The sequence below is a fragment of the Saccostrea cucullata genome, unplaced genomic scaffold, assembly GCF_032062105.1.
Source record: "Saccostrea cucullata isolate Sc308-1 unplaced genomic scaffold, CSIRO_AGI_Scuc_v1 ctg1795, whole genome shotgun sequence".
Lineage (NCBI taxonomy): Eukaryota > Metazoa > Mollusca > Bivalvia > Ostreida > Ostreidae > Saccostrea > Saccostrea cuccullata.
This window is the reverse complement of record NW_026938671.1, coordinates 1-72089: the sequence shown is the minus strand read 5'-3', so window position 1 is coordinate 72089 and position 72089 is coordinate 1. Positions and strand designations below refer to the sequence as shown.

The 72089-nt window shown below is 33.3% G+C and overlaps 5 protein-coding genes and 2 long non-coding RNA genes across 7 annotated transcripts in view; 2 read left to right on the top strand and 5 right to left on the bottom strand.

Moving 5' to 3' along the window:
* LOC134250836 (ras-related protein Rab-11B-like) overlaps window positions 1–3094 on the bottom strand; it is a 5015-nt gene extending 1921 nt beyond the window's left edge. Inside the window, exons 1-4 of the mRNA XM_062733176.1 lie at window positions 3041–3094; window positions 2867–2880; window positions 2427–2620; window positions 1517–1597 (exon numbers count right to left, since the gene is read on the bottom strand). Of these exons, the coding sequence (XP_062589160.1) occupies window positions 1517–1597; window positions 2427–2620; window positions 2867–2880; window positions 3041–3094 (343 nt within the window). The remainder of the gene's footprint in view (window positions 1–1516; window positions 1598–2426; window positions 2621–2866; window positions 2881–3040) is intronic.
* A 2-nt stretch (window positions 3095–3096) lies between these two features.
* On the bottom strand, window positions 3097–20343 carry LOC134250833 (uncharacterized). The gene is made up of 3 exons (XR_009988616.1): window positions 20146–20343; window positions 9831–9927; window positions 3097–3174 (listed from the first exon to the last, which is right to left on the bottom strand). It is a non-coding gene; the product is annotated as an uncharacterized LOC134250833 (long non-coding RNA).
* Window positions 20344–35953: 15610 nt separating this feature from the next.
* Window positions 35954–45889, bottom strand: LOC134250835 (uncharacterized). Its single transcript, XM_062733175.1, has 3 exons — window positions 45832–45889; window positions 44930–45722; window positions 35954–36122 (listed from the first exon to the last, which is right to left on the bottom strand). The coding sequence occupies exons 1-3, from the start codon at window positions 45887–45889 to the stop codon at window positions 35954–35956; spliced, it is 1020 nt and encodes a 339-aa protein (XP_062589159.1).
* LOC134250837 (uncharacterized) lies at window positions 45090–63150 on the bottom strand. Its single transcript, XM_062733177.1, has 4 exons — window positions 62946–63150; window positions 56320–56525; window positions 46689–46876; window positions 45090–45722 (listed from the first exon to the last, which is right to left on the bottom strand). Exons 1-3 carry the CDS (start codon window positions 63109–63111, stop codon window positions 46817–46819), a joined length of 432 nt encoding a protein of 143 aa, XP_062589161.1. The 5' UTR covers window positions 63112–63150; the 3' UTR covers window positions 45090–45722; window positions 46689–46816.
* LOC134250839 (uncharacterized) lies at window positions 47835–52546 on the bottom strand. Its single transcript, XM_062733178.1, has 2 exons — window positions 51776–52546; window positions 47835–48068 (listed from the first exon to the last, which is right to left on the bottom strand). Exons 1-2 carry the CDS (start codon window positions 52415–52417, stop codon window positions 47835–47837), a joined length of 876 nt encoding a protein of 291 aa, XP_062589162.1. The 5' UTR covers window positions 52418–52546.
* Window positions 50553–50937, top strand: LOC134250838 (uncharacterized). The gene is made up of 2 exons (XR_009988617.1): window positions 50553–50690; window positions 50841–50937. It is a non-coding gene; the product is annotated as an uncharacterized LOC134250838 (long non-coding RNA).
* Window positions 63151–67521: 4371 nt separating the features above from the next.
* Window positions 67522–71996, top strand: LOC134250834 (UTP--glucose-1-phosphate uridylyltransferase-like; the record flags this gene model as incomplete). Its single annotated transcript, XM_062733174.1, has 6 exons — window positions 67522–67557; window positions 70260–70394; window positions 71123–71230; window positions 71539–71721; window positions 71781–71856; window positions 71904–71996. Coding segments are annotated over exons 1-6 (616 nt in total), but the record flags the coding sequence as incomplete, so codon positions are not given.
* Between the last annotated feature and the right edge of the window lie 93 nt (window positions 71997–72089).

Genomic DNA, 72089 nt, shown 5'->3' with positions numbered 1-72089 from the left:
AGGTCGAAATCAGGCAAGACAACGGCTGATGAACTGACGACTGTCACCCGAAGAATCCCATTTTTGCTTCAAAACAAGTCGACCATTGGTCGCTTTTGGAATTGGGACTGGGGTTTAACTCTCAGATGTTTGCATTGAATATGTATCGATACGTGTAGATCCGATAATCCGCAAATGCCGGGGCGGTCTTTTTCCAATCTTTTTGTAGGTCTGCACGAAATTGGGGTTAAAATTCCTTATCATATCTTACAGTTTAAGTTTTCTTAAGAGAAAATGTATGATTCAATTTTAACAAAAAATCAATAGAATGATTCAAATGGATCTTAGAATAAAATGTGTAAAATTAAAGAAAATTGAACCATTTTAGCGATTAAAAATTTCAATGGCAGAAAAACTAAAAGATTCAGTAGATGACGTTACAACATATGACCTTTGACCTCTAGATATGACCTTGACCTTAGTAGTATATAAAAAATGGAGACCCCTTATATATGTGTCCAAATATCAGCCCTCTACTATTTATGAAACAAAAGTTACACTGCATTTTATAACAGACTGTTACATGCTTGTTTATTGCACTTAGATAGCGTAAACACATTCCAAAATGTAAGCTCCCAAGTGATTAATATATAGGATTCTCTGTTTTTTTTCACAAAATATGACGCAAACATTCCTAAACTTATTTTCTTACAGGGATCATTCATTTGCTGTCAATATAGTATTATTCATCTTTTTTTTCTCCGGTACTTTTTAAGAAAAGGGTAACAATAGAATCCATTGGTGTTTGGTCCTACCTTAAGGTTTCTTAGCCTCTGCAAGCGAGTGCACATTTTTGCAGTCTACTCAAAATATTTCTATTGCTTGTAACAGCAGATTTGAATTTGTTTTGAATGAAATTTTTGTTATTCACATATGTTTAATTTTGTTAATGTCAAGCTAGTCTAATTTCAATTTTTTCAAGATTATTTGGTCCTAACGATAATTCTATGAGTATTATAACAAGCATATGTCTTCTTTCAAGTTTATTTAAAAATAACTTCTTGAAAGGAAAAGGATATAAGTTAAGAGGACTCTACAAGTGTTCCTAATATTAGTGTATGATTGAACTTAAAGAAGTAGACATGATCCCTTTTGCCAAAAGTAAGTATCCATAGTATTACTGTTTGTGACAAATTTTGCCATCGTCTTGAACAGGTAAAGACCACTACCTTATATGGAAGACAATTTTCAACACGTGACGATGTCTTCGTCACACCTGTTCTCCAATCAAGTGAATGAGTCCAAAAGCATAATACTCTACTACGTGTTTACGATTCAATGGCGACACGTGGTTTTCGACGGTTATTTGATATCAGATACTCTTTCTTCTGGACTGACATTGTCAACTTGTAAAATCTAGTACTACCCATAAAGTCATAAGCTAATTAAGTATTAAAGATTCAAATTAGGAAATTAGATAGCAATTAAGGAAACAATTGTTTTGCAGGAAAAATAAGCTGAAAAGAAAAGTTATTACCTGTTAAAAGAATCTTAAAAGCTGCTTCTACGGTGGTGGAATCTAGAGCTGATATTTCCATGAAAATCATCTTATTTTTTTCTAAAAATAAAAAATAATAATTCAAAGCATTACAAATTTTAAGTAGAGAAACTGATAGCAATGAGTTCACAAAATGGTATTCTCCCGCCTCCTATATAATTATAATGACAAAATCTGTTTTGCCACGCGAGACCGGAAATATAAGTGTCTGATCAAAAAGTAAAATAGTACGAGCATTATAACGTTATGTAATAAATATTTTGTGAAAGTACTAGTATAATTAAATTTTATTCAGTGGCATCAAACGAGTTGCAGATAAGAAATGTGAACCCCTAAGCGTAACTAAAGGATGTACAACCAACCTCCGCTTTTCAAGAGAAGGTTGAGGTATACTAACATAATATTCTGAACATTCAGTTTTGCCTTAGGCATAGTGTCTATTGAAATCAAAATAATAAGTTCAGGAACTATAGAGAAGAAATGTACCAACTGACAGAAGTTATGACAGAAGTATAGTAATATATTTTTTTCACAAAAAACCATTCTGGCGTATCAATATCTGAGACATCTGTCAATGACAGTTTTCTTCTAAGCTATCAAGCGATTAAGTAAACAAAAATCTGCAAAAGTCTTCGTCTAAACTAAAGAAAGAGCAAATCAAGGAGCCACACGTATTTCCCACAAACATTCAAACAGTTGAAACACACCTGAAAAAGTCTTCGCCTTAACTAAAGGAATGACATATGCATGCTCTTATGCCTATACTAATATTGTAACTGTAACAACTAACATACAAAAGTCTTTGTCTAAAATGTAGGTACAAATACATGACTTTGGTAAACTACTCTTTATATTTTTTCCCACTAACATTATTCATGTAACGACAAACCTGCAAAAGCCCTGGCGTCGTCTGTAGGCACAGCTCGTAGATGCTGTAAATGACTATTGTTCCCCACTAACATTATAACTATGTTGTGGTCAGCTTGCTCACGGATTTCTTTCATCCAACGTTCCACGTTTTCGTATGTTGAGTGTTTTGTGATGTCGTAGACAATGACCGCCCCTTTAGCACCTCTGTAGAATCTGAAATAATGAGGTAGAGTTTCTGTAAAAAAAATCCATAGCATTTGATGTTATAAATGCATATATCAAAATTAGAGATTGAACAAAGCAATGGGCCAAAACAAGATACAAACACCTTTTTTAATCATACCAGTAAAATCCTTGTGTTTCTGTAATACTACAGACGTGCAATTGGTCTATTGGTCTTACAAGAGTAAGTGCATTTTTGGTATAAATGACACATGCATGCTAGTGAAGGCACATTACCTGACTGAGTACACCTGTATGGTATAAATGATACTTACTCACTAGGTATGGCTCTGAATCGTTCCTGAGTACACTAGTAAAAATGTTACTCACTCACTGGTGATGGAACAGTACAAATTTCTGATTGAGTACACGAGTAAAAATTACACTAACGAGCAGGTGATACATAGGTACCCTTCCTGACTTAGTGACTGTGTACACTACTACTAATGCCAGATACTTACGCATTAGTAATGGCTGGCAACCGTACCTGGGCGGCTGTATCCCAGAGCTGTGCCGTGATTGTCTTCCCATCAACCTGTATTCTTCTGTATATACACAATACAAACAGTAAAAAATAAAACTCACAAGAATCTTATAACTTTATTTTCCACACCCTATATTAACGGCAACTTGGACTGCCGATGCAATTTTGACAACAGGCGGCAAAAATGTTTTTGCTATGGCAGGGAAGTAATTTATATTATATTTTTGACTATTTATAACATTCATTTACTTTAGTTTGGTGGTTTCCTGTTTTGATCTTACCTTAAGTTATTTTTCTATTAAATATAAAGCAATGATTTTTTTCAAAAACACAAAGAGAACAGAATAAATTTGAATTTTAATATTTATTCAGGAAAAGTGGTCAAACTGAGCCTATAAAATTAAAAGTGATACTCTGCGATCACATTTCTAAATGGCTCTCTACGGCATAACTGCATAATGTGAATATTCTTTGTTGTTTAATAAGTGTGTTGCCCAAAAGTCTGAAGCAGAAACTGCTGCAAACTTGCTGCAAAGAAGCTAAACAAATCATCATGACAGACTTCAAAAACCGTTGTGTTTGCAGCAAATTTCCGGCAAGCATCGACAAGCATACAGCAAACATTTTACCATGGAAAGAGGTTTACTGCTAGGATTTATTCCCACTCTACGTACATTTTGAAAAACCCTATTCCAACATATACTGAAAGGAAAAAGAAACGCAGGGTAGCATAATATTCGAAAACTTTTTGACCGCATGACCGAAAATTACGAAAATTGGTCAGATGAGAAATTTAGTTACTTTGCACCAAAATTAGTGTTCAGAATTACTCAACCGTAAAATGTATGACGTCATGAAGGGAAAACGGTAAAATGCCCAAAACACGTGCAATTTGATAACGACGAGTTTGTCAACAAATCTTGTTGTACCATTTGATGCACCTGAGGTATACACATTGTTTTTCAATATTTAGAGACGACATGAATTTTTTGCACTCTTGGTACAGTTTACGGAAGTTCCATGGAGTCTGATTTTCGAATTGCCTAATTAGTGTAAAGGCAACAACGGGTAACTAAGCAGTTTCTTGTAAATTTCCCCCTAAAAAACTTGTTACCCGTTTTCAGAGAGGGCCTGGAATGGTTTTAAATCAATCGTGACGATGACGTTAACGCGAAACACAGCCATGTTACGAGCGGGTTATTCGTCCTGCCACCTCTTAAATCGCAACCTTACTACCACAAAAAACCCCTTTTATATAGTAGACTATTTTAGTCATTACATTCACACAAAAAATAAAAGAAAACAATTCTGCAATTTGGTTTTTTTAGCATGTCAACTTACTGTTGTGTTCCTCTCACTCGCGCATGCGCGCGTTGCCTGACTAATTTTTTGGCGTGGTTACCGATGCCCAATATAGCCAGAGTTTAAAAGATAATCACTCTGATGAATTCCATGCAAAAGAGAAATAACGCTCATGACAGATGTGCAGGAGAGACATTGAAGATAATGAGTGTTTTTGATTTTCACTTTTGGGGGTGTTGTCATATGAGCTTCAATAGTTCAAGAATTATTAGACAAAATCAAATCAAATTTTGGTTATATTTTTTTGAAACATGATTTTAAAAGTTAGATAGGAATACTGAAAAAAATTGAAGGGAAAATAAATTCAATTCACCTCAAAAGTTTACCCTGCGTTTCTTTTTCCTTTCAGTATATTTAAGACTAATAGAGAACCTACAAACTTGTACTCTCTCTTTTTAATAGTTTAAGTTTTAATTAAATGTATTCTTAGAAAATATCTACTGTGTGAGACTATTAGTATTTGTCTTACAGGTTCAATATACAGTCAGCCTCTCATAAGATAAAGAACAAATCCCAAGATCCAAGGCTTGCTTCAAAGTTAAGGTAACTACACACTGTTAAATAAACTTTGTTATAGTCTTCCCAAAAGTTTGGGATATCTTGGAATCACAATGTCTGTTTTTCTGCCTGTCTACTTGTCTGTAGTGTTTTTTGTCCAAAAATAATATACATGTATTTGTATCAGAATCTTCTTAATTTTTTGACAATCTGAATTAATATATACTGTTTGAACATTCCAAATTTAATTGTCATAATAACAAAAAATTGCTTTTCATGATTTTATTATGAAGCATATCTTTCAATAGTGTAATTGTTTTGCAAATTACATCATAGGATTCCTCAAAACACCTAGTATAACATATATAACTTTAGTTTTATCCCGTATCATATTTTTGTCAGTGAATTGGGCATACATTTGTTTGCTGATTATACCTAAGTAAATTTTATAACTCACAGAATTTAAGAATTATTTTATTTTTACTTTTGAAATTTTTGTAGAGACCATTCTGTGCCACAAAGAAATTGTTCAGGAAGAGGAGAAGTGGTGGATATTCATTTTTGGTACGGTACAGTTCAAAGAGATTTTCAAAATGGTCATGGAAGATCAAAGGGAGGACAACTGAAAAAATTGAAAGATACAAAAGGAAAAAGAACAAGGAAATATATGGAATAATAATTATGAAATGGGGAGGATGTACACAATCTTGTCTAAATTTGAGCAGTGAAAATTTCCCATATTCTTATTGTATGCTGGAATAATCAATAACTTGATTTTTCATAAATTTACAATAGAGAATACATTACAAATGTTATTGCTGATATTTCAATTTTGCTTTGGACACTTTCATGTCATATGGTATTTTTATACATGAACTAAACATGTTATTCATTTGTACATGTACAGTATACATGTTTAACTACTAAATCATTTTGCTGAAATCTTATAATTTGTACTCATGTCAGAATATGTTAAATACATGTATCGACAAATGCTACTGACTTGTTTGTATATTTTCTTGTTTAGAATGTACACTGTGAAAAATAAGTTATTTCTCTTGATGAAAATAATTTTTATCAAAAAAGTTGTGTAAGCATTTTAAGATATTTTAAAATATTTAACCAATGAAGATAGATCATTGTAATGTAATGAATTTTCATCTAAAGCAGAAATATCTGATTTTTAAATGTGAACAAGAATGTGAAAAATATTGAAAAAAAAACACAAAAGTGTTTCATATGATTTACATATGATGTCCTTTTCATATGATTCTCATATGTAAATGGCTTGAAACACACATAAGTGTTTCATATGATTTACATATGATACCCTTTTCATATGATTCTCATATGTAAATGGCTTGAAACACACTTAAATCATTCATATGAAAATCATATGTAGTTATATTCAAATGATTCACATATGTGGATCATATGTAAATCATATGATTTGCTTCATAGATTTGCCTCTATAGAGATTTGCGGTACACACAGATTTCATTTCTTTATTTATATTTACACACAAAATGAAATGGAATTCCCACTGTCGGTAATTTGTAAACAAAACTGACTCAGCTCAGTGCAGTTCTTATCAGCAGCACTGACAGTGATGGAGATAAGCACCGCCTATTTTACCAGGTGTCAAAAAATCTAGGTCGCCCCCGGCCTTTAACAATATTTATCATTACACCTATTGTAAAGCATTCTTCCGAATGATATTGTTCTATTAGGTATTAATTTAACTAATTACAGTTTTTGCAAAAACCAATGACATAATAGGAGGGTGGAATTACCTTAAGAATACAAAATTTGGGCAGCAAAAAAGAAACAAGAGGCCCACGGGCACCTGGATATCATGTAACAACTTTCAAACAATTGAATTTGGTTCTGTTTTAAACCAGAGGCCATAAAATTCACAATTTTGAAAGAGGCGCCATTGCTTATCATAATTATAAACTTAGCATGCTTACTCTATTTACTTTATACCCAGGTGTAAATCAGAGTAAAAATGAGAATATGTACATCCACTTTATAAACAGTTGTGCACCCCACCCATAAGGAACCACTGACCCTGGAGCCATGACATTCACAATTTTAGAAGAGGCACTCTTGCTTATCATAACTATATACTTAATTAGTTTATTTAATACCCAAGAGCAAAGAAAAAGATTTTCAAAGAATTAATGCATTTTCACTATATAATCAATAGAGCCCCGCCCTAACACCAAAACCCCTGACCCTGGGGCCATGAAATTCACAATTGTGGAATAGGCACTCTTGCTCATCATAACTATGTACTTAGTTAGTTTATTTAATACCCAGGAGCAGAGAAGAAGATTTTCAAAGAATTAATGCATTTTCACTATATAATCAATAGAGCCCCGCCCTAACACCAAAACCCCTGACCCTGGGGCCAAAAAAATTCACAATTGTGGAATATGCACTCTTGCTCATCATAACTATGTACTTAGTTAGTTTATTTACTTCCCATGAGCAGAGAAGAAGATTTTCAAAGAATTAATGCATTTTCACTATATAATCAATATAGTACCGATCTAGAACTAGAACCCCTGTAACTGGGGCCATGAATTTCACAATTTTGGTAGAGGACTCAATGGTCATCATAACTATGTACTTAGTAAGTTTATTTATTTCCCAGGAGCAGAGAAGAAGATTTTCAAAGAATTAATTCAGTTTCACTATATAATCAATAGAGCCCTACCCTAACACCAAAACCCCTGACCCTTGGGCCATAAAATTCACAATTTTGGAAGAGGCACTTTTGCTCATCATAACTATTTACTTAGTTTGTTTATTTAATACCTAGGAGCAGAGAAGAAGATTTTCAAAGAAATAATGCATTTTCACCATATAATCAATAGAGCCCCGCCTTAACACCAGAACCCCTGACCCTGGGGCCAGGAATTTCCTAATTTTGGTAGAGGACTCAATGGTCATCATAACTATGTACTTAGTTAGTTTATTTAATACCCAAGAGCAGAGAAGAAGATTTTCAAAGAATTAATGAATTTTCACTATATAATCAATAGAGCCCAACTCTAACACCGAAACCCCCGACCCTGGGGCCATGAAATTCACAACTGTGGAATAGGCACTCTTGCTCACCATAACTATGTACTTAGTTTATTTAATACCCAGGAGCAGAGAAGAAGATTTTCAAAGAATTAGTGCATTTTCACTATATAATCAATATAGCCCCGCCCTAGCACTAGAACCCCTGTACCTGGGGCCATGAATTTCACAATTTTGGTAGAGGACTCAATGGTCATTACATTCATGCTAAGTTTGCCTGCTTAATGTCCAGGAGTAAAGAAGAAGATTTTTAAAGATTTCATTAATTTTAGTGGTTTTGGCCCCACCCCTCAGGCCCCAGGGGGGTAGGGACCATGACATTCACAATTTATGTTCCCCTTCACCCATAGATGCTATATACCAAATTTGGTTGAAATTGGTTCAGTGGTTTCAGAGAAGAAGATGAAAATGTTCAAATGTTAACACACGACACACGACGGACGAAAACGGATAGCAATAGGTCACCTGAGTGACTCAGGTGACCTAAAAAAACAGGAAAGTACAAAAAAAAACAAAAGTGACCACATGTCCCATGTATGGAGAAGTGAGCATCCCCTGCCAACCAGCACCCGCTTCATGTCATGATAAAAATGAAACATAAAAAATCGTCGATAATTCAGTGTGTAAATAATAACCTGACAATTACATGTACTTTGAAAAAAATGTCAGTCAGCATTTGAAGCAATGATAAATTGTATTTGCTGACAATGTCATTTTAAAGAACTAACGAAATGATTACCTTACACAAGACTGTTGATAAATTATTCTTGTTTCATCAACTTGTTTGTCAATTATTTGCCTCATTTTAGAAATTGTTATTTCGTAAAGCGTGTCTTGCGAATCGAATCAACAGAGCATGGTATATTGCTGCATAAGTAATGGGAGTTATCAATTGAGAAGTTAAAGTTATCACATTTATCAAATCTTATCAGACAGTTGTTGTGTGCGCCAATGGTATACAGCATATTCCTACCAAAATACTGAGACATACAGCTGTATACAACTTTAATTCAAATTTTTCAAAATGGCGAAATCAGTGTTGACCAAGGTACGGTCTACATTTTATTGATAGGTTAAACTTGTTTAAATACTTTCTTGCGAACTTCCATCGTCGGAAACCCACGGTCGGTCTCGCTTCTCTGTAAACCTTCAGATCATCATTTAATGTTTCCAATGAACTTGATGCTGCGAACAACAGATTGGCATGTAAATTTCGTGATATGTTACTGCAAACATTTTGAGTTCCTGCAAAATTGCTGCAAACTTATAACAATAATTGTTATGTTGGCCGCAACATCGCAGCTATCAATTAAGTCTTAACATGACAGCTTCGTAAGGAATGTCCAAATTATCAATTCAAAATCCTAAGTTTATTACAACGTACAACTTGAACACAAAAAATTGAATACCTTTATAATACCCCCGCTTGAAAAGAGGGAGGGTATATCGTTATCGCAATGTTCGTCCGTCTGTGTGTCTATACGTTCGTCCGTCTCTTACAGTCCCAGTTGCATCAGTAATGCCAGTTGCCTGTAATAAGGTGTGTCCCTGAAAAAGGACCACCTTTGGGTGCCCCATACCAAGTTAAATATCATGTGTGTATTTTATTAATTTCATGAAAGCATTCATCTGGTAACTCAGAGCCTTATCATTTTTCTTGAAATCTCTTTAAAAACTTTTAAAGAGCTTGTTAGTCCCTTTAAAAATCCATTAGTCTTTGGCTTGCATGCTAACGGAATAACATTTTGAACACTTTATACGTACCTAAAATCAAAATCTGCCCCGAGTGTTCTGAATTCATTCCCGATAAAACTGGATATAATATCACTTTTACCCACACCACTGTCACCAAGCAGAACAACTGTAACAGAAAGGTAATGATAATGGTATTAACGACCAATAAGCACATATAAACGTATAGATATACTTGCAGTATTTCTACATTAACCATTAAAACTGTAAGGATTAAAAATACCTTAAAAACAGTTTCATTATTGAAATATTGTCTTAAGTTTCGTTGCATTTTATATAATTTCTTGCATTTAAAAAACCAGAAGAATTGTTTTATTTGCAAATAAAAAAAAATTCAGGGTTTTTCATTTACTGTGAATAAATCCTACGAAGCATTGTATAAATATCTAGGAAAAACAAGAAATTGCAGTAAGTCATTTCAGTTTCTTAAATTAAAAAAAGAAAGATAACTGTAATATGCTGTGATATAGAAAACTCATTCCAGAAAATGATAGCAGTGCATCATTATGGTTTTGTGTGTGTGTGTGTTAAATATTAAAAAAATAATGCATTTTTATTAATGAATAAATAAAGGTTTATCTCAAATATTTATTCACATGATCACTCATATTTACTGTAACTTATAAGTAGGACTCTAAAGTCCGATGGTCTACGCCAAACCCCGATGGTTTCACAAGCCATAGTCCGATGGTGTGGAAAACAATTAACGTTTATGACGTCATAGTACTCCAGCGCAAAACTACATCGATGCGCCATGCCATATTCTTGAATAGGTAAAATTAAAATCATTATGCGAAAACTAATCCTTATCTCGTGGATAGGAGCAACCCTAACCCAAATCGTTCGAAAAGTGTGTAACGACAATAACCTAGATTTCTTGGGTGGATGCGAGACTAACCCTAATCATCCGACTAGTTTGCGAGGACTAATCATAATACCTCTGGTAAGTGCAAACAATAAGTAAATTTAATAAAATTGTATTAGAGGACGAATTCAGCAATGAAGACATTTGAATGAACGACAACGGTGTCAAAGATTGACGTCAGATTAGTGTGACTTCATACGCGTTGATTGTTTTTCCGCACCATCGGACTTTGGCGTGTCGGACCATCTCATTTTAGCGCAACGCGTCTCATAGGAAACGAACCATATGTATTCGGCGTGACCATCGGACTTTGGCGTCCGTAAGACAGTGAGCCATCGGAGTTTGACGTCACCATCGCACTTTGGAGTCTTGCTTAATTATATATTCCAATCAGCACAATTGTAACTCAAATAAAACGTATCATTAACTATAATCAGCAGAGATGTTAACAAATCAGAACTGCAATAGTCCATGATGTGATATTTATTTGGTAGACAGTTTTCACTGGAATGTATAATTTATTTGGCTAAGTTTTCAGTACAGTGTAGAATTACTGTGACAACTCCTAAAGATTTTTTTTTCTAAATATCATCTTAATTTTGGCATCAGTGGGATAAAAAATGTATCTTTATTCTCGCTAACTGCACCAGTAAACACTGTAGGAAAGCGGCTGACTGTAGTATATACTACGGTCATCAAAACATGTCGGCCGAGGTCACCGGTTAGAAATTTTCAGTCAAGATTTTAAACATTTGCTAGGTTATCTGTATTAATTCTTGCAAAATTTAAATGTACGCTAATGAGAACTTGCTATAGGTTAGTATAACTTATTTGAATTTAAAGAAATAAAGCTGTAGTAGGACCTCAAAGTTTTTGACAATGATGACCGTAGCAAAATATTAAGATGACCGTAATATAGATTTTTCCCAATGAAGTAAGATGACCGTAATATATAAATATAATCTAATGTGTTTTCTTTTCTGTTGTAGAGGCAGACATATCATGTTATTTTTGTGTTAAAAAAGACAAAGATGTTAATGTAATTTTGAACCATAGCTATGGCACGCCAAATTCACAAAATGAGCTAAACATAGTTTCACAGTCAATAAACTACGTTTATTGCTTGTAAACTATAGTTTACGGACTGTAAACTAAAGTTAACAGCGTTAACCTATATTTTACATCTGTAAACCATAGTTAACGCGATTATCTATGTTTCACAACCGTAATCTATACTTAACACCGAAAACAATCATTTGCAATTGCAAAACATAGATTACCTGATCAATACAGTTTCACGATTTGTAAACTATGGTTTACAATTCTTAACTATAGTTAACGATCTGATAAATAAAGTTTCACGATTTGTGAAACTATGATAAACAATTCTTACTTATAGTTTACGATTGTAAATTATAGTTTTCAAACGTGAATCTATGTTTTTCAACAAAATCCAATGTAAAACGCTTTATAAAAGACAGATAAACTTAGATTACCATTTGTAAACTATAGTTAATTAACAACCGTTAAATATAGTTTTACACATGAAAACTATAGTTCACGGTTTGTAAACTGTCGTAAAACCTAGTAGTTTAAAACTGTGAAACTGTGTTTGGCTCATTTTTGTGAATTTGACGTGCCACACACTTAAGAAAACTTCTAAGTATTCACTTTAATCAATATATTTATTTTAAAACTATTTATAGAATGGTATGATATTTTCAAATTATTACACAAATGAGTATTCGTAACAACTGTAGAAAGAAAATAAAGTATCACCGATGAAAACCAATGTTCCGTGACGAAGGGTACAGGCAATAAATTTGTATTTTGCGTGTTTTGTGTAATTCGAATCTTTTTGTGATCATTATCAAATTGAAAAAACTGGTTTCACTAACAAAACGCAAAACTTTGGCAAAATGACCATTGAGATAGAAGGTAGAGTCGTTGGAATGTTAATATCTGGATCATCTTTTCACAACATTTTACTCACTTTTATTTTGATGCTTAATTATGTCGTCCCGAACGAAGTCGGTGACGACATATTGCGACTGTACACAATTTTTTGTTGTTCAGGCTGTTTCTCGAAGATGGCTGGGACAATCTTTCTGAAACTTTTCTCAAAGGACGATCACTGCTAGTAGCTGTGCCATATGGTCATTTAGTTTAAAAATGGCTACCGTTGCCAAGGAAACCTAAAAAATGCGACGAATTTTGTCCACAAGGGTACTCTCTAGTCCCTTGAACATTCATCATAAAACTTTTTTTTATTTTAGTGATTAGTAATTGTAGTTGTGCGATTCTCATTCAAAATTTTCAAATAATCGATTATTGCCATGGAGACTAGAGGAAGGTGAAAATTCTTTAACTTTGATTTTTAAATCAAAGAACTGAAAGGACTTATAAGAATTGATCTTTGCTAATGGGTATTGTTTTAGTGATACAAAAAATTAAAGTCTTGTCCGAAATTATCAATAGTTGCCATGGAAATAGGGGAACAGTTCGGGGCGACATACGCTATTGCTAGCAATAGTAAACTCTCTAGTTGTACTTGATATTACTTTTAAAAATTAACAAACAGTATCAAAACCCACTTAAGCACATATTTATACCGGTATATGTTGTGCGTCATTTTTCATCGATCACCAAAATAACACAATTTGAAAGTTTTTGACAAATTCAACCAAACCGGAATTGACCTTGATCTTCGTCTGAGGACAAAATTTTGCATCACACCAGGGTAAAAGGTTGGTAAATTGTCCAGAAACATTCTTCGGAACATGAAAACAAACAATTTCAATCGTACGAAAATGTTAAAAAAAAAAAAAAAAAAAAAAAAAATCCGTGCTCGTGACAGTCTTATTTCAGTCCAAGTATTCAGTAGTCTGAATCGGTGCACTTCGATCGTGCTTCACTCTCTAGAATATTAACTACAAGGCATCTGTGTGAAGATACACTGTCAAATACCCGGATCTTAATCCTATTGAACATAATTCGGATTTTATGAGAAAAGTCAAAGCCCTCCCTTTCCACACAATTTCGACTGTTTGGAAAGAACTATACAGTAGGTGTGGCAGCAGATGGGTCAATCTCCTATTCAGGGATACTTGGTATCCAACAGTAAAAATTGTCTTGAAGTAATTAGAGCGAGTGGTGGTCATACTCCATATAGATTTTTTGTGTGAATTTTTCATTTTGAGGGTACATCATTTCCTTGAAACTTTGCTTAAAATTCTGACGAGATACTTACATGAAATTTATGCAACATTGAACTTAATTATGCATCATCAACCAAGAATTAAAGAAATCATTTATTGTTTGCATTTGTTCTTTAAAACTTCAAAAAATTACACTTAGAAGTTTGGTTCAGTGTACATATAGCATATTTCAGAATTTGGAAGCGAGGTAAGGGTTAGGGTTCAGCATACGTAAAATAGAACTTAATGCAGAAACTGAAAAAAAACTATATATAAATCTATTCACTTTCCTATATACTTATCTGGACTTAAAGAAAAAAAATCAGTAACGGATATGCAGTGTGTATAAATGTTGAGAGTAAAAAAAAATGAAGTTCATGAAAGTAAACGTCAGCAGCAATGTGAGTTTGGACAAGATGTTGAGACTAACACAGAAAGCAGTGAAATTCACAGTGTTCTTTCTGATGTTATCAGGAAAATGGAAGAAATTGGTCGTTTGGATGACTTTTGTGCATTAATGAAAAACATCAGAACATGGCAACATTGCACTCCACTTGTTGCTTGATGTCGGCAAGTTCTATAAACAAAGGACGGTTTATCACATGAGATATAGTGATGAGTCACTGTTATTTTGGGTAACAGTTGCAATTAAAACTGCTTGAAGGGCTAGGTTTGTCTTTTTTCAGAGGAGGACTAGGACTTACAATGTAGTGATGGTCGCAATATCAATATTATTCCTAAAGAATGCAAAATAAACTTAATAGTCGCAATTATTATTATTATTTTATATGTATAATGTATATGACATTGTATAATAAAAAAAAAATAAAATAAGGTCGAAGAAAAGTGTTACTTTTATTCAAGATTTTTTCATTAATACTTTGTTTAACATTCTAAATTAACCGTGGCTTCTCTTATCAATAATTATTAAATCAATCATATTTAAAACGTTTCGGTTCTTTTTATGACCTCCATACTAATTATATTGTATAGATGTTGTAATGTAATCTGTATTGAACATCTAGTACTAAAATTGAATAAGATATTTTTGTCTCAATTGATTTTGTACATATATTACGGTCATCTCTATAATTATATTACGGTCGTCATCTACTGTGTTGAGTGTGGTTATTACGGTCATCATTGTCAAAATCTTTGAGGTCCTACTACAGCTTTATTTCTTTAAATTCAAGTAAGCTAAAATAACTAATAGCAAGTTCTCATTAGCGTTCATTTAAATTTTGCAAGAATGAACACAAATAACCTGACAAATGTTTAAAATATTGACTGAAAAATTCTAAGCGGCCGCGGTGACCTCGGCCGACATGTTTTGATGACCGTAGTATATACTACGGTCAGCCGCTTCCCTACAGTGAGTAAAAATAGAACATTGTCAATCTAAGGAAAATATCGTTATTTTAAAAAAAATGTTTGACGAACAGGACAGATAAAATCGGCTGTTTCTTCCATCAATCCCAAATGAATTAAAATCTACATTTCATGTAATATATCATATGTAAGCAGGTTTAAACCCCCTTCTCATATTATAGAATAATACAAACTCATAAAAAAATTTCAGCTTTGGAATTTGAAATAAAATATGACTTAAAAGATAAAATACAAAGAAAATTGGGAAAGGTGATGCATAAAATAAGTATGAAATTTAAAAGTGATAGAGGTAGTGAGTCCTGCATAAGAACTTTGAATTACTATTTTTTTTTTTCAAAATTTACCTCCAATATCTACATGATCTATTTCAAAACGTATTTTGTAAATTCTGATAAAATTTTTATGTTTAAAATATTTTCACAGTGAATCATTATTAAGTTTTTCATTGAACATGTATGCATTATGAATGCAAGCTGAAGTGTGTATTAATTTTTTTTAAACAGTCATGAGATATGTTCATGTTAAGAATCATTTAAAATACATTTTCAAGAAGTGTACATTCACTTTATTTAAACAGATATAAGTTTTATTCAACAAATTGCCAACATAGAGAAGCTTCAGGCCAATAACCTGTAAATATTGGACCAATCGTTAAATGAAGGGTCAACTTTGGGCTAACCTAACTAACCAATTGCAAATTTTTGTATGTTGGCTGTTAGTTGGCTTAATAACCACGTTGGCCCGACAATATGCCATCTGACATTTCAACAAAGGGCCAACATTGGGCCAACCTAACCAACCAGTCGTTAAAGATGGCTGTTAGTTGGGATATACCGTAAATCTGGAAATTTTTAGCAAATTTGCGAGTTCATTACATTCGCAAAAATATTTTTCTTAAAAATAGATTACCAATAGAAAATGTAAACAAAATTTTGAAACCTAAAAATTAATCAACATCATTTTGACCTGAAATCGCAAAATAAAATCGACGTAAAAATTTCCAGATTTACGGTAATTATACACACTTTGGCCCAATAATATGCCATTATGTTGGACTGACGTTGGACCGATGAGCAAAACGACCGTGGGCCAACGTAGGACTACCAACAATGGGCCAACATTGGAAAAAATTGGGCCAACGTTGACCCAACAATGTCTTGCTATCTGTGTTGGTAAATGGTCGATATTAAAAGAAGAAATTGAGATATTAAATTTCATTTGAATTTATAGAAGTCATCTGAATATCATTGATATGATCTGTACTCAACTTTCATACATGTAGATATGATCGAGATTATTATTAAAAAGATTCATTCAAGTTTGCTGGACTTAACACATAAAAGTTAAATATCTGTCCTTTGTTACGTCCGAATGGAAATTATAGTTTCCTGATTGAAAAATAATGCTTTAAGATTACATTGTGATGATATTATGAAGTTATTTCAATCTATAAAAACATTATGGTCATTTAGCATGATAATTCACAAGAATTTGTGTGATGCAATCAGATTTTTGGTCTAAAAAATCACATCTGGAAGAACACACATTCGCTCGGAAGTTACGCACTTTAGTGAGACACGTTGCCTTCGCCTATCTTGTTAAGTCCGTCGAATTGGACGTTAAATGGTGCCTCGTGTCAGACATTGCAACCCTCTTAGTACGTAAAAGATCGACGTTTCACTTCACTTATTTTTGGGAAAAAGTAGGCTCACTTGGGGCTGCGAGAGAAAGATGAAACTCAGGTAAAAGCACCCTCTGGTAGTGAAGATTCAAGTTTGTTCAAATCATGACCCCAGGAGTAGTTGGGGCCAAAATGGGGTATCAGAGTTTAACATAGGAATACTTTGGAAAATCTTTTAAAATCTTCTCAAGTGAAGATCCAAATTTGTTCAAATTATGACCCCTGGGTGTAGGTCGGGGCCACAATAGGGTATCAAAGTTTAACATAGGAAAACCACAAGGGCAGGAAACATGAAAATAATAAATAGCATCCTCTGATCGTGAAGATTCAATTTGCTCAAATCATTACCCTCGGGGATAGGGTGTGCCACGATGGAGTATCAAAGTTCAACATATGAATACATGAGAAATATCTTTAATCTTCTTCTTCTCAAGAACCACTGTAGCAGGAAAGATGGTATTATGTAGAAGCATCCTCTGGTAGTGAGGATTAAAGATTGTTCAAATCATTACCCCCCGGTGGTAGGGTGGGGCCACAATGGGGTATTAAAGTTAAACATAGGAATACATACTAGGAAAAATCTTTAATAATCTTTTTCTCAAAGACAGCAGTGCCATGATTAGTAATAGTTATATGGAAGTTAGTATCCTCCGGTAGTGAGGATATAAGTACGTTTGTTCAAATTATGACCCCTGGGGCAAGGATGGGACCATTACGGGTGATCAAAGTAAAATTACACAGAAAAAATCTTTTAAGGTCAAGATCTAGTAAATAACTTTAGACTAATTTTTTGGTGCTAGATCCATTATGACGTCATAATCAATTTCAACTTTCTTTTTCCCGTACTTTACGGCTTCAGCAGAATTATGTAGAAAAAAGGGTATTTTAATGACATTCAATTTGAAATCATATGAAAAAAAAAACCCGGATACCTATATTAAATTTGATATTGATTTAAAGAAGAGGCCATGAACATACTAATTACCGTTTTATGAGAGACTGTAGGCAATTTAGATACATTTCCTTTGTCGAATATGAAAAAAACTCCCAAATTCATGACTGGTTTTCTTAATTTTTCAGTAAAAATGACAGTTTAAAATACAGTTTTTCATCTTCTTTACCTACAATTTATTCCCCGAAACACCTTGTTTGAACAAGCTAAAGCTGTAAAGCATCAATAAAGGTATTTATTTCTCAAGTTTGATAAATTTGTAGGCACCTTTCATTTACTAGATCTTGACCTTAACATCTTCTTCTTGAGAACAGCAAAGTTGTGATTGGTCATAGTTATTGGAAGCATCCTCGCGTAGTTTAGACTAAAGTTTGTTCAAATCATAGACTTGGGTCAAAATAGGGTGTCAGAGTTTTACATAGGAATACTTGGGAAAAATCGATACAATTCTTCACAAAGCCAAGATAAATCATTAATTGATAGCACCATTAAAGTAGATCAAAACAATAAACAACATAGCCATTATGTGTCATGTTAATTCAAAAGCATTCTTAGGAAACGTAGATTTAAGTTAGTTCAACCCCCCTCCTCCCTCAAACCCACTTTTACAATACAAGTATACAAGTATATTTAAACTTTTCAATACTGAACTGATTTTTGCTTTTACCTAGCTAGTTGCTCCGATGAGCGATGTGGCCCCTGGCCCTCTTGTTTTAAAAGCGGGTCAAACTCTATGGACAAAGTCAAAATATAAAAACTATTTACATCTATTGAAAGGATTTGCCAATGGCAAAGTCAATGGTTTGCTCCGGGAGACCCAAAATATGTGTCTGATATATAAAAAGCACTAAAATGACTAACGACGCGAACAATACAAACTGTCTATTTTTTTTTATTTTTTATTGTTGGTCATTTTTAGTGTTTTATTTAAATTTCCATCCTTGACCTTTACAAATAAACAACCTGCAGTTATATTCTAGTTCATATGACTGTTACTAATAGAGAGAGAGAGAAGTTCTAGCTATATATAATTACACCTGCAAACACAAACTAACTATTTAACCACCCCCACCCCCCATAGCAAATGAATTTTTTTGACAGCAGTCACAATACGAGGGGTTATCAAAAGGTTTGTGGACTGAGGCTATAAAATTAGTATTATGTAGTATGTGCTTTCAAAATTTTTAAGGAACATTAAACAACAAAAAATAAAGGAAATGTTGAAAATATAGGTCGGTACTTTCATTATTTGCCAAATTATTATAAATAAAAAAGACAATATATGATTACTTGGCGCCGTTTAGTTTCATGACGTCCGACAACGTCATTGTTTTTCAAGGCCCCCTTCTTCTACCTCATACACTTACTTTGATGATATTTCCTGGAGCTGAGTAAGGAGTTAAACCCTTCTTGTTTGTATATTTTTAAAATGTCATGAACAGCGGCTTTCACTGCATATATTGCAAGTGGAATTATACATTGGGAGAGATCCTCGCTTGATTTTGACAGCATATTTCGCTTTTTGGAGTTTAATGTCTACAACACAATGATCAACACCATTATGGACGTGATTGATTTTATTTACACCTAGACTACTAATCAGCATTAACTGTGCTTCTCTTTTTTGCAGTTAAAAAAATTACTCTAGATATATTTTATTTCTCCTTAGCCAGTTTAAAAGTTTCCAATGTCTATATTTTTTTCAGGAGCAAATCTTTGCAGAATGTAGGAAAAGGAAACCCTTCCCCTTTTGACCTCATTTTTATTTTCAAGGCCATATTTATTTGGAAACTCCATGTAAAATTTACGATAAAATTTTAAAGAACTTCCAGAATGAAATAAAAACTCCATATTTTATGAAACAATATATAGTGTCCCAACACATACCTGAATTAAAGGGATTTTTGGATGTCAAATGTTCATATCAAAAGAGTTTTTCTCAGTTACACATATCAATTACGTCGTGTTCGAGGTTGCACTGCCTAGACATTTCCATTGCTTACAAAAACATTAATAGTTTATTAAAAATTAAATCTATGATTTGCAGTTTATCCTATAAATAAAAAGGATGATGCTGACTAGATATCTTAATATTCATTGATTTTAAAGCGCTGGTCCACGTACTTTTTGATAACCCCTCGTACTGCAGAGATCTATAATGACTGTAAAGAAGCAAAATATGACGTGTAACACCTGCTGCTACATACCTAGATACCATAAAACAACTTAAACTGCGTATATACCTTTAAATAAGTAATCATATTTGTAGTCCTTCGTCCCCATTTTATGACTACCGGAATGAACAGAAGAGCTACCTCAGGAAGTTAAGTTAATTACTCGCTGTTTTACCGGGGATTGTTTGAAGAAATCCTCTATGTGCTTGTAGAAGCCAGATCTTATTGGTTCAGGTTAATGATGGGTGTGATTGGTGCTAGACTTGGGTCTTCCTTCGTTAATGCAATATGGCTGAATATATGGTGGAAAATAGTACCAAACTCCCCGGATGTTTACATAATTTTTTATAGACACGCTGAGGAGACTACTGAATGGGTAGGCGTTACCTGACAGGCTGAATTCAGGTTTCATTTTAAAGGTCATACGCAACAGTTCATAACGCTATGTTTTTACTTTTTAAACATTACGTTTGGTAAAAAATCTTTTGCATTTGCGTAAGGTAGGATTCTTCTCTGGTCTCTGACTAGATGAAATATTAAGTATATTTGCTTTTATGTCTTATACACTTTACAAAACATCTAAGTGTTCACTCTAAATAAATGTATTTATTTAAAAACTGCTTTATATATAAAAGGGTTTGATATTTTCAAATTATTACAACAAATGAGTAATTTCAGCATTTTTTAAAAGAAAATCAGATATTACCGATGAAAATCAATGTTCCATGACAAAGCTTTAAAACAATAAATCCTCGGCATGTTTTGAGTAATTAACATCTTTTTGCGATCATTATCAAATTTTAAAAACTGGTGCAAAATGACCATTGAAAAAGAGAGAGCCGTTGGAATGTTGATGTCTGGATCATCCTTGCATCACCTGTTACTCACTTTTATTTTTGTTTTTAATTGTCCTTAATATTAATTTTAAAAATTAACGACCAATATCAAAACACATTTTAACACATTTTTCTATAGGCTGTGCGTATCTAATATGACCGATGAAAAAGTTCTGTTAACTTTAAAATCTTATCTCTTTATGCTTATATGCAACTTTTGTCATGCACGGGAAGAATACCCTGGTCACCGATTTTGGACTACCCTTGTAAGCATCTGCTTAACTTTAATTGGTGTAATTCGAACATAAAAGTTACCATTGCTTGTCCTTCATTTGGATATATGTACATGGTTTAATGGACCTCTCTAAATACACGAAAACTAATAAAAGATCAGAAAAGTATACAAAGCCAGGTGAATCGAAATTTTTTCAGGAAAAGCAAAGTGGTAAAAATCAGCCTATATGATATTGCTGATTTCTTGTCATTTTGTTCTTCCTCATAAAATTCACCTGGTTGGTATATTAAGTTTATATTACACTTTTAGCATCAATATAACATATTCTAAAATTTGTTTTAACATGTAAACCTTTATTAAGTGTGATTTGTCTATATTTGATCTTTTTTTATTGAAATAGTACTAATATTTTCCAAGTCGATTTCATTTTCAAGTTCTTAGGAGAAAAAGTTCTAAGAATTATCCACTCTTCTAAACTTGTAATATGATATTAAGTGTTGTCACGGATTATCCGCGGGTTTATGTAAAGTACGTTAACCTTATTGATACGTCACAATACTGTACGTTATGTTTCTATAGTTAATAACAGAGTCTAAAATAAACCACTATACGATCAAGACGCACTGCTATTCTTTCCACAACATTTTGGTGCCGTGATCGACGGAATGTCTACATAATACGTAAAATGGAAGGAAGACTGAAAGCCATACGGGCCGGTAACAGTTCAGCGGTGACGAAACTCTTCGGACGATTTTGGGACTTGAAAGAAAATACAGCCAGTGAAGTAACGGAGGAAATCGTAATAATTAGGAAGTCTCTGACACAGAAAAGGCAAACTCTACAAGAACTAAATGAACGAATATTAGACGCCTTATCTGAAGAGGACATAGAATAAGAAATCACAAACACAGATGAGTATATGTACGAATTAGATTGCAAAATTAAGAAAACAGAAAAATTTACAGAAAAAGTTTCATGTAAAACTTTGAACGCCAGTGCTGAGTGTTTTATACCCGCCTTAGAAATTCACGATAGTAACGTAAACATTTCAGCTGCAATTAACTCAAGTGAAACGGCTTATGAGAATATTTTAAACAATTTTCCTGCCTCTGATCTCAATGAACAAAGTAACCAGGAGTGGCAGAAAATTGTTTTGTCATTACCATCCCACAACGCCATGAATATTCATCGATTACCGAAGCTAAATCTTCCAAATTTTGACGGGGATATACTAGAATGTAATACATTTTGGGATTCATACGAATCAACAATTCAAACAACAGCCAACTTTAACGCCAATTCAAAAGTTTTCGTATCTCAAGGCTTAATTACGCGACGCAGCAGCATAAACCATTGCAGGATTTACTCTCACAAACGCAAATTATGAAACCACCGTAGACCTGCTCAAGGAACGGTTTGGTCAACCGCAGAAAATTATTAATGCTCACATGAGAGCACTTATGAAACTGGAAGCCCCGAGAAACGACGCCATCAGTTTAAGAAATTATGGAGACTGCTTGGAATCTCATGCCAGGAGTTTAGAGTGTTTAGGACAAAAACAAGAGATGTATGGAGCTTTACTTATTCCAGTCATAATCAACAAGCTACCAGCTGAAATCAGGAAAAACATTGCACGTGAGTACGATGGTGACAACATTTCACTACACGATCTTCGTAAAACTATCAGCAAAGAAGTCAAAATCCTTGAATCAGGCCAGATTGAAAACAGCGATGGATTCCACGCAACAGCAATGTTTCTTACCGGAGCCTCAAAGAAACAAAGCAATGTTCATTATGGACACAACCAGAAAACAGAAGAGTCAACTCCTTATGTCGAAACAACAGAGATAAAGAGCCGCCCATGCATTTATTGTTGCACAGAGAATCAATTTCCAGGGGATTGTAAGAAAGTTACAGAAGTAGGTGCAAGATTCGACATCTTAAAACGGAAGAAATTGTGTTTCAACTGCTTAGGAAACCACCGCGCCGCAGATGGTAAATCCTGCAACAGATGTAAAAAGTGCAAGAAGAAACACCACACAAGTATATGCGACATGAAACTAACGAGGGACAGAGACGAGTCCACCAAATCAACAATTGTCAACATTGTAGGAACGAGCAAACCAAAAACCACAGAAATGAACGTTGAACAACGACATAAAAGTGTTTTATGTAAATCAGCTTCCACTCCGATGAGTCGGACTGTGGACTCCATTCAAGAACGTAGCAAGTCGACTAACGAGATACAGCAACTTAAGTCAGAGCTGAAGACTAAGACAGAAAGGATGAACGCGTTGGAACAAGAAAATGCTACCATGCTAGAGAAAATGTTACTTAAGGAATGAAGCTTATTTCAACTTATGTTATCCGATATAACATAACTTGGGGCAGTTTACGCTTTATAAACGGCGAAGCGGTTTATAAGAAAGCGTAAACTGCCCCAAGTTTTGTTATATCGGATAACATAAGTTGAAATTAGCTTCATTCCTTATAATTTGATTTCAGTGTAGACAATGAGACAATATTTCCTTCGGAAAAAGGCTTCAAATTGAGCAATATTTTTAAAGTAACGTCAAGCGGAGTAATACGTTTTTGACGTAACTCATTGTGACGTAGGCAAGTTATGTTATACAAAAGGTTATATGTTCCTCTGAATGATTCAGCCAATGAAATTGCTTGATACAAGTGAAATTAAATTATAATTCGACCAACAAAGAAATTTTCAGACTCGTGTGGAGAATGGGATGAAGGATATGATGGAACATATAAATAAACTAGTGTACGAAAATGGACGTCTGCATAACGAGGTTCGGGAATTAAAGGATCAAGTTGTTAATATCAAAACCTACAGTACTCACTCGGAGCATCCTAATGCTAGTATTCAGTCACGATATGATTACGCTCGAAGGCTAATAAGGGAGCTAAATATCAAAGTACAGAAACTTGAGAATCAGCTACAAACCTCACAGGGCCCCGTGGAAATTAGGGATAAAGGTTACATGTTCACCACAAGGATCCGTGATAATGCACTAAGGGAAGAAACTCAGATGACAGAAAAACGTACAGAGGCTGAGGAAAAGGAAAAAGAAATATCACAGAAAAAGAATCTCAGGGACATGGCAGAGATATTAAACAAAATACTAATCTACGGACTCGACACATAGAGCTGGAGAAAGCTTACACAGAACTACGTCACAAAGACCCCGGAACTGAGACTGATACAAAACCTGGCAGATAAAGTGTCAGAACAGAAAAGGATCGAGTATCAAAAACAGGAACCAACGAAAGAATCCGTGAATGGACCTCTTAATTCAGTGATTATGAACTTGTTTTTATTTTAAAGAACTATATAGGGTTTCTATTATGTTTTGGCCCCCATTTTTGTTATAATTTCAACGCCAATAAACCTCAATGTAATTGATATTTTTTGAAAGATTATAATGTATACTTTTCTTTTATGGTTAAATTGATATATTGATTTAAGTAATATGCAGAGAATTTAAGGTTTAAAATGACTAAGTTTACAAGAAAACGTCAAAAAATGGCATTTTAAGCATCGTTTTCGGCGATTTTATGTATGTGCGACGCCTTGAACAAGAAAGATATTTACACAGGTAAAAGATATTTTCAAAGAAAGTCTTCATTCAAAAAATTAATCTTGTTCATACAGTCGCACACACTTTAAAATTTAAAAAACCTCGAAAAAAATGGCACTTTATGACCCGCGTGACGTCACAAGCATGTACGGAGAATGACGACGACGTTGTTGACATGTGATGAACTTTGTTTATTTTGAAGGTAGCATCATCTATCGATTGCTTTATGTATATCTTCCAACATAAAGTTCTAGACATATTTGTTTTTTGAAACATATTTGTGATTAAAGAATATTTTAATTTATCGGGATCGAGCTGTTGATGTGTGAATATACAGGTTTAGATCACAAGGAACACGATGATCGAGTTTGACCTTCGAATCGCTCGAACTTCGTCTACTGTACATTAAATCAGTTCACAGAAGAAATATATACACAGTATACATTTTATAAAATTATTAGATCATGTTAAAATACGTTCATTGTGTGTGTGGATATTTCCATATCTACTTTATACGTTTTTTCTTCCCATATCGTTCATTATGTTAACAAGGCAACAAATGTACGGCCAATCAGACGTGTAAAAAATTCAACGTTATTCTAAGAAGTTCGGAGCATTAGTAATTTCTATAAAACCAACTAAAATATTTTTTTCTATAAATGTTGAGTACAAATAGACAAGAAAAATAATATTGATATTTCTATAATTTAATTTTAATGCATTATTAACTTATTTACATGTATATGTACAAAATAAAAAAATAAATAGGCCTAAATAAAAATAATAGTAAGAAAGTTTTGAATCAACATTATTATTTATGTAGTCACGGTGCTACAAAACAATAAAAATGCATCACATTTTTAATTCTATTGATTCATTTATTTAATTTTTGAATTTTTAAGGTTGAATTGTTATTATAAAAACTATCATAGTGTGAATTATTAAATTAAATAGGCTTATACTTAGTTGTATTAGGAAGGACCCATTATACGTATGTACTTAATTATACATGTAGTCATATACCCTTTCTCTAAACATTTTTTTTACTGATTACTGCAGTAGCACTCAACATGATATTGATTTTTTTTTTACCTCATCTATTTTATTATTATTTTTAAATATCATATTAATTATTTCTTTTTCATTTTATTTAACTAGTTAAAACACTGTGATTTCTTTTCCGGACTCTACAGATAGGAAGTTTTAAAATACATTTTTTTAAGTGTTGAGAAAGTGTCGTGTGTCATTGGTACCTTCGTAGTTTGTAATACAGTCAAGGTTCTTACCCGTGTAGTTGTATTTCTAGTCGGAAAAATCTCAAAAAGTACACTGTACCAGTTGAAATTAATTTTTTATCGAAGAGGCAAATTAAAAGACTAGAAAGTTATTGATTACTCGGTATATTTTACTGATTGCACCCTTCCACCTCTATGATATCAAAACAAAATTCCAATATTTCACCAGGTCTATTGGTGCACCTGTGGTGCGCAGTGGTTAGATAATTTGCCCATGAGTCGCAGAGTATAGCGATTCTTAAGTACAGGGTTCAAATCTCACTTCGGAAACGAGACATAACATTTCGAATATAAAGAAAAGTTCCCGAAAGGGTAGATAAAAAATATCAAACAAACAAATCTGTTCATTGAATTTGTGTATCTCCTGAATGGCCAGTTACATGAATTCGTATTCTTTTCTTTAACATCTTATGTTTAATTTTAAAAACCTTATATCAATATGCCTTTTGAATTTTTTAACAACGTATTGTAGGCAATATTTACACGATCTTCCCATTCTGACTCTAGAAATTTTGTACATGTTAATGGGAAAAGGCCATGGATTCCAATGGAGAGAAAATTATAAATGATTGATAGATTGTTGTTTAATGTCCCTGTTGAGAATTTTTCTTTATATTGAGATACCACCACTTGCAGATGAAGGTCAACAGATTCTAACCTATACTCGGCACTTAGGGCAATTGACCAGCGAGAGATTTTTTTGTGCCATCTCCTTCTACACACGAGACCTGGGTTTATACGAACTCAAACGAAGGACCGGCCTCCACGTCCCTTGGTGGGATTTGATACCGCGACGTAAGGATTGACTCAATAGGAAGATCCTTTACCTACTGCGCCACGCGGGCGACACTTTGGCTATAGAATCTTGAATTAAAAATATAAAAATATACAAGTCAATATGTTGTTTCACTACTTATTTCTGCACTTCAAATATGATCATGCTATGCAAATTTTTAATGTTCATATTGCAAAATTATGCTGATTGATACAGATGGTTTTTTTTTTTTATATAAATTCCTCCGTAAAATGATAATTGATAAAATCAAATTAATACTTCGCATTTTTCATATTTTCATCTGCCAGTGATTTGAATTTTATAAATGATTATGGTATAACAAATTTTGACAAGACTTTGAATTAGAGATTTAATCAAATCATAAATCATGTGTATATATGTACTAGAATAGAAACTTCTAATTTTTCTAAGTTACAAAGTTATTAACGGAAAGGACTGCATTAACGGACAGACTTAATGTAAGAGAGACAAGTTGATTCCTGTCAACAACCACATCCCTATTTTTGTTTTGCACACTTCACTGGTTAAGTGCTTTCAAATGACACCAAGGTCAAAGAAAAGGTCAAAGACCCCGTGACCTTGACTGTAACCTATGCTAAAAATAGCTTTTTCGAACTTTGTTGCCGCCGGGCGCATAGAGATTCACAAACACATCTTGTTTTCTTTATTCCTAAAATTATAAAGTTTAACCCCCCCCCCCAAAAAAAAAAAAATCGGAATTGCCTACAAATTTAAAATAATTCTTAGTAAAAATCATCTTAGGGTATCCAAAATATAAATATAGACATTTATGGAAGATCTTATAGATGCTACCAAAATTACAGATTTCTTATTTGTCAATAAGCCATAATTTCAGATATAAAGGAATAAGTTTGAATACAGTTTCCATGGTAACGGAATACCTATTAAATTTAAAATATATTTTCTTAGCAAAATAGTCACTTTGACATATCCCAAAGTATACATACTATCATTAACTTGAGATAATATAGTTGGTAACAAAATTAAAGATTGGTTAAATGACAAAAGATGGCATTAGATGCCAGATTTAGAGGTCTGAAGGTGTATGTTTTTGACGACAGTTTCCATGGCAACGGAACGCCTGTTCAAATTAAATTATATATTTTTAATAACATCCTTGCCTTATCCCTCTCCATAATAAAGATAAACATTTTCTGAATGGGGGCCTTAAATGGCTCTTACCCTATATACTTCTTTCAATGAACTGTTAATTTGATTTGAACTTTTTAATATTCTAGTATAATTCAGTTCGGTTCCCGGAGTGTCACGGGTTATCCGAGGGTTTATTTTTCGTACGTTAACGTTATTGTTACGTCACAATACTGTACGTTATGTTTCTATAGTTAATAACGTAGTCTAAAATAAACAACTATACGATCAAGACGCAATGCTATTCTTTCCACAAGTGTCCTCCAAAGAAAACAAAACGTTAGTATCATCTGCCCTTAATCTTATTTTTCGGCTATAAAAAGTGCACCCATGTTTTGTCATTTATCAATTAAGTTTATCAAATCTTTGATTCTTTAAAACAAACTGTTTTAAATAGACCATTGCATACGCTGTTATTTTCATTTACTTGGCAGAGATCATTTATAAACAGTTTTCCGCTCAGTGCATGCTTACTTTAAAAGTAAATTTCTTTGCGAAGACAATACGAAAATTCATTGGGTTTTCTGTCTTTATTACCTCTTTAGTAGAACTTTTCAACTGGGAAAAAATGAATTGAAATGCTTCAACATTTATTATGATATATTGTATGTTGCATTACTTTTTGAATGATCCTCGTACAGTAGTTCAGTACTCTAGACCTGAATGCTGGATACTGGCAGGTGCATGTAGAGCTAGATCCAAGTAAGCATACGATGGCATTTGCAACCGGCAATGGTTAAATTACGAGATCAATGTGATGCCGTTCGGGCTCTTTAATGCCTCGGCTACGTTTGAACGTCTTATGGAGACTGTTTTGTCGGGACTACAATGGCAGATATGCCTCATCTTTTTGATTAATGTTATTTTCTATGGGAAAACAATAGAAGAAATTGTACATAATCTAGAACAGGACTTGGAGAAGTTACAGTCAGCTGGTTTGAAGTTAAAGGCCATGAAATGTACGTTGTTTGCGAAACAAATCAAGAGCCTGGGTAATGTCATTTCAGAAAATGTGGTCGAGACAGACCCAAAGAAAGTTGAAGCTATGAGGCAATGGTCAGAACCAGTAAATAAGACGCAGTTGCGTTCTTTCTTTTGCCTCTGTAGCTATCATTGGAAATTCTGCAAACGTTGCTGATATAGTTTGACCATTCATAAACTAGCAGAAGCATCAGTTGTTTTCGAATGGTCAGAAGAATGTCAATAGCATTTGATGTCCAAAAACCCAACTTAACCATAGCACATATCCTTACTCATTCAGATTTCAGTGAACCCTATATCTTAGAATGACTTAGATACCGATGAAAGTCAAAATGCTATCGAAGAAGCCCTGTCTCAAATCCAAAAGGACAGGATAGAGAAGACTATTATGCCAGTAGAGTTCTTAGCAAATCTTCAGAACAGAGCAGATCACAGTTCTCTTCGGTGGTTGCTAAGGTTCAAGGATCCAGAACGCCAGTAAGCTCGATGGTTAGAGGTGATAGAGCGGCATTCGATGTAGAAATCAAGCATAGAGCTTGTTAACTGCATGGCAATGCACAGGGGCCAAGTAGACTCCAATGCGTCCAATGTGGATATTTTGATGATTAGGAGAAGGTAGATTTGCATGAGGAACAATCCATGCAAGAGTATTACAGAATGAGATCAAAGACAATGGGACAGATGAATCAAGTGACTTGGTAGAGATACAGGATGGAAGTCGGGATATCAGACTTGTTAAGGAATGGATGGAGAAGCGTCCAGACTACAGTGAAATTTCTGCTGAGAGTTATATGCCTTCATCACCTGCATACGGAGTTTATGTATCTCAGTTTATTCGATACGCAAGAGCATGCTTTACGTATTAACAATTTCTAAAACGAGGTAAATTATTGACAAACAAGTTGATGAAACAAGAATAACGGCAATCTCGATTAAAGACATCATTTCGTAAGTTATATGGTCGATACCATGACCTTGTCAGCAAATACAATTTATCATTAATTGAGTCAAATGCTGACTGACGTTTTTCATACTAATTGTTAGTCCATTACTTATACATTGAATTGACGACGGATTTTCCGTCATTTATCGATCATTTTTTTTTAATATTTATAAAACCATCATTATAAAATCAAATTATCATTATCTGCATATATACAGTTACTATTATTTTTCTATTGTATATTATTTATTTTTGTTCTTTCTTTCTCTCTATGTATATTTTATTTCTACTGACCAATCTTTTCTATATACACATGTATTTGATATCACCACTTGATTTTTTCAAATGTAAAATAGCTGATTAAGTGAAATGTTTATAATTATAATTATGAAATATTCGATAATTTATCATAAAATAAACTACTGATCCAGGGAGCTCCTGGCTCCCCAGGTGAGGTATATACGGAGGGCTTCTTCGGAAATGTTGCCTCAAATCATGTTTTATGTTATTGATAATAAATATAGCAAACAAATATTTCTCGATCTTGACAAGGAGCACACGACGGGAGTGACTGGTCAGCAGGGGATGCTCACGCCTCCAGGGCACCTGATCCCACCTCTTTGTTTTAAAGGCCTGTGTTTGCTCTGCTGCTATTTTGTATTGTTTTTTGGACTTTGATATTAAATATCGTTCGTTATTTCCATATCTTTCATTTTAACCAACGAACGTTTCTCTGCTGATGATATTTTGTGCCCAAATAGATATTTACCATATATCATATGTACAGTCTTCAGATTCCAAGTTTTGGTATAAAACCAATACATCATACAATAAATTGAAAGAATGTAAGGTTTCTATTACAGATATATATTTGATAATTTCTTTTCCGATCCCATGTCTTCTATTTCAAAATGGTCTGTGAAAAACTTTAAAACCTGTGACAATTTTATTACACCTGTAGCATTTCTTTCATCAGTTATTTTACTGGATAGAGCTTCTGTACCAAACATTGAGAATATCTTAACTGCATATCTTTTAATGGTGTCTATGGCATATAGAGTAATCTTTTTGGACTTGTTTATGTTTGTAAAACCGAGGGATCACATAATAAAAGAATATCAGATCATCGATTTCAAATAAATCATGGTGGGCAGCAGCTTTTATACAAATATTTTAATTTACCTGATCATTCTATTTTGTCTATGAAAGTTAGAATTCTCGAAAAGATTTATCACAACACAAACAGTCCGTCACTGAGTACTCCTTTCCGTAGACAACGAGAAGAATTTTGGATCACTTATCTTAATAGGTCCTAAATATAGAGAACCCCGTTCTATCAAATGGCGTCGAAATTTCATAAAAATTATGGATTCCAGGTTTTGGCTAATGCTAATTGTAATGGTAATGCATTGCGATGCATTATTACATGAACTCAAAGTAATGCTAGTAATGTGTAATGTCCAAAAATTTATAATAGGTCCTAATTACAGAGAACCCCGTTCATTCAAATGGCGTCGAAATTTCATAAATATTATGGATTTCAGGCTTGGGTAATGCTAATTGTAATGATAATGCATTGCAGTGCATTATTACATGAACTCAAATAAATGCTAGTAATGTGTAATGACCAAAAAATTTTTGCGATACATGTAATGGTAATGCATTGCATTACTTCATAAAATCCAGTGTAATACTGGCATTGCATAGCATTAGAAAGCATTATTATGTACATGTATGTACCTATTGTAAGAAATTTAAATGGACATGGATGATGGAAATTGTTGTTTAGATTTTTCTTAATTCATATATTTTTATTTTTTTTTTATTTTTATACTTTTATATTTTTATTTTTTTTTATTTCATTTTTTTTTTTGCAAATGATGAAATTGAATAAAAAATTTAACCTATTTAGATAAAATTTCTGTATCTATTTATTTACACGTTTTAATCTATCAAAAGTACACTCAATTACCTTACATTTAAGTTTTCAAACTTATTTCAGATAAGAATAGATTGCAAAGAATTATATAAAAGTTTTTAAAGATCTTTTTTTTAAAAATTCCATATGAGATACACTAATTAATGTACAGTGTAAACTAATAATTGCCACCCTTTGAATAGCTAAAGTGCCATCAAAACTAAACTATGCCTCTGGGTTATGTAACGATTAAAACAGAGCATTTTTTGGAGAAATGCTCCTTTTGAATTACCTGTCACTTTCTCCTGACTGTGTTTATAAAACATTAATTAAGCTGGTCTAGCTTGTACTGACCATGTAAAATCCAATGTACCAATTTGAAAGAAAATAGAAAACATGCAAGCATTCATTCTATGCGTAGCAGATCAAAATGTACATTCTGTCTACTTTTTCAAAAAGTTTGTCAATGTGTTTACTTTTTTCATAAGATACTTATCAAATTAGCCTATATGCTTTATTATTAGATATTTTAGGCAGGGGTTAAAGTGGCCCAAAAGTTAAATTGCTTCATGACATAAATAAATACACAACAAGTGGATAATGTACATGTATTATATAACTGACGATTTTAAAGTTTGAACATTCTGTGAATGTTTGTTATTGACAGTGTCACATACACAAAAACTTCAAATCAAATTTGAATTATCTATCATGTTTAGTTTTGAAAGGGGAGGATACATGCTTATGAAAAAAATCACAAAGGTTTGTATAAATTTCTACTTTTAAAAACCTCCAAAAGTAATGGTAATGGTAACGCATTACTTTACTAAAGTAATGGTAATGAAATGCATTAATTTAAGAAAAAATAATAATGGTAATGGTGATTTAATTCCCCAATGGAAGAGACAAGAACCAGATTGATCATTTGATGATCATTGGCATGTGGTGACGCTCTCTATTAGATGTTAGGGATAAGCAGAGTGCAGACGTAGGCAGCGACCATCACCTGGTGACAGCACTCATTAAGATCAAACTGAAAAAAAAAACTGAAGTAAGGCCTAATACTCATACAACACAGTGAAAGTTGCCTTCATCAGCGAATTAAGAAACAGATTCCAGATCTTGCAAGATACATATGATGAAGATGAGTAGGCCAAAGTAGACAACACCTGGAAGCAAGTGACCCAACTATACACTGAAAGCCATGGACCAATTTGCAGCTTAGGCACAGAAAGAAGCAGTACGGGGAGAGCAAGGGAGAGTATATAAGATCACGAAACGAATGTGTGGCAAATTTATAGAAAACACAGGAGGACCTATCAAAGACAGACATGGAACACTACTGACATCAGAAAAAGAATAGGAAGAGAGATGGGCTGAACACTTCCACGAAGTTCTTAATCGACCATTACCGATGAAGCAGTTGTCGTACCAGAAGCCACAGAGATTCTGGACATCGACACTGACCCACCAACTAAGGAGGAGATAATGAATGCAGTCAAGACTCATAAGAACGGGAAGTCGCCAGGACGTGACAATCTCGATGCAGAGCTATTTAAAGCAGATCCTGGAATAGCAGCCACCATGGCCTTGCTCTAATGTCTCACACACACCAGCATATTCAAGAGAATACCAACAGGTTGCAAACCTACGGACAGCAAGTGGAACTACGTATCAGTACAAAGAAGACGGAGACAATGACACTTAATGTGGAATTGCCTGCCCCTATTTAAGTCAATGGGGAGGAACTACGCCAGACAGATAACTTTATTTACCTGGGTAGTATCATTACACCAGAGGGCGGCACAAAGGAGGACATACCCAGCAGACTGGGCAAGACCAGGAGAGTATTTAGGGAAATGAATAACATCTGGAGGTCTGCACAGTACGGCACCAGCATCAAGCTGAAGTTTTACCAGACCTGTGTTGGTATATACATATATATATATGTGTGTATGTATGTATTGGTAACAATTCTCTGTTAACACTAATGTCCAAATAACTGTATCTCACTTCTATTCTCAATGACCCTGTAGTGTAGGGCAGCGCCGCGAGAATTCCATCGGCATCGAAAGCAAGTTTATTTTGACTTGCCTAGATAGCCGAGCGGTCTAGCACGCTGTTCCTGCACTGCTAGGAGACAGATTCCGAAGGTTGAGTGTTAAACCCCGGGCTGGGGCGGAAGTGGGTATCCATGTAAAAGTGAATTTCTTTGTGCTTTCTATATATATATATATATATATATATATATATATATATATATATATATATATATATATATATATATATATATATATATATATATATATATATATATATATATATTAAAAATTGTCAAATTTATTAAAAATTGTCAAATTTTCGGGACGCCCTGTCCCTTCCTCAGGACAAAGAAAAAAGTTAAAAAGTCATTCCACATTAAGTGTCATTGTCTCTGTCTTATTTGTACTGATACGTAGTTCCACTTGCTGTCCGTAGGTTTGCAACCTGTTGGTATTCTCTTGAATATGCTGGTGTGTGTGAGACATTAGAGCAAGGCCATGGTGGCTTTAAATAGCTCTGCATCGAGATTGTCACGTCCTGGCGACTTCCCGTTCTTATGAGTCTTGACTGCATTCATTATCTCCTCCTTAGTTGGTGGGTCAGTGTCGATGTCCAGAATCTCTGTGGCTTCTGGTACGACAACTGCTTCATCGGTAATGGTCGATTAAGAACTTCGTGGAAGTGTTCAGCCCATCTCTCTTCCTGTTCTTTTTCTGATGTCAGTAGTGTTCCATGTCTGTCTTTGATAGGTCCTCCTGTGTTTCCTATAAATTTGCCACACATTCGTTTCGTGATCTTATATACTCTCCCTTGCTCTCCCCGTACTGCTTCTTTCTGTGCCTAAACTACAAGTTGGTCCATGGCTTTCAGTGTATAGTTGGGTCACCTGCTTCCATGATCATCAAATGGTCAATCTGGTTCTTGTCTCTTCCATTTGATGAGTTCCAGATCAGCTTGTGAATATCATGGTGTGTAAAGAGAGTTCCTCCTATCACTAGGTTGTTCATAGCACAGAACACCACCAATTTTTCACCATTATCGTTAATGGTCCCAACCCTCTGTTTTCACATGACTCTTTCAAAGTCGGTGTTGTCCTTTCCGACCTTAGCATTGAGGTCCCGCATGATGACAAGTAGGTCATGCCGTGGGGTTTTTTCTCTGTCTCAGCCTGTAGCTGACTATAGAAGTTAAACTTGTCTTCATCGTTACTGTCATTCGTTGGTTCGTAGCATTGTATTATTGTGGTGTTGATGTGATTGCCCCTTAATCTTGCACTAATTAATCTACCGTATAAGTAGAATTTTTAGCGAGGATTTAATTTTGGCATTATTAGCGAGGGTACGGAGATCGCTAAAATTGAATATCGCTAAAAATTGATCGCAATTTATTTGTTATGACTTCTTTAACATTCATTTCAAGATCGCTAAAATAACATCTCGCTAAAAATAAATTACCTGTTTTTCAAGGCAAATCGCTAAATTTGCGTCTCGCTAAAATTTCCACTTATACGGTATTATTTATGGGCTTCCATTCCAACAGACACCGCTCTACACCTTTCCTGAGTATGATGGCCTCTCCTTCACGGTGTAGGTTGTCATCTCTACCAGAGTAAAGCACGGTTTCTCCTGTGGTAGTTCTCATCTTTCCAGATCCATTCCATCTCCTCTAACTCCTTGGACATGTAGATTAAACTGTCTCATCTCAGATGTTACCTGTGCCAGCGTCTCATACATTGTCCTCACATTCCAATGCCCTAGTCTGAGCTTGGGTTTGGTGGTGTTCAGGTCCTCCCCCATTCTGCTGGTAAGGTCCTTATGGCTTTGATTGCCAGCATTCATACGATCGAGTCTCATTTACCTCGGAAGGCCTTTCACACGATGTAGTAAAGGTTTTTCTTGTTGCTGCTTCCGTAACTTTCTCCTTTCACAGGGCAGGGTCGTTAGCCCTACGCCCAACCCCCAACCTGGAGGACCAAGTTAATTTGTTTATGGTTTCCTTCTTCTAGATCTATGGCTTTACATGGCTAACGAGTCTAGATCTGCCCGTGATCTTTTTAGTAAGAGTTTATCTTCTCCTAGCTAGGTAGCTGCCTTTCCGGGCTGACGTCCCAACCTGGACGGCCAATTTCTGTGGCACGGTCAGAGTTGCCAGAAGTGTGGTTATACCAACAGCCTTGTGGTACTCCGGATTTCTGTAGGGTTTACTCCTTAGCCTTTCCCTCTCCCAAAGGTTTCTACAAGGCAGTAGTTCATTGCAATTTACTGGGAACTAGGATTGCAGGCACCAGGGCATATCCACTCGCCGGTGTACCATGCATGCCTTTAGGGGTTTAGTCTCCTCCAAGACCCTGTGGTTCTGCTTGAGGCCGTAAGGTACCCAATTTCCTATCTGCTACTTCGAGGAGGATCCCATATCTGGGCCACATAGGTCTAACTGTGGAGAGGCTATACCTGGCAGATAAGACTTACAAATAAAATTTTGCTTTTCTCTCACAGCAAGCTGCTAGCCAGGAATGGAGCTGAAAGCGAGGGTGACAAGCACAGACACATACAACACACACACTGTTCGCATCACACAGCCGTTTAGCAGACAAAATTGATTAGTAGCAACTTACAAAAGATTAATGATGATACAGAAGTTCCGGATTACAACATATATAATCGCCATATTGTACATATAAGGTCTTTTATTTACTAGAGTATAAACATTATTATTACTCTTTAGCATCTATTTGTTTCTGTTTTTAACATTGCATTATTCGCTATTTCGATAAAGTATAGAAATTTTTATAACTTTTAGCAATAATCTTAAAAAAGTCATCTCTATATATCATGTTTATATATAATGGACATGAGTGAATCTCATCTTCCACACAGTTCACGTCACACATTCAACAAATTCTTTCATTTCTTGCAAGGGTGGTTTGCTGTCCTACAGTGATTAATTTTTTTTTCATATCCTCCACTTTCAATCTGAGAACTTACTCTAAATTTGAATAGAATTTTTCTTTGTTCAATTTTTTTTATTAGTAAATACTTTTCAATTTCAAAACTTCTTTTTATATAGAACCGTTTATAAACCCTTGCCATAAGTTGCCATACTGGGACCTCAGTGTTTCACGAACATATCTTATAATTGTTCTTTTAAGGTAGTTCTAAACACTGACAAAAAGTGCTTTTTGGACTTGGAGAACAATATATCATTCACATAGAGGTATAGGTATTGAGACAATTTAATTCATTTTCAACACGGGATACCTGCCTTATTTCTGCAGGCAAAATTATCAAAGACAAAGGACTATGTTGGAATAGAAACATCGTTGTTAACTTACTCTAGAGAAAATTATGAATTCAATTACTTTTTCTTGGTTTAATATAATGCTAATCATATTCTAGTCTATTACACATTGTGTAATTAATTGTAAATTATAGCATTTTTTTGCGGTTACACTTATAAGGGCAGATCACTCTATCTTCCTATAAAACTACCTTGAAATTAGAACTCTTTATGCATTAGATTGTTAGTAAATGTAACTATTATTCAATTGTGATTTAGGGTCCATAAAATTTTCAGAGGTGGGGATAAAAATCCATGCATTTACAACAGCACGCCCCCCCCCCCTTTCCACGGCAAAAAAAAATCAAACATGAAAAACTATTTGGGGAATTTTGACTTTTTTCTCAAAAATTATCTTTCAATGACATTTTGTAAAATCAGCACAACAATATTTAAAAAAAAAAAACTAAAACGAACCATTGTTAAGCAATCTCTCTCTCTCTCTCTCTCTCTCTCTCTCTCTCTCTCTCTCTCTCTCTCTCTTTGGTGGTAAATACATCGGGCTCGATATTCAGGGTTGAATTTTGTGGATGACAACTTTGCAGAAGAAAATTAGGCCAAGGTTATATTATTGTTGCAGTGTTGCATACACAAGGCAGAATCAAGAATGGCTGCACCAACGGTAGGTATTTTTACAGTAATTATTTCACAAACTGTAGTTGGACACTGTATTTATTTCATTTTTGAAATATGAAGGAATCGCCAGAAATTCCTCTGTTGCAATAACTGCGTCATTTATCTTCCTTGTATTCTACTAAAAAAAAAAATAAATAACGCCATCAATTAACGAGGCTCAATCTGGTTGGAAATTACGGAAACGGCATGATTAAAAAATTTGATTTTTGGAAATGAATTTGTATCTATTATGCTAAGAAAAATAAGAATGAAATTTTGATATCTTGCCTTTATTGTAGTCAAATGTTGGCACTTTCGAGATATGGACCATTTTTCATGTTTTTATACACGATTACATACAAAAACTACACAATAAACAAAAAAAATGACAAATTATTAAAAAAAATAAATAATGAAATGTTTTGATTTTCACATTTATCATGCAATTCATATCGGGAGCCAGTCAAAGCGCCCCCTAATAAAAAGGTAACGGGTTCGTTCGTCCTATCTACCTGTTCGCGGGAGTCCATTCGCGCAGGGTCCGTTCGCCCAAAAATTTCTTCGCCCAAAATCTTGTTCGCCCTACAAAAGTTTCGCCCAATAGTTTATATATATATTGTATATCAACTTATTTCAAATAAAGATTAACATATATTTTTATTTCCTTTACGAACTTGGGTTATTTTTTCTCAAAGTATTGTACCAGGAACAATGTTTATTTGTAAATCTTAATTAATTTTTGATTTGATTCTAGTGCATTTATTAATGACTTAGTGTTTGCACTATAGTTAATTAGATAACTACTATCAATGTAAATTGGGGGGATAAACCCGTGTTGTTTTTATGATTTGGGCTATGTTTTGACAACAATTAAGGGACTGAGACGTTAATAGGTCCCTTATAGAACTGAGCAGCGGATCCTAAAGGTTATACCTTTCAAGAATCTCAGATTCTCCCTTTGATCTCAAAAAATGATTTATAAGAAGATGGAAGATGAAAATTCAACTATCAACCATGGCAGAGGCCAACCCCCCGTGCCTTTCTTGTATTTAGTAGCCTATATGACCCTATCGTCTGACGGTCTGTTTTTTTTTTTTTCTTTTCGAATGTACCAAAAAATGTAGAAAAGAAATTCATTATATTATATTCTACTTAAAATCTGGGTGAACAGACCCTGTGCGAACGAGAAATTGGGCAAACGAACTCTGGGCGAACAAGAAATTGGGCGAACAGGATATCGGGCGAACAATTTTTAGGGCGAACGAACATGGAACCTAATAAAAATGTCCCAGTCAAAGCGTCCCATAATTTTAGTCAAAACATCCCCTGATTTTAGTTAAAGAGCCCCCTAACATATTTTGATAGAAAAAATACTGCCCCCAAATATTGGTCAAAGCGTCCCATAATTTTAGTCAAAGCTCCCCATAATTTTGGTCAAAGCGCCCCCTAACATATTTTTATAGAAAAAATAACGCCCCCAAATATTGATCAATGCGTCCCCTGATTTTAGTCAGCGCGCCCCAAAATTTTGGTCAAAGTGCCCCCTAACATATTTTTATATTTTATATAAACAAATCTTTACTGTCCTCAAGAAATGGTCAAAGCGTCCCCTGGTTTTGGTCAAAGCGCCCTCTAATATATTTTTACAGCGGAAAAGAAAAGGTTCGAGTCGATCCCAAGGCAGTGTTTAAAATGTTCTCTGATTTTGGTCAAAGTACCCCCTTATAGAATTTTTTTCAGGTAACTGCTAAACAATGATAATATTATAGATACAAAACAGTTTTATTCCGTAGCATGTTTGTCAAAATATATAAGGGGGCGCATTGACCAAAATCAGGGATGTTTTGACCATTGCTTGGGGACGGTTCCCAGACGATTTTTTCTAAGAAAAAAATGTAAGGGGGCCCTTTGACCAAAATCAGGGGGCGCGTTGACTAAAATCAGGGGACGCTTTGACCAATATATAGGGGCGGTTTTGTAACATCATTTTACTGTAAAGTTCTACAAGGGGTGCTTTGACCAAAATCGGGGGGAATTTTTACCAAAACCAGGGGACATTTTGACCAAAATCAAGGGACACTTTGACGGGACGGTTTTTATTAGGGGGGCACTTTGACTGGATTTTTTCATATCCCTCTTTTAAAAAATGAAAAGAAAATCGGAGGTAGCCTTTATTGCAGTGAAAAGGGGGGGGGGGGGGGTATCAAAACACAAAAATAGGACTTATTTTAGGCAACTAGATATTTTATTAGTTGCAATAGATTTACATAAAATCAACAAATGATTGTACTGTATAAGTTTCTAAAAATTAAATCATTCTTACATTATGATATAATTTTCTCTTTATGCTCAATAAAAAATGTTGAGTATTATAACACTTCAATGTTCGAGAAGGAAGACTAAACTCGTTTACTTTTGGTTGCATTGGGATTTTTTTTCTAAGTTAACTCACAAATTGAAACAAAACAAGATAAAATTAATGAATCTGTAACAAGAAATTGATACCTCAAAATAAATTATGTTTCAAAGTTGTTTATTAATTAAAAAAAAATATTTTCTAAAAACGCGTAAGTAAGAAAAATGCCAGAATGAGCAAGCTTGAGGGGGGGGGGCACTGAGGGAAAACCCCACTGAGGCACCAATCAAGTAATTTAATGAAAATGTGTTAATGACATAAAAGCAGGGTTCGACACTAACATTTTTAGGCTTTAGTCCGGCCGGACTAATGCTTCCTTACTTTAACTAGTCCATGCATGATTTTATGAGTCCGTCAAAATAAATAAATAGAATAAACATTGCACTGTTCTTTTTATACTTTATTTTAAAAAAGTAAACAAAGCATTTACGTAAAATGTTTTATTAAAAAATTCCTTGAAATCTGGCTATCAGGAACTACGATTGTACTCCTATTCTCATTCATTTTTCTCTTTACTAGTTACATCATCCAAACATCCGACATCTTTCTTATGGTCATACTAAATCTTGGTCGCTAAAATGTTTAATTTCATACCAATGAGTCCTAAAATTAAGCGCCGATTGACTCAGAATCACCTAATTTCCAGCCAAAAGCCTAGAAAGCTAAAAATACAAACGGGGTTTTCAATTGAAAGTTATCAAGAATATTGAAAATCGGTAAATAATTTATTTTTTTTCCAGAAAAAATTATCAGTCCGTTCGGACTGATTGGCCACAAATTTTATTGGTCCGAATGTCTGAGACTAACGGACTAACGTTAATGTCGAACCCTGAAAAGTAACAGAATTTCTGTTTCTAAATGATGCAAATTTAAACAAAATAAATGCCTACTTTAGCTTCTTGAACAAACCCACAAAAACAAACAAAACACACAATGACAATTTGACAAACAAATTCACTTTTTATACTTATGTTTTAAGTGTGCAATCCAATTCTAATTATCTTGGATATTATCATGATTAATATATAGAATTTATGAATCCAAAGAAATATAAAAACAACCTTATAGTCAAATCAATATGCAAAAGTGTCTGAAGCAAATTGAAAGGGGTGGAGTAGGGGCGAAACTAACAAAAAAATTGGGACTAAGCCCAAATTTTCAATTAATAATAGTACTATAATATGTCTATCTTTGCAAAAAAGTTGGAGGGACGGTACCCCCCAGCTCCCTGGTTCTGATGTCATGTGTGTATGGATTGATGATCAATTCATCATTATGATAAATATAATTATATACTAATGAAAAATCTGAACTGTTAAAATTCTCAATTAATTAGTAATGCAGCTGAATTTATAAATACAAAATTGAGAAGTATATTATATATATCTATATACATGATATATCTCTTCCTTTTGTTAGATAAGTGCTTGAAAACTTAAGAAATGGGATTAGGTCTTATTGATAAAGATGACAAAGAAATATCCATTGAAATGAACAATTCTCTTCCTTGTTCCTTTAATTAAGGAGATAATGTTTGACGTTTTCCTCTAAGTAATACGTATTTATCAGTCATAAACCCCCGTCCTTAACATGTCTGAAAGATTGGATCATAAGTGGACTACAAGAAGTTGATACAGTATTATATTGTTTTTTTTTTTTGCACATACAAAACACTCCCTTAATTATACCATCTTTAAAAATTGCCCTCTTCTGACTGACCAATCGAAAATGCCCTAACTTTTTTAACCTGCAGGAAAGTTGAGGAAACAATATTTTTTCATTCCTGTATTTTCTCTGACATATAGTAAGCGTTTATCGTCAGAGATATTCTTGAAAAATTCTCACCAGTACTTCTCCAATATTCCAACACTTATTATTCAGGAGAAGGATGGCCTTACCTTAAGGTGTTTGGCTTCTGACATTAAAAATAATTGAAAATGATTTTTTTCTTTTTTAATTGTAAGAATAAACATAATAAATTATTTTAAGCCAGAAAAATGCATATGAATATGATTTAATTTTCAAGCTATAGGTGTTCCTGACAAAGGGAGGTAATTCTTTCATTTTAGTAAAGAAAAAGACCAAATTTGTGTTCAACATATTTAATATTTATTTTAAACAATGAAATGTTTTCAAATCATTCCAACCTTTTGCTATCTTTTAAAAGTAGTCATAGGGAATATAAATATTGATAAAATAAAAATGATAATTGATAGAAGATAAAATTTAATTCTTATCAAAAAGGACACACCCTCATACTAAAAAATGCCCTTTTTTCATTTCACAGGGCTTATAAAATGAGCTTGGAAAATAAATTAGAAATAATTAAAAAGTATTTTTTTTTCTATACATTTGTTACTAAGATAAAGTGCTTAAAAATGGTGTAAAAAATTGTATATCAATATGAGTTACTTTTAAAGATATTTTAACATGAATTTCCTCTGACCCATTTTTCTCAAATTTTGACCAGAGGAAATTCGGATTGATTCTGTTTGCTTCTTCCATGATTTTGGGGGATTTTCTATTTGCCTAAATGAATAAGTGTATTGAAACTCAATCTTTTTCTTTAAAAGAAAAGGGACATTTCATTTTTTGGGGGGACTATTTAAGACTTAGGGGAAAGAGGGGATGGTGGGGGGGGGGGGGGGGTGGTTAATATCTATTTTCATGCCCACTCACATTACCTGAGGATAATTCTTTAATAGTTTGACTAATCATGGCTTTGCCTGTTCTGAGTTGAGAGAATTTTACAGACATTTCAAATATTTTTCTATGCATACTTTGCTCCACTTGTGGCCCATCCTTCCCCCAAGAAGTATTGAATATAGGGTATGCAATGCAAATGTCATCTTTTCTTCAGTGGTTCTTCAGAAGATTTTTGAATAATGCCACCAAAATTCTTAATTACCCCCCCACTTCAACAGGGCGAGACACTTCCTATGAACAAAGTTAAATCCCCTTAATTGAAGTTGGGCCAGTTGGTCTTTCAAAGAAATAAAATATATCAAACTTTACACACCCCAGACAAAAGACCGATTGCCAGACAATCTTTGATCAGAAAAGCTCACTCGGGCTTCCGTGTCAGGTGAGCTAAAAACCACCACATAGTAATCATTTCACTATAAACGTTTCACAGCAAATTTCCAGTTATTGAAAATGAAGGGAATAAAAAAAAAGACTAAATGAATGTTTTGAACTACTAGTTGTACCAATAACAGCTAGTTTAATTTGCGTCATGCAATGTTAATTTCTCTTGATTTCATTGTATCAAACAAAATTTTCTTTATTCAAGATGAAAAATGATCAACTATTTAACTTTATTGAAGTTTATTCAGATCCATGTTTCTTGTGATAGAGATCTATCAAATTGTTACCTTTACAAGTAACATACAACATTTTTATATACTGTAAACATTAGATTTTTTGTGCCTTTGACAGAAAACTGCTGTTGCTATATCAAGAACATCGCTAACTTTATGACCTGCGTATTTATAAGTACACAACAAAACTTTTGCTAGAAATCAAACCTAGCCCGATTGTTGAAAATAGATTACTGCCAAGTATAGGTCATACACAATATTAAACATTTACAGAATGTCCATTCATATTCATTTGTGCATGTTTCAATTTAATATGCACATGGTCTTCTTCAATAAATATCAAAGAACACCTTTTAATTTTTCAGGTATGCTCAAAATATGGGTAATGAAAATAAATTGTTGTCAATTTCTAAATAAGGATTTATTTTGAATGGAAAGAAAATGTTTTGTTCAAATACAAACTACCTATAACAATAAACATTGAAAAAAACAATAGTACATGGCATAATTATACCCCTGCTCTGAAGCACAGGGTTTATACTGTTTTTCTTTCTACACTTGTGTGTCTTTCTGTCAGTAACAAATTTTTGTCCAATTTTTTCAGCAATCACTCATCATGCTCAATTGCTCATCACAGATGCTTTAAGTTTTAGCACACTCTTTCTTTAGACATGCCGTATGTTGGAATTCGTTTTAGACGAATCTGATGTCAACTTCCTGTTTATCTGTGCATCTGTCTGTACCACAAATAGTAAATTTTTGTCACAGTTTTCTCCAAAACTACTCATCACATTTGGAATTGGTTTTAGACGAATCTGATGTCAACTTCCTGAGTATCTGTGCATCTGTCTGTACCACAAATAGTAAATTTTTGTCACAGTTTTCTCCACAACTACTCATCACAGTTGAAATTGGTTTTAGACAAATCTGATGTCAACTTCCTGTTTATCTGTGCATCTGTCTGTACCACAAATAATAAATTTTTGTCACAGTTTTCTCCACAACTACTCATCACAGTTGGAATTGGTTTTAGACAAATCTGATGTCAACTTCCTGTTTATCTGTGCATCTGTCTGTACCACAAATAATAAATTTTTGTCACAGTTTTCTCCACAACTACTCATCACAGATGCTTGAAATTTTTTAGACATGTAATATGGTTAGATTCATTTTTGTACGAATCCATTGTCAATTAACTTGGTTTATTCCTGTCTGTCCATATTCACATCAGATTGAGGGTATTACTAGTGAGCACTGGCTCACAGAAATCAAACAAACAAACAAACAAACAAACAAACAACCAAACAAACAATAATATAGTTACATACAAAGAACATCATACAACTGCGTTACTGCTCAGATCTGAGAAAATCTGCAACAGAATCAATGATTTTTCTAGATTTTGTCACACGCACACTGTTATCTGTTATCTCTGTCAGCACATCCTGTACTCCCTCCCTACCATTTCTGCGATAAGCCAGTTGTAAGTGTGATAAAGAGAGTCCACTGCTGGCAATCTTATTTCCCATTCCATTCGAAATCACCTTTTGGTCCAATAAAGGCTTTAGTGTGCTCATTAGACTTTTTGTTGTGTTCTTGTGATGGAATATGGCAAAGGCAGAGTTTGAAGTGAAAGATGCAGCAAGTTTGACTTCAGGGGAAGGTCCTGTATGGTCCAACAATCTCTTCAAGGCTAAGACATCCTGTAATGAGTCATGCGCACTGTATTTGTCTTGTAGAATTTCTTCGAAGAGGTGTAACTGTGAGTATGATGAAAAGTTTGGATGCGAAATTTTGAAAAGAGGTAAGGTATCAATGAAACCAATGACTGCAGATGAGAATGCCTCCAAAATGTTTAATTTACTCAAAATGTTGAACAGCACAGGAAGGTCAAACACTTTGGAGTTGTGTCCAACTAGAACAGCATCTGACTCCGATTTCTTTATGAAGTCGATAAACTGGATCAGTGCATCCTTAATGCTGACTGTCTCAACTTCCTCATCATTGTGGTACATTTTATTGTTGACTACTTTTATTCCAGTAATTTCTGTAGCTTTTGAGGACATTGGTTTTTCTGGAATGATGTATTTGTTGAAAACCTCATCATTTCTAACTGCAGACAACTGCACAATATGAGAATCCCTTGCTAAAAATAAAAAACAAATAATTTAATTTTGATTGTAACGCATCATTTGATTGGATAAAAAATTAATGTAAATTGTATAATCTGGTTTGCTTACGTCACAATGACTTACAACAAATTGTATCAATCCGCTTGACGTTACGTTTAAAATATGAACTATTTGAAGGCATTATAAAGAGAAAATCTGTCTTGTTTTATATTCTTGATGATTGAAAATTAAATCATAAGGAGTGAATTACATGGCAACCCAAATTGTACTGCTACAACCTGGGTTGGAGCAGTTTACGCTTTTTTATAAACCGATTTGAGGTTTAGAAAGCGTAAACTGCCCCAACCCAGGTAATACAGTATAATTTGGGTTGCTATTTAATTCATTCCTTAAGTAAATTCAAGTTTTTAAAATTAAAAGCATTAAAAAAAAATACATACAAAAATTGATATATTGTAAATGTATTATATTTAGCATGTATGATATTTGGAAGAAATTGACTTTTGAAAAAAATAAGCATATTTTTGATTTAGTGCATTTCTTCATTTTCTTCTTAATGTGTATATGTGCAAGACATTTAGCGTTGTACTTGATTTAGCGGTTGCAGCGTTTAGCCAAATCCGCTATTAGAATACACAGCCAAATGTAATCCGTTTACAGTATGAATGATTTAAAAAATTTTGAAACATTATAATAATAGTAACCCTCTTCCCCAAGACTTAACTCCTTCAAAGATGCTTGAATTCTTTCAGAATATGCAATTTCTTTTTAATCAGTGTCCTCAGAAGGAAGGGTAAAGTTTTGAAAGATATAAAACATGCTCAACTACTTGTACCAATACTGGAATTATGCAAGAGTCTCCATTTCTATTTGTTTTCTATGATAACTCTAGTATTATTATTTCAAAATGCATACAAAAAAATACCGGAAGAGGGCCATAACCATCAGCATTGACTTAACATTTAAATCTAGGTTCTTACCGAGTCCAGTAGTTTCCAAATCAAAATAGATCTCTTCAGCATTTAACAGCTGACTTGAAGGGAGATGATCATACTTTGGAATTGTTTTTGGAGCTGGAATTTCAACGATGTCAGAGGCCTGCTGGAGATCACATCCTGTTAAATAACTGATGCCTTCCCTTGTTTCTTTTGTAGAAATACTTTGAATTCTGTAAAGAAGATGTATACTGTAAAACAAATGATTCTAAACTGAGGTCTTACTAAAGGCCTAGCAAAATAAACAATCACCTAATGTACAGCTAATGAATTAGGAGTTGTAAATAAATGAAAATCCTGAGCACATCGGCAAGGAAAGAGCTAAACATAGCTTCTCTTTTTTTTCGGGGGTGGGGGGGGGGGGGGATTTTTTTCCTTTATTTTCCTATGTAAAACTTTGATCCACCATGTATGATTTGAAAAAAAAAATTAATTCTACTTTACCTGAGGATGCTTCCATATTAATATCACCAATCATAGCTTTGCTATTCTTGAGAATTTTTTAAAAAATATATTGTACTGTAAAATGCAATTGTGGCCCCGCCCTATCCCTGGGAGTCATTATTTAAACAATCTAGAATCTACACTACCTGTGGATGACTTCATATCAATATCACTTATCATGGCTTTGCAGTCCTTGAGAAGAAGATTTTTAAAGATTTCAAATTCTCTATATATTCCTGTGTAAAACTTTGATTGGCTATGTGGTCCCACCCTATCCCCCAGGGTCAAGATTTGAACAAACTTGAATCTACACTACCTGAAGATGATTCCATATGAGTTTCATCTTACCTGGCCCAGTGGATACTAACTTTGTAGCAAGTTTGGTTGAAATTGGCCTAGTTGTTCTTGAGAGGAAGATGAAAATGTGAAAAGGTAATGACAACAGATACATTTTTATCAGTAAAGCTCACTTGAGCTTTCCGCTAAGGTGAGCTAAAAAACTGGGTATGTAGGTAGGTAAAATTTTTATTTTAAGATTGCAGCAAAGCAATATGCCCTCCCTTCTTTGAAAAAAATATTTATCAAACCATGCTATTTATACAAGCATACCGTAAATCTTTGGTGATTCAGAAAACAAATCTTAGTAACATGCAAGATATTAATTCCCACTTAAATTCATACTTATCATCATTCACTTGTTCTTGGGTTTATTTTCATTTTTGAGGTTGTCAAAAGGTTTTTTACACCTGACAAATGACAATCAAAGTATACTAGTACGTACTTCCTGGCTTTCAATTCTCTCCTTCTCCTTTTAAATTTTTGTGTCACTGAAATGGCCTTCTGTCGCTTTCTTTGTAAATCCCTCAGAATGCACTGTCGTCGAGTATAGTAGCCAGGAGAGAGGCCCAATTTCTTGTTAACCTTTAATAAGACATATTCCACGAAATTAGCAAAAATGTCCGTCAATTTTTTTAACAAAGTTTTTACAATAAATATACTTGAAAACAATTTCTTGTATTTTTAATTACATTTTAATTACATAGATTTAATTATAAAATTAAAAACATCGGCGGAAATTTGAAGATTTTAATCTGAAATTGAATCATGAAATTTCTAAACTGATTGAATTTTGACGGAATCAACTCCCGTGTTTGTTGTACCTGGGTTTATCGATCAATATTTCATTTTGAGAGAAGAAAACATGGAAGAAGTCCTTTTGTAATAATGGTATGTATAGTTAATGTTATTTTAAACAAAAATTGCGATCTTGATTCTGAAATGTATGTCAAAAACTTTTAGATTAAAAAATGCAATTTTTTTTGTTGGCATCTGTCAAATGTTATGACGTTAGATCAAGTGTAGAAAATTTAAGTATACAGGTAAATTTTAAAGTTCTAGAAAGAATATAATGTATGTAGATATCATTTTCTATACATATCACTTCATTTAAACTAATTCAGAAAACAATTCATGAATAAAAGCGTGATAATGTAAATGCTATCGTCATTCTGTCAAACTCTTTTTGCTGCAATGTGACGTTCGCATAAACTTTACTTCTTCGATCGTACGAGTTGCAGCTCTTTGTTATCAAAACAACTCTCGTTGAAAGAAGGCGATTTCTTCACCGTTTCCGGTTCAATAATGGCTTGCAAGAAGTAGCAACGATTTGCGCATGTGAACTTCAAAGAATATATAGTCTGTCAAAATATATGACGTTAGCTACGTTGTGACGCTAGCAATTTAAATGACCGTTTTGCGTTTTAATTAAGCTACGTTTTCTTAGAGTTTTTTCAACTGAATAACTTTCTAATGCATTCTTTGCAACCATAATAAAAAAATCGGCGCCATTTACATCAATACATGCAAGTTACAGAGGATGACTTCTGCTAACGTCAGTTTTTGACGGCTTTTAATTTGCGAATGTCACACATTTGACGGACTTTTTTATTTTCTATAAAGTTGAACAGAAAAAATTTAATAAATTTACCTGTAACTATTGAACTGTTGAATTGAAATCACTTATAATCGATATGCATTAGAATTTGAGCAGTGTTTATTCTCATGGTGTCAACACTGGTAATAAATGGAGGAATTATGATATCAAACCAATATATTCGAATAAAACATGGGTTGGGTTAGCTTAAACTTTATATTTTACTAACTTTGTTAGAAACATATGAAACGGGGGGGGGGGGGGGGGGGGGCTCAACCACATATACATTGGTTTGATATTATATTCATTACTTATCACTTTATTTGAAAATAAATATCATTTGTATTTCATTAGGTAAATTTTGAACCTAACATCATAGGGATCATTGATACATTTAGAATGACAGCGACCAGCGATGTTGCAAATCAATGTTGTACAAAGTTGACAAAGATAATTAACAACTTCTATGTACATGTATGCCGTATGCTTAAAAACAGCTAACTAGTTATAATTTATGTTAAAAGGCTTTCCCCAGAGATCAACAATCTGCAGTTGATGTTTCTGACTCACCTGAGAGGTGAGTACATGTAACACATATTTATTATGGCAGCAGTGAAGTAATTCTATATATTGTTGAATCAAGTTAAAGTTGCTTTACATCTCTGTGCCTTAGAGCTAACTAGATGTAATTTATATTAAAGGATATTTCCAGGCATTCTATGTGAACTAACCAAACGTGATGAAACTGGTCCGACTGAGAGGTGAATATATACTGTATATTGCAATTTATACAGTATTTGTATGGTACTTGATATAATGGAAACTAAAGCGTGTAAATTTTAGTAAAAAGAAAGTGTACACAGGTAACTTTAAAGCTTTAATTAATGCAACATTTCTTCAGCTTTCCAGTAGACCAGTTGCAAGCACAGGACTTGTCTCCACTACTTCCTGGTAGTCCATTTTCAGTGTCCAGTGTTGACCCACAGATCCAGAATCAAAGGTATATCTTTAAAAGTTTTGATCTCATGTTACATGCCCAAATTAGAAATGAATAATACATGGATGGTTTTTATCATGTTCTTGCCTTGCAATTTTTTAAAGCTACTCTTCAGGGACATTCATTGCTGTATCACATGGTTCAAATATAATTCTTGTAAGTCCAGAAATTGAAATTGGATTCTAATTTCCTTTTATTATTAATGTTTTTTAAAGTTTGTTTCATTGAGTTTCATGAAAGTTAGTTTGAAAATTCACTAACTTGAAGGCTTTAATTGAACTCATTTTTTAATGGGTTTTTTTTTTTTGCAGATGCACATTTATACACAGAACTCTATTTATTAGGCTTATAAGTAAAAGAAACTTGAAATGTCATTTAACTATAGGAGTATTTAATACTGTACATGTACATGTAAATGGATCAAACAAATAGTTAAAATATGTCTTTGCTTTTGAACAGGTTGATTATTGGCCGTATGTTCATTTTATGGACTTCAAAAAGTCCGTAAAACTTTGGGTGGAGGGGGCAATTCTCCACACACTTCTCCCCTCAGATGTTTTGAGGCCGATTGATGTCCCATCTGTGGAGATGAGAGGGTCTCGTGTATACTATCGTAAGTATCTATAGGGGTAGTGATAATGATATTAAGCTGTTAAGTATAGTAAACTTGGGTGAAATTTTTCACAGATATTAATTTTTGACAAAAGTTGAGAACTGGCAAGTGTGAAATAGATTCAATATCATATATGACTTCTTTCAACAGGATTTACCAAAGAGACAGAGAAGACCTTTAGAGGAAATGAAATGAATGAATGAAATTATACTTTAAATCACCTCATCATTAAATATCTTTGACACCATTTTGTGTTTTTTCTTTGATGTATTTATTTATACATGTCTGTCTATAGACAAAAGGGATAAAAATCTCTAGAATCTCTTTCATTATAAATGGATGCACAGTAAACAAGGACAATGCCTGTCAGACACTGATATTAGCAACAATATGTCTGTCTAATTTCAATTAGCAATATGTTTTTCCATCAAAAATTGACAGTAGCATTCTGCAGTTCCATCAATGTGCTAGGTAGCAAATTGTGTTTCTGTCAAACAACAACATTAGCCTCACGAATATCCGTCAAAAATTGACACTAGCAACAGAAACAAACAACAGTTTTAAGAAATCTGTTGATGCAAACTAAAACAAAAATATAAATGTATTTATATAATTTTCACAGTTAGTGAATAGGATGATGTTAAAGTTAATATCATCAAAGATGATTTAGGAATTTGCATTTCTTTGAATTTATAATGTCACGTACATTTTCCGTCAAACAATCTGTCAAAAAGTGTGACAATTGCAACAACATTTTGAAATTAAAATAATTAGTTATTAAAAGGGTCCATAATTTTAATTTTTACATATTTTTCTCTTTTGATGTACATATTATCACTTTCAATGCAAAAATCAACCAAACTAACATTTTGAAAAATTTCTCCTCGTGGGAGTCATTTTGTGCATTTTACATGGAATATGTCATAAGGATAAAAGAATCTATTATGTACAACTACAATGTACATACATATACAATACAATTTGCTTTTGATTAAAATTTGCAGAATTTTCAAATGTAAGAGATAACTTGAGTGGTTCAACTCAAATATGACACAATAAGCATGAAAAAATAAAAATTTACAAACCTTTACAAGATATTTGTGTCCAACATTTTTCTGGGCTACACATGCAGCAACTCTATATCTGAGGCTTGAAGAAGAGCTGTAATGATGGGTTTTTGGGGCTTTTGCAGACACCATTCTGTGAAAACTCTCATTCGACTGTGTGCTTCCTAAGCATGAAAGACGATCAGAATGACTTGCATATGAACTGAAGACTTCTTTCAGATCATCCTGAAGGAACCTATCTTTCAGGGGTTTTCCATGTGGAAGTGACTTGTACTTCAGGTTAGGGTTGTTAATGAAGTTGCACCACCTTGAGGAGCAGTGTTGGTGATCTCCAAATATGTGTAATGGAATTGATGAAAGGTCTTCTTTGATTTGAGAAGCATTTCCTTTTCCCTGTGCTATGGAGTAACTGAAGCATTTCTGAATGTACTTTATCACAGACAAAGTTAGAGTTGAATGTTTTTTCTTCAAGGTAAACAAAGAGTTTGTAAACAGTTTCTTTAGATGATTTTTATCAGACAACTTCTTAATATCAGCATTGACATTAGCTTTCAGTCTTGCAATAGTGGTAGAGTCCTCATCTCCAATGATTCCATCAATGGTTATTCCTTTACTTTTCTGTAGATCTTGGACCATCTCAATAACCATATCTGCCTCCATGGCCTTTGAACTACCCTCCCAATTCTTTGAGCACTCATGGGCTGCTGGATTCTTGTTGGTTGATTCAGCTACACTGCATACTCTGCAATTCTTAGACCTCAGGGAGTATGACAATACTTTGTCGGAGAGAGGACCAACCATGGAACAATGACCTGAAAAATTACAAATTAGAAAAACTGTATAACTTATAGATGTATTCGTTGTTTTTATTAAAGCATTTTTCATGCATTTCTTAACTTAATAAAATGTATGTCTTAATACTTTGGCAAGGAAAATCAAACTCGATCACTGATGTTACATGTATGCATTTGGTAATAACCTTTAACCCCTTTAGTCAGCAATGAACCTGTGCGTCCAGTGCACTATAGCATAATTAGGTCAAATATTTATTTTTCATGAGGGGTGCTGTATAAATAATGCAAATCGTTCAACTTTAAAAAAGTAAACAGTTGCTTTAAAACGTGTTTGCAGGATGCAATAGGGACCAAATTCCTACTTCTTTGAAGTTAAGTGTTAATTTAAATTTAATTTAAACAATATTTTATTCACAGATGTTATTGTGAATAGGATTGGGCAGCAGGCACAGCCTATTTTAGCCCTCTCCCTAATAAGTGTTCTAAGTATTGACAATGCTTTGGTAAATAATGTTTCTAATAATTGTCGTTAAAAATTGGTTGCGTGCCATAGAGCGATTAGGGAATATGCTAACTGTGTAAAATCACCTAATATTTTAATATTTTGATTTGACTCATTATGAGTTTGCGTTTGCGTTTGAACATTTTTTAATCATTTTGTTTGTTTCGATTCTCTTTAGGGAATTTTCTACAATGAAATTGGGAAAAACACATACTTTTTACCATTGGGAATGGGGCCCTATACAGCCCCCCTACGACCCCTAAAAAAAACCCTGAGAAGCATAAATTTTTGTGGGCATAAAATTTTTTTGTTTTGACATCAAAAATAATCTCGTCGTTGTTTTAAAACTAACCCTAGGTCTAAAAAAAAATATGTTTGTTTCCTGTAACCCGACCTACCCATTCAAATTACCCCCCGGGTGATTTTTTTTATTGACAAATGGCAAAACTTCGTTTGATCAATCAGCTGATTCCATTTATTAAAAAAAGAAAATTAGCTTGTAGCTTAACTTGAGACATAAAATATGTCAACTTAGTTTACATCTAAGTTTGATTAGTTATAAAGAGTAATCATTATTATAACAACAATTTCCCCCTACAACTTTCTGAAGATCGTTTTCTGCCGCTAGGTAGCCATTTTGGATGCCATGTTGGGTGTCAACTGTAGATATGACACCTGGTATATTGAATCCAGGGATGTTTGACAATTCATAAGAAAAAAAAGAATCCAGACCTACCGACCCTTAATTTTTTTTAATGTTACAGGAAACAAACATATTTTTTTTTAAAGCCCTATTCAATGTATAGTCATATAAAATTTCGTGTGGGATTTAATTTTGTTGAATTTTCCCCCCGAATATTTGTGCTTTTACAGTATTTTTACCTGATAAACTATCATATGTCTTTCCGCTACCCCGTTTTTGCCATCCAGCATCTACAGCAACAACTAGTCCATTTTCGTTCATCTCTCTGAAAAATAGATAAATAACAGACATCAGTTATTAACTGTGAACCTGTCTTCTTTAGAACACCCCCTAATGTGCATAACATTCTGCATATTTATCAATACAAATTATACTGTACATGATTAAACCTTATATTTATCAGTATATCAGATTCTATTAACTTGATCACTTTCAATTATTATTAGGTATTCCCTATGATTTTCATTTGGGGATCAAAACTAAAACACAAGGCTCTTGGGGCTTGGGCCACAATACTCTAGGAAGTCACTGTCTCTGTCCAATCTAATTAAAATTTTTTAATTTTTCCTTTTTTAATTCATTCTAGGAATGAATTTAATAGCTACCCAAGTTATACTGTATATCCTGGGTTGTGCCAGTTTTGGCTTTCTATACAGCGAGGCTTTCATTTCAAAGCAGGTTACACTATTATAACTTGGATAACTATGAAGTTAATTCCTTATAATTTGATTCTCCATCAATAAGTAAAGAAAATAACTATTAATAAGACAATTTTTCCTTCAAAAATGCATGCAATTAGTACATACATGTATCTTATATGTAAAATTAAATGGGTTGTTATGTTTGTGACATACATGTTAGTAATTGTGACTTAACCAACACAGGTTATACCATATGACCAGGCCATCCTTAAAAAATTGTTTTTTTGTGGTAACGCGACCGACTCACCAAAATCCACCCTACTGGTTTTTTTGATGGGTTCAAAAAAATTTTTTTTTTTACATAACCATTTTCTAATTTTATCCTATTGACATTTTTTTACGTCCCCATTGACCTGTAGACGCCGTTTTTTAAAAAAAAAACTGATGTGTTCTGATATTTGATCTGTTACAATAAAAGATTGGATTCATTAAGAATGCCTTAATTTTCTTGTTTGATTAGTAACTTAAAGTGAAATCTAAGACATAGTTAATACCTCTATATAACAGTAATTTAATTCTGACTTTTTGTCTCAAAAAAAAAAATAATAAGCCTACCTACCTACCCACACCTAAAATGATCAGGCGCGTTACCGCAAAAAGAAATTTTTTTAAGGATGGCCCCACTACACATGTATGCTGGACACCCATTGATCTGATCAGAAAAGCTCTATTGCGCCTTTGGCTCATTTGAGCTAAATAGTGAGATTTAAACTGAATTTATATTGTTTACACACTCATTCATCATTTCCAGTTCCTTCTGCAAAGCATCAGACATAGACTCTGCAGCAATGTCTTCAACAGCTCTGCCTATCTCTTTCTGTCTTTTGTCCAGCATGGCATGGCTTACAGGTGGTATATTAAGCTCAGAAAGGAGACTGTTGACTTGGGTTGCACCAATACCAACATGTACAATTGCTGTAAATACAAATTCATAAATGTAAAAAAGAAATCAATCTAATCACTTTTAACAAGAAGCTTGTGAAATACAACACTCACCTTAGTCTCATTTATTTTCTCTCTTTATTACCAGAAATTAAAAATAGAACCCATACTTTTAACAAACTAAACCCCTAGGGGTAATGGCAACAAAACTGCATGGAATTGATCTACAAAGAAGCTCTTGGATTCTAAAGGTTTTGTAGGGTAAAAATGAGGTCTACCGATTAGACATCAGAAACATTTCCTTGACAAAACTATGTTTTATGCTAACTTTGACAATTTCAGGAGGGGTTTGTGCCGGGTGTGCCCCCCATTAAGTCTGCCACTGATTATATATATCAATTTATAGATACATATACCTATTTACTGGCTATGAGGACAAAAGCAAGTTTATTGTCCCCCACGACAGCAACAATTTCTCAAGGTGCGTCCAAGTTGCTGTTGAGGGGGACAACAAACTTGCTTATATTGGAATAGACAGGTAAAACTCAATCAGGCTCTTGTGACTTGACAATAATATACATGTAACTGATGTAGGGGATGTGTACGTTAAACTTCTTACCTGCTGATAGCTTTGTATTTACATCCCACACTCTTCCATGTTTTTTCCCTGTTTTTACATGGTTAATATGATTACACTTTGTATTGCTGCAACAGACCTGAAATGTTTATGTAAAATCAATGAATTCCTAATTACAGGTCACTGTTCTAAATTCATTCACCATTAATGAAATCAAATGCTTGGGAAAAAAGAATTTAAATATGCATTACTTCAAATTATTTCAAAGAAAAAAATGTAACATCTTTCAAAACTAAAAATATGGATATATGGAATACTGCCTGTTTTATATGGAGTAAAATTCAAGGAAAAACCTTTCAAGGTTGTTTTTATACAAACTGTGCAAAAATTGCTGAGTTCATACCTTTAACAAAGAAGCTAAACCATATGTCAACACAGAAATAGTGTGTGAAAGTTGTAATGGTAAGCCACATTTACAACATCCCCGCAAGCCCTCAGCTAACACTCCAAGTTCTACTACTCTCCTCCCCTCCTTCCAATCCTCAGATGTAGTCACTTCTTCCCCATCAACCACCTCCTCTCTTTCCAGTATATTCAAATTTGGCAATTCTATGAATAATGAATAAAAATTATCACCATTACACATTCTTTATTTTCTACTGTAACACATCCTGACTAGTTGACTGTTTAGATACACTGTGTAGTGTTAAATCTAGACCCTAAAAAGGGCATGGTAATCCAAGAATCAAAAGCGCGCGACCGGAGATCTTGAGGGCACTTTTTAAACACATGATAATGTCTTTAAAATTATAAACATTTATTTTTACATACTTTAACATGTTTAATTACGTTTAAATCCTTTCATATTGAAATCTTTATTTAAACAAGTAATTAAAAGATCAATTCATATATCTGTATTCCATTCACTTTTAAAAAAAATACCAACACAATTAGCACACCTGGGCTGACATAACAATTGTTGAACAAAAAGAATATAAAAACATCCAATTTCTTTAATCCAAAAATTAGTAAGGTTACACTAGAGAAAGTAATAGGTATGAATCTAGCTGAAACCTGCACAAATTATTAAAGTTTGAAGGTATGATTTTTTTTTTACCTGCTTGGACTGTGTTATTTGTGTACTAGTACAGTCAATTTAAACATTGAAAAAAAAAATACTTTTTTTCCAGGGAAGGGGGGAGGGGCATTTTGGAAAATACATGTAGAGACCATTCTCTTTACTTGGAAAATACTCTACCAACATGATCAAGTGAAAACTGATCTTAACCCCCCAAAAAATTGAATGCCATATATATAATAAATTTGTTAAAAAAAAATCTGGCTTCAGTTAGAAACATTGACCCTCAATTTGTCAAATCTATCAGTTTATTCAAAGAAACTAACTTAGTTTGTTGTTTTTAAGCCTTTTTATCATATTACATTCAGTTTTTGGCACAATGTAAGTTGACTTTATTCAGATAAAATATCAGTTTTTTCTTCAACTACGTGTTTTATTCTACTTTCGGTTTAAAATCAAAGTACTGAAAGTACTGTTAGACGGAGGCTTCATATATTAGAGAACACAAAAGAAATATATATAAAATATATATATCATACATAGCTGTAAAGAATATTTTGAGAAATAATGTGTGTGGTTTTTTTTTTCAATTCAACATTTTTTCAAAGGATATCCCAATATTCATGAGGTTTTTGGGATATTATAATTTCATCTTTGTAATGTAAACTTCGCCATGATTAAAGTTCACTGTTATTTAGATGAGCATCTTCGCTAGCCAAGGGATTCCGATCCGATACCTGCTCTACAACCCTTGGCAGATTTAGTCCTATCAAACGGGAACTTTGATTGCGCCGCATATCGCCGTAAAGTCCCTTGAAACTCTTTAATATTTGTCTGATGAAAATAGCTGTAATATATGAAGATCAATATGACGTTTGAAACAATATGGCGACCTCCATGTGGAATATATTCCAAATAACTTCATACAGCTCATTCTCTAACCAGAGTTGTCTTCCGCTACGCTCACTACACCTCTGTCAACGCTCGTTGTACAAGATTCTTGAACAAATTTTAAATAGTTAAAATCTTAAGTTAAAACATTAAGTAATTGTTGTAATTATTGATAAAGATGATAATTCATCATTTATTTCAAACATATATTCCCTCAAAACGATTTATTTTCAAAGTTTTAAGGGAACTATTTTGCGGAGTAAAAATTAAAATCTTAATTAAAAAATCCTTTTAAGGTGTTACAAATTAAAATAAATATTGTTTTCCGATAAGAAATATAACTATAAACGACTATTAATACATTTTTTAATCATTTACAATTTTTCGAAGAATCTTGTAAAACAGGCGTTGACAGAGGTGTATGTGGGAGCGTAGCGGGAACGACAACTCTGGATAGAGAATGCATACAGCTGTGGGCAGTGGGCACACCTCAAAAGTGGAAGAAAGTATTGTTCTTCTTGGATTTTTAGTCAAGAGTTTGACGCTACTTTCTACTTGTTGCCGTATCAATTATTATCAATGAGCCGTTACATTTGATTGGCTTAAATTGATGCATCTAAAATGCGGAACACGGACTTATGTGGTAATTTTAATAATTCTTGAAAACATATATAATTAAAAGAAAAAAATAAAATTAATTAACCCCTTGTTTTTTAAGCATAGATCACGTCCTAACTTTCATCCATTGTAAATATTCCTTTTATTTTGTGCATAAAACACGAACAGACTTTAATTCAGCCGATAATCGTCGATTAGTAAAAACCTTGCGAAGACTCGGACTTCGCAGCCAATCAAATTCGTTTGCGCGAGTTCTAAAATTTTTGGCCAAATCTGCCAATGGTTGTAAAGTAGGTATCGGATCGGAAACCCTTGGCTAGCGAAGATGTTAGATGAGATACTTTCAATATTAAACCTTTCAACGTAAGAAACAGTAATTGACTAGGCCTGGTTAACATAAAACTTAGACGGGCTAACTTTTTATCCCAGTCTCATTCAAAGAATATATAGTGGAAAAGCGAGACTGAGATCAAAGGTGAGCTTGTCTAATATAAGTTGTATGCCCCCAGGCCTGGTTTGATGAATGCAGGTCTAGTATGTTCTAGTCATGAGCCCACTGGCGGAATTAAAAGGGGCCTCTGGCCCCCTCCCTTTTGACTCAAAAAAAAATACACAATATTTGATAAATGAGTGTTTTAATTGCGGCTGTGGGCCCCTTCCCTGACCTCAAACTGGCCCCCCTTTTCCAGAATTTCTGGATTCAGCAATAGGCCTCAGCCAGTCAGGAGTTTCTATATTTCAAGATATCTTCTTTATAGGTCACAGAGACCTACTGTTAACATAATTATGACATGTAACAGCTACCAAGATCAAAATTTTTCGGCCTTATTGTAATAATGTTATAATATGAGGTAACATGAACAACATAATATAGTACAGTTTGTCTTAAACCTTTGTGATACAAAATGGAGAGACCTAGCTTTATGCAACACAGAATTTTCTTTAAATAATATAAAGTCATTAACATGCAATAAATGTTCGTTCCAGAACACAATTTTTGAGTGGAATAAAATATACTTTCTTACTTAAAGTAAACAGAACAATAAAGTTCATAATACTTGCTATTTCACAAGTTTAAATTGTTTTTGGAGAACTGGGGTATTGCTTACAATAACAAAGATATATCTTGACAAATTTGACAACCAATATTTCTGGAATTATTAAATATAGTATTTCATCATATGACAGATTTAACCCAAAAAATGTAAAAAAAAAAAAAAAAAAAAAAAAAAAATAGTTGACATGAATACCAATGATCAGAAATACATGTAATCTTGTATATAAAAAATAATTAAAGTTTGAGATGTGAAAGAGGTAAAACACAAGTATCAACTGCAAATAAGGATCAATGATAAGACAACTTAATTATTTCAGAAGATATAATTTTTAATTATTAATTAGGAAATAATGTGATAAATCATGTAAATCCTATGAACCAAGATTTGGGTTGTACCCAAAGGTCAAAAGTTACAAATGCATTTTGATCTCAATGTCAGAGTTGCCGTTTGTTTCTCTCTTAATCTAATGTGAGGGTACCCCAAACACTCAAACCGCTTGTAAAAAGTGTAAATCTATTTTCATGTGTTTCCTAAGATTATACATAATTACAAATAAAGAATCCAAAATTAAACTGTTAATATTCCTACAGATAAAAATACTATGCATTTGTTCATTCATCGATCCTTTTCAGATTAAAAAAACTCCATAAAACCTATTGAAGCAAGCGTCAAAAATCGGCCGCAAACCAATTTATCGGCCCTTTCAAGAAGAAATTAGAAAAGGAGTGAAAATGAGATTACAAATCAAGCACAAAAAATTCCATTAAAACTGAAATGCTTGATCTATTATTAAAATATCTTATATTTATACGTGCGACATAAAAAATTTGCATGCGGCATTAAAGGATTTTCTTCAATACATAATACAAGTACATCTGCGTCTCCACACTTAGTTTGATACAAGCGAATTCTGGTGGAAGTTTTTACAATTAAATATAAAACTAAAGTTAAACTTATATCTATCTATAACTAGAGATAGTTTTTACTTTAATAAAAGAAGCAATTGATAAGTGGGGTTCCTCGATCACTCTCCGCGGATGTTACCCCCCCCCCCCCAACTCCCTCAAGATCCGCCACTTCATTTCTTCTCGTTCTTGTTTTGGTGCGAGAATCAGTGGGAAAAGGCTCGGCATATTGTAAAACACGCTTTATCGTCGTCTATTGGAACAAAATCTCCTAATATTCTGTCTGATAAAATATAAACAGTATAAATCACATTCTTTGTTACATATTCCGTAGGAAATGTATTTACATACACGTCATTTTAAAAATATTAGACAAATCCTGTTTATTTAAAAAAAGTAGAACTGTTTGTTTATACTTGTATGTGACGCGATCTTTGTTTTAGACTATGCCTAACCTTGCGGTCGGTGTTACTAAGAGTCGATTCAAATAATTCCACCGATAGATGGTGCTTGGGAAATCTTTCCTGTTTACATTCCATGGGCAAGACAATCCCTATAACCGGAGGCTGTAGGACAGCCTCCGTCTAAAAACGATCCTGATTTTAATTAGTTAAAAGTTTACAAGTTAATTTATCTATGGTCTTGGGCTAATTCTTGCATAATCAATGCAATCAAATGACAGTTTTTCAAGTTAAATCCTCTACCCTGACAGCCTGAGGCATGTTAATTAGCCAGGTGGCTGTGTGCATGCGTTCAAGCGTGAAGTGATTTCCTGTCGTGATATAAACAAAGGGATTATCAGCGTGCACTGAATAAACAGAGCAGCTAAGGAATATTGCCTCAACTGGGCATATTTATTCATTTTTGGTTAGGAAATAAGGGCATGGCGCCGAGAAAAAACGGCATGGCGCCGCGCCATGCTAGTTTGCTTTAGATTTAACACTAACTGTGAGTTACTAAATTCCAAGAACCAGTTTTCAAAATAATTCATTGTGCCGATATACAAAATATTTTTCCATATACCGATATTTCTCAAGATATTCTGAAATCAATAGAAATATGATCTACTAAATTCTTTTACTCGACATTTGCTTGGAACCTGGTCATTCACATGTAAACAGACGGTGTATGAGGTGCAGCGAAGAGTTGCATAGCATTTGCAAGATCTTTCAACATTTTAAAGTTGATTTCTTACTCCAGATTGTAAGGTTAAGTAGTCTGTATTAATAATAATAAGTTAATATCTGGATCAACAACTACACTGCCATTTTGATTATGAATGTAAAAGAAGCTATATGATTGAACAATTTTTTCCTGTACTGCATTATCATGTCAGATTATATACCTTTCTATTTTCAAAACAATTAGGCTAGCTAGACCGCTAACATTTTGTTTGTGACTTAGTAAGATCATATGATCCAATTAAAGAAAAATCATGTAAATCTCAAATTCAAATGAGCAAATATTCATTGAGTTTAGAACAGACTTTGGAGAAAATTTGTCCTGTCGTTCCCGCTTAACAATTAGTGTTGGGCCCATTGGCAAGCTGATGTCAATTAAAAAAATTTAGGTCAATTTCGGAATTGATTTCTTAATATCTTAATAAGTATAAAGAATTACGGAATGAAATTTGAAGGAATGAAGATTGTTTATATATGGATAGATATGGATAAACAGTAAATTTGTAAAGCATTCAATGTAAAAGAATTTTATTGGGGAAAGTAGGTACCCTATGAAAAGAGTTCCATACCTTTATTTCTTTTTAAACCCCTCAATTTTTTTTCTAAGTGATCTAAAGGCCTGTGGGTCAAATGAGTATATCTTTCATCACGTGCAGTGTATTAAAATAAAATATAGTAATTATCTTTGATTAGTATTGTCATGTAAGGTAAGACATCAGCAAATGTAATTTTTTTTTTGTAACAGCTAGGCTTAGTATATATATATTTTATTGAAATCCACATATGACATCATGTATAGTTAAATTTATTATTATCAAATATGATTCAAATTTCCATGCTGCACTTTGATTACAATAGGCCACGTGGTTTTCAATAAAATACCCCCCCCCCCCCCCCCCCAAAAAAAAATATTTTTTTAAAACTTTGTTGTCAATCAGATGAAAACTTGTTTTTATCATTGAAATATATCATTGAAAATTCAATTATATACTTGATAAAAACAAGTTTTCAATGTCTTAGTTATGTCATGTTGTTTTTCAATGAAATATTGAGAAAAATTCAATATCTTCTCTTTTGGTGCACATCTTTAACATGTTTAACTATTATAATTTTTTTTTAAATAGCTACACGAAGTCATAGTTCAAAAAGTCTTTAGATTGGACCTGGTATATAAAATGAACATCAACAAATTCATGTACCTCCCTTTAACATTTCTAATAGACCTATGTGTAATCATGGTAATTTAGATGCAGATATGAAAACGAGTCTTTTAGATTACGTATTTTACATGTACAAACCGTGATCGTGATCAACGCTGACAGGGGTTGCACTGGCGGAGTAATTGTGGTCTGTAAGGATAGCTCCCCTAATCCATCGAGTCAATTGCCCTGCAGATACTTTATCATATCTCTCCTTCTGCTTTTTCGAGACGAACCCATGGCGTCTGTACTTTGGTTTCACCATCTCAACCAAAGTTACCGCGCAGACCTTGACTTCTCGTCTGCTTTTTGTTTACATTATCGTAATCCGGTTCACATCCGCGAAATGTAAAATGCTTAGTATATGTTTGTTTTCTGGCATAAAAAATCGTTTTTATGTAACTTTCTATGGATGATGATAATAATTATTTGTAGAAACTATTAATTCTCTGCCGTATTGAATTCTTTATTATAACGACATTCAGACCAATTTCCGGCAGTTTGAGTTGCGCGGTGAATTCAATTTCGTCAGAAGCGAAACACCTTAAGAGGTAGTCCGCCGAAAAACCAGGCAGGGTTGTATTATTAGGCGGCACATCGAATGTGACGAATATTTGATATTTTATTGAAAACAATATCAATGTAGTCCAAATGGAATAATGTAATCGAAGATTTGTTTTAAAATTGCTTATTTAGTAAAATATCCTTTTGTTTCGTGTTTTTGAATTCCGCTATATAAACCATTGAATTTAGGTCAGAAACAACGAACTGTAATTTCCAATACTTATTTAACAGGACTATAATTCATGCTGAACTAAATCTAGAAATATTTCGTCTTTCAGTTTCAAAAATAAAATTGGTGGGCAAAACACTTTTGATAGTAGTTTTCTGTCAAAATACAGAGACGTTTTTATGAAATTTTGCGATGTAAGAGTTATCTCCCGTGGCATCGGTAAATCTGCTAAACACCTTACTATCGAAATCTTAGTGAAATATTTAGAATATATACACAAATTAAAATTATTTAACAAAAAATTACTTTTTTATTTTCAAAATAGAATTCATTTTCGCCTCCAAACGTAATATTTAGATTAAGATTGGCAGTATTATTCAGGTTGAATCCACGTTTCCATTGATGTATCAGTGACGTCATACACCTGACTAATATTGCGTCACAATTAAATAGTTACACGTTTTCCAAAGAAGTTTGTAATTTCTTTGCATAAAAGCGCAAATAAAACGATTAAAAATAAATAATTTCTCTTTTTCTGTTCAATTACTTTTCAGAGTACATTATCCTACATGTTAAACAATCATATATTTTTATATAAAATGTATTTTTTTCACGGGCGACGTCTCAGCTATAAGTAATTTTGTACATGTCCGAGAACTAATTTTTTAAACTGATTTACTAGGCTATGCGTACAAATAATTAATTGTTTATATTGAATATTTCTTATAAAATTGGGATGTGAAGATATTTTATTTTCTTCTGATTATCAAGGAGAGATGAATATTTTAGATTTACGCAACATTTAATTCAAGTCAACGGAGTTAGAATGTTTATTTCATGATATTTGTAAACCAAAAAAAAATGAATATACGTGTATTTATCTATGCAGTCAAACCAAAGTAAACAATCCGCGGTACGATTAAAGATATTTTATTAAAAAAATATTAATTGAGGAAAATTACTGTTGAACTCCCCATTTCAATTTGCCACTAAAACGGAAGATTTCGTGGGCATATTTTTTGTTTTTTATTGTTTTTGTTCGGGTTTTTTGTTGGTTAAATTTGGTGATTGAAACAATCACATACTCCCATTCAATATGAAGTTAAAAAATGTGACTATGTTGGCCAATTCTAAAATGTTTTCCCATTAATGAAAGTTTTTTTTAATATGCCGTCTTTCCCCCCCCCCCCCCCCCCCACCCCCATCCCGTCCCGGCTTTTTGCTTGCGATTTCTAGGCTCTTAAATCATAATACTATGTATGAAATAACTTATTTTCTTATTAATATAAAATTAAATTTTATAAGATGAAAATTTAGGGGAAACGGCTTTTATAGATGACAGGTTTAAAAAATTTGGATAAAGTCGAGACTGTGCACATTTTAATATTTTCTGCATTTAGGTAGTGCAAGTATATTTTCGCCAATGATAGAATTGAACTCTTTAATTCACTAGAGAATTTTAAAAAAAACTTTAGTTGGAAATAAGATATTTAATAAAGATAAGCTGTTTACTCTCAGTTGTTGCATAATGCATGTACAAATACTTGTTTTTTAATACCGAGTATCAAGAAATCGTACAGATGTTATACATGATTGTAATCTTCATGTACGTAAAAGACATTAGTATTTTAAATAAATTGTATAAACATTTGAATCCATGGATAAAATTATTTTAAAACAGTTGACTAACTGAACAGAAATAAAAGACAAGCATATTTTTTTCTGATACATTAAATGCAGAATATTTCTAGTTTTACGGTAAAAACCGATCCCGATTGAAATAAAACCGATCCCGATTGAAAATAATGCAAAATGTGTAAAGTTATAAAACTAAAGAAAACTGCCACCCATACGACATGTACAAAAATATATCAAGTAATTTTTTTGGCCATATTACAACAAAAGAGCCAAATTTAACATTACAATTATAGTATTTCCTTCTTTATATAATTCCGGTCGGGATCGGTTTAATTGTGAAAAATTGTAAATCATAGGTAAATTTGACTCCTTTTATTTCTCTCAATATAAGGGTGCCCACTGATTTTATTGAGTGACTCAAAAGTTTGTACTTTGTATTCATAATAACATGAGAAAAAAATCTGTCATTGAAATGTATTGGGTTTTATAACGTAATGAAAATTGGATAATGAATTCAAAAAGTTACTTGCTAAACTCAGTTTTGGACCACATATTTTTTTCTAAAGAAATATAAATTGGAGTCTTATTCATTACTAAAATTAAAGATAAGAGTCTATGGTATAAATAATATTGATAGACACATCCAAGTTTTGCGTATCTGGTACATATAAAACAAAATAAAAACGTAGTAATTTTTTTTAACCCCATGTTGACCTTTTTGCACTTAAAATCGAGCAATTACCAAAAATAGGACTAGTGGAGCACTAAATTTTTTTTTTGATGTTGTCATGTGTAAACACTTGCTTAAATAAGCCTATATGCAAAAAATAATAAAAATCCATGACATGCGATGTGCCACCCATTGCCTGATTTTCAGTGGACTGCCTCTTAAATGTTCTTTATTTGATAAGGAGTGTTGGGAGGGGGTACTTTTTCTGATAGCAAAAAATTCTTTATCTAATATCTGTGTTATGGACAGAGCTATTTCTTACATTCAAAAGTCCTACACTGTCCTAGAAAATTGAAAAACCTGCTGATGGAGTTATTAATTAAAGAAAACTTTAAAGTAAAATAAGATAAAATTCATATGTATATATCAACATGATCAATGAAGATGATATTTGAGCTGACTTTACCTGCCGGGGTTCAGTTGAAGATTTATTCAGGATTTATGTGTTCTGTAAATATATCAATTTCTACGCAGTTTGGGAATGTAATGATCCATTCATACATACTGAATAGCTCACCTGTACACAGTGTAATAAGATATCTTTACAACAGAGTCTGAGAAATTCATTGTAATGATCTAGCCAGTCATCATGGTCATATGTTCTACACAGCTCACCTGTATAAATATGGTAGTCAACGATGTTTTATTATTTTCAGAATGTTATGAAATATTCATACATGTATAGATCTTAGACTACATAAATCATCCTAACACAAAGTAATTAATGATTTAAGAAATTATATATTATAAATGAGTGTTATCTTCACTGATAAAAATGGAACCTAGCTGGCACCATGTGTGGCAGGTAAAAAGTCTTTGGGCTCAATAAAGGAATGAATTGATGAAATAAAATTAAGAAAACTAAGTAGATCTTATGAGTTTAGATAATAAATATGTTAATAAGTAAGTTTTTTTATGTGTTAAGCCTTTGTAAGTCTACTTTTTTTTTCATTTCTCAAGGCACTTACATTAGATTGTTAAGTTATTATATGGATGTAGCTATAATAGAGTAATGACATATTATAATTAAACATTATATAATGGAAGGATATTATTCAAATTATTCTCATAATGTTATAAATATACTATTTTCTCATATACATGTAGTAATATATAAAGTGCTGACCTTATATTTTTCACATAAATTTTTTCCTCTGCCTTTGTCACTAATCACCTGGTTATTTTTGTTGGTGTACATCGTGGTACATGTATAATTGTATTAACACAAGTTTGCATGCTAGATCTTCATTGGATTCAATTTTGGTGCCCCAAGTGAGAAATGGATTTGTTTATATTTGTTTATTATCATCAGGCTAGCTAAAATGCCCCTCTTTTTCTTTATTCCACTTTCTAAGGTCATGCAGTTTTATAGTGTGCATTTAATATTTATTTTGCATGAGGACAAATATTAACTATACTTTCATTAAACTTCAGTGGTGTAATGAAAGGTGAGCTATTTAGGCCTTTTTTGTTATTTGTGATATTTATAGCCTTATCTTCACATAAAACATCCCCAAGGTAAGCAAGGTAAGATGATAAGTGGTTTGTACTGAACAGGTAAATTGAGGGGAAATTAGGCCACAGGAGACATGGCAGCTACACAGAACATAGTGAGTAAATATGTATACCCCCAAAACCTGGTGTAGAAATCAAAAAGTTCCAGTTCTAAGTCTTACTAGTCATTCTAACCTTGCACTAGACAATGAAGGAGCTAATAGATATGTTCTGTTTTTATCAGTGCATTCAGTTGATTGCTCAACTTTACATTTTTTGTCAACTAGTATTTCATACATGTATACTGGGCCTTTATCTATATAGTTCCATTTGTTTTGTTTTTTTAGGTCATGTAAATTGGAGATTTTTGTTTTAGTGCAGACTATCTTTCATGATGGATCCCTAGGTCCATTGTGATAAACTAAATATTTATTGAGTTTGCTTGTGAATCAATTGTTTTGACTGAGTGTTTGTAGTTCATTCTTCTAAGTAATATAACTCACTTGCAATGGAATTTATTCATTAAATGAACTTTGCAAAGTCATAAATTAAACATGTACATTGTTTTGAAAAACCATTCAATTACTTCAGGGAATATTGTATTAAAATATTTGATTTTGTTTTATGAATAACATAGACGTTCTCATGCATGCATTATATTGCATTAAGATTGCCATATGATGCAGGCTGTACTGATGGTGATAGCATGAAAGCAGAGTTTTTAGGGAGGTTTTAATTTTGGCATATTCAGCAAGGGTGATGCAATTACTAAAATTGGATATTGTGACCGGTCGACAGGGGATGCTCACTCCTCCATGGCACCCGATCCCACCTCTGATGTTTTGGAGGTCTGCGTTTGCTTTGCTCCTATTTTGTATGGTTTATGGACTTGTTTGTTATCTCCCTGTGTTTTTATTGCATTTTATTTAATATAATATTTTCTTATAAGTGATAATTTTAAAATTGCTAAAATTACTTCTCCCTAATGTTTTACAAATTTACCAATTTTCAAGGGTAAAATTTGCATTACACTAACTACAATTTCCACTTATTGTACCAGTAAAAATTCTTATATTTTCTTGGGGTAAAATTTTTGAGGATTGAGGAAAAAAATAATATTGGATTGTGGGGATTTAGTTTGACTGTTGTAGTAAATTAGTAATTAATGCATTTATAATATGAAATTTTACACTTCAAGATGGTCATAAATTGACTGATCTCTCTATCTCTCCAGGCCTTGAAAACAATGAAAATTAAACCCCTATGAAAATAAGTGATTTCATAGTATATGGTTAATAAAATGCAGAATCTTGTAAGTACTGATAATTAGAATGTCCTGTACACTGCATAAATTACAGTGATTTCACAGCATACCTGTAAGAATGTGCATGCATGTTCCCGTTGTTAGTGAATTAAAGTGTTTCAGTGAATCCTGTGAAATGCTGATTGATGTGAATTCTTAGATTAACAATTAAGTCTCCCATCTATAAAGCAGTATTTACAAACCCAGGGCACACGTGTACATCATTGATTTAAGATGATAGAATGAGTTATAGAGGTGTAAATTATATCTGTCTCCAAAATCCAGTCTAATCTTAAGGATGATACTAAACAATGGAATTCTGGGACAACAGCTGGAGAAAAGATAGAGAAACTGAGATAAAATGACATGCTCTACCAATAAGTACTGTACGGCTGATTTAGTATGAAGTGTTAAATTTATATGGGATTTGTTAATAGTCTGTTGAATTAAGATTGTGTTTCTGAGCTAAATTGGGATGGATTTTCTGGACTTGGTATACATTTTACAAACATATTATTTGTTAAGTTAATTGATCTTATTAAGAAGTACAGAATTAGCATTTTTTTAATGTGATAAACCAGCTTTGTTTAATTGACACATTTTAGTACAGGGTCTTGTACATTTTAAGTAAAAGAAATGTCAACATTCTGAAGTACATGTATTAAAAACAAATAACAGTCAAAGCTCCAACTCAGTTGGACTACGAAAAAAATTTGACCCATAGCTAATCGTTGATAGTAGAATAAGGCACACTCGCAATGTCTAGCATTGTTTTTACTGAAGCTATGATTCTGAGCAGGCAATATATATGGCACGCCAAATTCACAAAAATGAGATAATCATAGTTTCACAATTGATAAACTAGGTTTATCGACTGTAAACTATAGTTTACAAACCGTAAACTATAGTTAACAACGTTAATCTATATTTCACATCTGTAAACCATAGTTAACGCGATAATCTATGTTTCACAACCGTAAACTATACTTAACACCGAAAACAATCATTTGCGATTGCAAAACATAGATTATCTGATAAATACAGTTTCACAATTTGTAAACTATAGTTTACAAACCGTTAACTATAGTTAACGATCTGATAAATATAGTTTCACAATTTGTGAAACTATGATTAACAACTCTTAACTATAGTTTACGATTGTAAACTATAGTTTACAAACGTGAATCTATGTTTATCAACATAATCTATTGTTAACGCTTATTACAGACAGATAAACTTAGATTAGCATTCGTAAACTATAGTTAACAACCGTTAAATATAGTTTTACAGATGAAAACTATACTTAACGAATCGTTAACTATAGTTTACGGTTTGTAAACTATAGTTTACAGTCGATAAACCTAGTTTATCAATTGTGAAACTATGATTATCTCATTTTTGTGAATTTGGCGTGCCATAAATATATATCTCTGCTGTCTGTACATTTTTGATATGTAACTAGGGTCCACATATATAGGCCGCCTATACATTATGGCTTCCTCTTTCCTTTTCCAGTCGGCATTTGTGCGAGGGCATCGGAGGACAGGAAGTGATATCCAGTTCATCGAGAGAACCCGCCTGGATGCCCAGAAAGCCATGAACAAGGAGCTGCAGAAGCTGATCCAGACAGCGCCACCTGGGTTACAGGAAGTGAGTAAATCAGGGGAGATCATCCTTAATGTATAACAACTCATAAAGGAACAGTTACACAGGATAAGTAAAGCACAGATTTTACTTGTACATATATTATTCAGGGGAGACCATTCTTAAATCTGAGCAGCAACAGTCTGAATTTTAATAGGAGAATAGGAAAATTTTCCTATTGTCTTATTGTCACGGTTGTCCCAAAGAATTAAAATATCAGGTGCAGGGGGTCATTAACATGATTAAGAATATGTACTGTAACAGTATGTATCCTCAGATTGATCAGATTCGGCAAAAAAAAGAGAAGAAAAAGAAAATATTTTTGATGTTCAATGTAGATACCATTTAATTCACATGTAATCTTTTATCAGTTTTCATTCAAAATCATTCATGTATTGCCTTTTGTTAAAAATCAGTGATGATCGAAGCTTGATATATCAAGTGATGAACAAATTTAGAAATACACTGTATTTTTGCTTTTTCCTTTGGATGAACATGTTCTTTTGTCTCATAAAGAATACAAAACTCTTGTACATGTATTCTATTTGTGAACTCCGTGGTGAATGCTTTGTGTAGTTTGAAAATTTCAAGATTAATTGGGCTGAAGGGTACCGTTTGAAAAGTTTTGAGTTTTTATTTTACAGAGAATTCGGGCCGATTTTGATGATTTGAGTTTTTGTTTTAATACAGAGAATTCGAGCCGAGTTTGATGAGTTTTATTTTTCCTTTTACAGAGAATTCGGGCGGAGTTTGACGAGTTTGAGAAGTTGTTTGGGCGATACTTACAGGAGGCGGGACACGCCATCCAATGGGAGAAGATCAGACTGGCTTCACAAGAAGCTGTAAGTTTCTGATAGCTAATTTTAGCAAGCTCATATTTTTTCTCCAAAAAATGGTATTTTTTTTGATAAAAGACTTTACATTAATCAGAAGTTGTTATTGAGGTCTTTGTTTAAGCACAAGAAGTTAAAATATACAGTTTTTTTTATGTTATATACATCAATTCAAGCATTAAGAGATTAATAAGATGAAGAAATATTATATGCATCAATTATTTTTGCCTTTAAGCACAGAAAGTAAAAAGCATTTATATTTTTATTTTTAATCATGCAAGTTCTTTGATTTTATCTTTTGAATGTTGATTAAACAGGTGAAAATGTACAATGAATTGAAAGTTCCGGAGACCAGCTCCATTAAAGACCAACTGAATAAACTGGTGGTCATCAAGCTGAACGGAGGGCTGGGAACCAGTATGGGATGTAAAGGACCCAAAAGCATCATCAGTGTCAGAAACGATCTCACATTTCTAGATCTGACCGTTCAACAGATAGAGGTAAGTGATTTCACAGTGTCAGAAACGATCTCACATTTCTAGATCTGACTGTTCAACAGATAGAGGTAAGAGACATTATGTCACAGTGTCAGAAACAATCTCACATTTCTAGATCTGACTGTTCAACAAATAGAGGTAAGAGACATGATGTCACAGTGTCAGAAACGATCTCACATTTCTAGATCTGACTGTTCAACAAATAGAGGTAAGAGACATTATGTCACAGTGTCAGAAACAATCTCACATTTCTAGATCTGACTGTTCAACAGATAGAGGTAAGTGATTTCACAGTGTCAGAAACGATCTCACATTTCTAGATCTGACCGTTCAACAGATAGAGGTAAGTGATTTCACAGTGTCAGAAACGA

What these genes read in the sequence shown, in the direction of transcription:
- LOC134250835 (XM_062733175.1), bottom strand. Translation starts at nt 45,889, where the DNA reads ATGCCTTCAAATAGTTCATATTTTAAACGTAACGTCAAGCGGATTGAT. An exon ending in GCGGATTGATACAATTTGTT is followed by an intron (nt 45,723 to 45,831) that starts GTAAGTCATTGT and finishes TTTTATTTTTAG; the next exon opens with CAAGGGATTCTCATATTGTG. An exon ending in GATTTTCTCAGATCTGAGCA is followed by an intron (nt 36,123 to 44,929) that starts GTAACGCAGTTG and finishes ACTGCCTTGTAG; the next exon opens with AAACCTTTGGGAGAGGGAAA.
- LOC134250839 (XM_062733178.1), bottom strand. Translation starts at nt 52,417, where the DNA reads ATGGAGGCAGATATGGTTATTGAGATGGTCCAAGATCTACAGAAAAGT. An exon ending in GACACAAATATCTTGTAAAG is followed by an intron (nt 48,069 to 51,775) that starts GTTTGTAAATTT and finishes GTCTTATTAAAG; the next exon opens with GTTAACAAGAAATTGGGCCT.
- LOC134250837 (XM_062733177.1), bottom strand. Translation starts at nt 63,111, where the DNA reads ATGGTGAAACCAAAGTACAGACGCCATGGGTTCGTCTCGAAAAAGCAG. An exon ending in CAGCGTTGATCACGATCACG is followed by an intron (nt 56,526 to 62,945) that starts GTTTGTACATGT and finishes CATTATTCATAG; the next exon opens with AATTGCCAAATTTGAATATA. An exon ending in GTTTAGCTTCTTTGTTAAAG is followed by an intron (nt 46,877 to 56,319) that starts GTATGAACTCAG and finishes TCTTCTTTACAG; the next exon opens with AATTCAAAGTATTTCTACAA.